General features: G+C 35.5%; 1 long non-coding RNA gene across 1 annotated transcript; it reads left to right on the top strand.

Annotated features, from left to right (window-relative positions):
- The first annotated feature begins 15,522 nt into the window (after positions 1-15,522).
- LOC120534063 lies at positions 15,523-62,482 on the top strand. Its single transcript, XR_005634676.1, has 3 exons — positions 15,523-15,783; positions 16,026-16,072; positions 62,237-62,482. It is a non-coding gene; the product is annotated as an uncharacterized LOC120534063 (long non-coding RNA).
- Positions 62,483-72,089: the final 9,607 nt, after the last annotated feature.

Genomic DNA, 72,089 nt, shown 5'->3' with positions numbered 1-72,089 from the left:
CTAAATATATATCACAAATTTTTCGCTGGTTCCCGGATTTCTGCAGACAGTGGGTCTTTTAATTTATGCTACACTTCCTCAGTTTGTTTGCCCTGTTGATTTCATACAAGGGACGCTATTGGCGGATGGCTTAGAAGCTACCCAATCAGAGCATGTATTACATATTAACTAAAACTCCTCAATGCTATAAGATATGCATCCCGCGCGGAGCTTGATTGTTTGCTTGTCTCTGCCTCTCTCTCACCCTTTCTGACATTCTCTGTGCCTGATGGAGGGGCTGTTTGCTTAAAAGATACTGACGCTCCTCTAAAAAAATGGCGCTTTATTGCGATGCTCGGCATATTTGAAAGCACAAAAGCACACGTATTGATTTTTTGATTGTTGCTTTAATCTCGCTCTCTCTCTGATGTTCTCTGCGCCTGACGGATGAGATATGAGCAGAGGGGCTGTTTGCACAGAGGCTGTTTGCTTAGAAGATACTAACGCTCCTCTAAAAATGCCGCGCAAACTTAAAAGCACAAGTATTGATTTTTGATTGTTTGCTTTTCTTTGCGCCTTCTCTCTCTCTCTCCTCTGAAATTCCCTGCTCCTGAAGAGAAGAAGATCTATTTGCATTCTTTTAATTGTGAGAAAGAACTGTCATCTCTGTCTTGTCATGGAGGACAGTTTAAACTTTTGACTAAAGGGTGTTATTTAATGTCTAGAGGGCTCTAATAATGTTAACAGTGTGGGAGAGATTATAAGGGCTTAAAATATATAAAAATAACTACACAAACATATGGTTTCTACTTCGCGGATTTTCGTCTATCGCGGGGGGTTCTGGAACGCAGGAGGAGGGATTACTGTATATGTATATATATGTTTATATGTGTGTATATATATATATATATATATATATATATATATATATATATATATATATGACAGCATCACTCATAACAGTGACAAAACAATTACATTGACAATCATGTTACGTTATTTTTAAAATGTTTCCTTTTCTTTTTCATTACTTCTTTAACACACTACTTCTCCGCTGCAAAGCGCGGATATTTTGCTAGTAACCTCATATATGGGGAAGTGAACTGCAGCTCCCATTACTCTGTCACAGGGACTTTCAAAACAACATCCCTTAATGACAAATAATTTGGTATTATAAATTATAATATAGTTGAACTTTTTTCAGTTGTTAAGATAATAAGCATGAAATAAAGTAAGCTTGTTATGTGTGGGGCTCATGTGTATATTAAAGATTTCATCTAGCATGATTTTGGGGTCCAGAAGTGGAGATCAAAAGGCCATTTCTTTGACTGTGAGCTTGATGTGATTAAGCATGTTAATGCAGGTGAGCATAATAAAGATATTATGCAGATTCTGCACAGGTTAGCATTAATTGTATAAAAAAGTTTATCAGAGTACTGTTCTTCCTCTTGTATAAAATTACCTATTGTTTTAATTGAATGTTGTGCTTTTTTGAATTGTTATATTTTTCTTCTTTTGTTTACATGTGTGGTACTATTGTTGCATGTGTTGTGCACCAAACCTATAAACAAGTGTAAAGATGACAGCAGATGAACAGCTTACTTAAACTGTAATTAATGATGGGAAAATATCTTACTCTGGTTTGCTTTCATGAGTACCTTCATTATTGAATTACCTGTTTCCATTTTCATGAATTTTGGTGTTAGCTGAGTAAAAATGAGGGTTATTTTTGGTGGGCCAAGGAACACTTAACATGTTTTTTAAATTAAAGGTAAATATGTATTCACATTACAAAATTCACCTTCAGTATTTTCACCTTGATTATTTTCAGGAGTGCTTTAACTTCATACAGTGGGGGAGTTCTGTATATTTTAGGATTATTTTTCATTATTACATATTGTGGAGATGCTTAAAGGTTGCTCTTCTCATTACGCTTTATATTAGTAACTAAATTTACTAAATTAAATACATTTTTTATTGGTTTCACCTTTCACATGTTTCTTCCTTTATCATGGAGTTTATTGAATCATAGGTTTTCTTCAACAAAAATACTGTTTTTGAGGCTTTCCTTCTTTAATTGTCTAGATTTGAACTTCATTTATGCACTCGCCCAAGCTCCCCACTTTCAGTTATGCGAATTCTTGGATGGGTTGTCAAGTTCATATTCTTGCATAATTTCTACATTATATTGTTCTTTTTATAGTGAGCACTCGTGCATAATCGCTAGGGACATCCAAGGTCTATTGAGACATTCAGATTGCCTGCATCCTGTTATCTGAGAATTGTTAACTACAGCTATGTGCACTTTCTTCTGTCCTATTTATTTATATAACTGTTTAATGCAGTTTGCCTTTGTGCTTTGTGTTTAATCACCGAGGAGATTCATGTATCAGTCAGTGGATGGCATTTTAATTACTTAATCTTGATTCTGGGTCACTGCTGCTAACCCTTCGATTCTTCTTAATTTTTGGGCCAAGTGGTGTTAGAAGAAATTATCTTTGAATGTGTAACTCTAATTTTTACTTATTCATAACTCTGAGCAACTGTCAGCCTTTCTGATATTTTTATCCATAGTAGTCACTTGCCATTGTTTTAAATGAAATTAATATTTTCATTAAAGTTTCCCAAAACATCAGTATTGATTTTTTGTGAACTGATGCTTAAGAAAGTTGTACCTGGGTGCATCCCTCTCAAATACTTATCTTTATTCCTTTTGTTACCATCAAAAAGTTTCTCATATTCAAGTTTTTTATACTTTTTCAACATTACTTTTAAAACACAAATTATGTTCAGGTTGTCTCATACTGCCATCATTTAAACACAATTTATCATTTCCTACTAGAATTTAGGCCACACATCACATTCATTTTTAAATCTATGACACTTAAATAACAGACAAAGAACATTCAAATCCACATATACTGTAGGACTGGAAAAGAAATTTTAAATGGTGGTTTGGAATGATGACGAGGGAAAAGATTCACGTGGTAATAGAAATATTCTTGTTTGAATTATTTGGAGTGCCTAAAGAAAGGTATTGGTGTGAGCCAGTGAACACACATGACAGAAAAGCCAAATATGCTGTCCATACATAAAACCTCAATAGCAAACATAAATTGTCAATTCATTTTCAATCGTTACTAAATTTGTTAACTTTTCCTTTTTTGGTATCCATAGTAGAATGTAAGCCTGGTTTGGAAGAATGGACTGTGTCCCTATATGTAGAATTTTTGTCTCTGCAATGTTTCAAAATTTTTGTGATAGTATAATGCATCATATTCTACAGGTGAGCCATTCTGTATTTTGTCACCACCCAAAAACTTGATCTATTGACTGTGTGACTGCACACTGCAATTAACTATTCAATCAATGACAGTGTCATATACATAGACAGTAGTGTTCACGACAGTCAGCAGATTTGTGTTTGTGATATTTAAGGATTGAATAAGCAAAGCTAAATACCTGAGTGACCTTTGACAACAGTATGGTTTACAAAACAGCTTAAAGGTAAGAGGAAGAGAAAGTTTTTTGTCACAGATAAAAATGTCATGTTTTTATCCCTACATTCCAACACACACTGTACCAGCAGTAGGGGTAACACCATCTATGAAAATATCCAGCATAGGCAGACAAGACATGTACAGAGTAATGCACAGAGTCCAGTTTTCCAGTTAACAGCTTAGTATTGACATTATCATGGATGACAACCAAAGACCCAAAACAGTTCCACTCTTGTCTGAATAACACAAAAAGATGCAGTTGTAGGATAAGGAACACACATATTGGATAAAGCAGGGTTTGAAAATGTTACTTAATGAATTCTGGTTCTTAATGGTTCATGTGAGGTCTAAGGTGTAAGTACACTGATCCATCCAAGAGGATGTCAGCAATGCAGCCTATTGATTGTAGTGTAATGGTGATATTTGACACAAATATTTAATCTGTTGACACTTGTGCAACAATAATTTAAATTACACTTGACATCTGAACATCTTTGCTAATATCATGTAGGTGTATTTATCTATAAATGGTATTTTTTTTTGCATAATATTGGTCAGTATTGGTCACAACGCTACAGGATTACTGAAGTAATTCCAGGAACAAGAGAGTGAAAAAATGTTATTTGAGTAGAGTTTGTCTAGTAGCACATTTGCAGCATTAACACATTAAAGTTAACTTAAGCCTGCAGCCCTCTGATACAATTTGTACAAGTTATTAATAGATACCTCATACACTGTTCTCTTGGCAAATGAGGGGTGAACTTAATATTAGGTAGAGTTACCTAATAAAATAATCGCTTAATATACAAATCATTTAGCAGAAAATAATAACAAAATAGTTAGAGAGATGAGAAATGTACATATACTTGTGAAATGTTCTCTCCATACTCTCATAAATTATTTTTTATGGTAAATTAATGTCAGATATTGTATAATGTTTAATACATATTTCAGATGATCCATTATTGTTATTATTGTTGCTTCAATTACTCAAATCAATTTCCTAACAGTTTGAATAAACCTGGTAATATTGATTTAATTAGGAAATACAACTCTAAGCACCAGACAGAGGAAACAATTTTTAATTGAAAAACATTCATAGTTTTTGTTTTTACAACAGTCTTATATCTATTACATTATTGAAGGTGAAATGGTAAGAGAGACTGTGTTTTATAAGAAACTATGGTTTGACACAAAATTCATGTTAATATTTTGTGGTTGTTTAAAGATTTCGTAACTTTGCTTCTCGTTGACTTCTAAGTCATATGGAAAAAATATAGTGATTCATAATTCTACATACAAAAAAGGTTAAAAAAATCAGAAATTACATTCTTAGAAGTTAAAATGTTTGGCTTGGAAAAAATGTGTGGTTATAGGACCTGAAATATTCACTTCTGTCTACGAAAATTAAAATTACTAAAATATGGATATCAAAGCATTCATTTTGAATATTTTCTGTATACTCATAGTTAAACAGCTTGGTATTCTAGGCATTTTCTATTTTACAGTGTTGATTTATTATACTGTAGAATAACTCATATAAAATGGTATTGTTTTCAAGAGACATTTTTACTATTCAGTTTGTCACTGAATGCCCTCTTTATGTAATGGTAAAACATGCATGTAATGGTAAAACAATTCCACATTTACATTTATTTGCTGAGCAGATGCTTTTGTCCAAAACAACTTACAAAACAGGTCAAAATTATCAAGAAAACATCAGTCTGAGGGGCTGTTTGGAAATAAGTGTTACAGAACAAGTTCATAAAAATGATCGCCATAAGTGAAGGGGTCAGAACAAAATATAAGCAAATTACAATTTATACATAACAAAAACCTAACAGCTTGACAGAAATTCATCAAGTAAGAGAGTCTTCAAATGCTAATTAATCACCTTAAGGGAACTTTGAACGGAGACGGGCAGCTCATTCCACCAGCTAGGAACTACACGTAGAAAGAGTCTGGGTTTAGATTTGATGCCACATAAAGCTGACATAAACAGATGTCATTCATCCATACACCTGAGTGGTCGAGGAGGAGCATAGCACCTCACAGTTGTCTCCATATATATAGTTAATGACCCACTGACTACTCTGTTGGCAAGCATCAAGGATTCCAAATTAATACATGTTGCTACAAGAAGCCAATGTAGTGATCAGAAAGAGGAGAGACATGTGCCCACCTGCTCATTAAGCACCAGATGTGCTGCTGAATTTTGAATCATTTGCTACGGCTTGGTGACCCATGCTGGTACTCCTCAAACAGTAAGTTGCAGTAGTCCAGACATGACAAAACCAAAGCCTGGACTAGGAGTTGTGCTGCATACTGTGCCAGATGCAGTTTGAATTTGTGTGATTGTATAAAGTTAGTCTGCAAGACCAACAGACAGTAGCAACATGGTCTCTAAAGGACAGGTACTTATTGTTCACCACCCCACAGACTTGTGTACACTTGGTGGGTGTTAGTGCTAATGAGCCAACTGAACAGAATCTTTTCCATGTTGAGTTGTAGATAGTGCTCCTTCATCCAGGTTGCAAAATCAGTAAGACACGCTGATACCATGTGGTTCTATTGAGGGAAAAAAAGGTACAGCTGCGTATTATTGGCATAGCATTGATAAGTAAAAACATGGAACACAATAATAGGCCATAGTGAAGAGGTGAATAGATAGAAAAGGAGAGGGCCCAGCACCAAACCCGGGGTACCCCCCTAGCTTGCCCAGTTCACACTTGACAGCACTCCTTGCCAAGATACACAGTAGGAACTGCCCAAAAAATAGGACTTAAACCAGCTGAAGGCAGTCCAAGTGATGCTAAAGTCAGAAAGGATAGCAAGGAGATTTTGGTAGTTCTGTGTCAAAGGTAGAAGTGAGATAAAGTTGGATGAGGACAGAAGCATGCTGGGCGCTCTAGCTTGCCATAATGAATTCACAACAGTAAAAACACTGATCTCGCTGGAACATCCCATCCTGAAGCCTGACTGTTTATTTTAAAACTGTTAAAGATGTATTTTATAGTATTTACCATAATATATATAAACAGCAATGGATCCAGCAGGAATAGTTAAAACATTTAAAAACATTTAGTTCAATCTGTTTTATTATGAAAACTAATTGGAATGAAACTGAATCTACTATCAGTGTCTCCTTGGTTTTCACCTTCTTATAAATTTTACCAATATATTTGACATTTTATCATTATGGTCCTAAACCAAAGATGTGACAAGACACTAGGCAGTAGCATGCACCATTTCTGAGCAGCATACCAGAGACAAGACACTGTGTCACTGTGTGAAAAGACAAATATAAATGTATCAAAAATGAAGCAGTTCTAACACATCAAAAATTCCAAATACAAAGTGGAGATATAAGTACAAGGAAAACACAATGTAATTTATAAAAACACAACATGTACCTATCCTGCTTTATTTGGTCTGGCACATAATGAAAGCCTTTGCAAAAATATCAAGCTTTTACATCAGATACATATTTTTACTCCAGAATGAAACAGACCCTGGTGCAGAAAGCCCTTTAAACTAGGTAACTACTAACTTGGAGGACACATGGGATTGAGTGCTTCTGCGCAAGTCACTAATCTTGAAACAACCATCTCTTTTAATAGCTTAGGCACACAACCTGTCATATCCCCATGAACTTTCCCTTTTTGTTTCTCTTGGATACTTTGTTTCCTATGCACCTATTGCAGGTGGAACCAGTCAACCGAAACTACAAATTCCCTTATTTGAAATCCCTGTTAAGAATTTCATTGTATTTTTGCATCCAAGCCTACTCTGTCTTCCTCCCCTTTCTTTTTTCTGGGTACACAGATTTCTTCTAACATCTTAAAGATATACAAGTTAGATTAAGTGGGCTTTCGAAAGAAACTACTTCTAGAGTTGGTGTATTCATTATGTCTGTTGAAGTGTCAACTGCCCTATATTATACTAAATGAGCTCTAAAATGAATGCATCTTTATTGAAGGGTTCAGATGCATTGTGAATTGCAGAATTAACTCAGACTATTAAAAAAGCCTTCAGAAAATGGAAAAGATGCAATAAAATTACAAATAGGAAACAGATCAGGCAAACAAGAAGAGAATCAGGTGCATTTTGGGACACCTGTGTTTATAGTGAGGGAATTCAGGATTTTTTAAGCAGATGATCTAAAGTGTTTAAAAGAATTGGAAGTGCAGTTCTGGTTTAGGTTATTGGAACTGAGCCATCAAATAATCCATCACTCAAAAATTATTTTCATATTCTGTTTTAATTAAATTATTAACTGATGGACTCTGGAAGATCACAAAATATTATTAGTTCAGTGCTTATTGAACAATCAAGTATGGGGGAAAATCCCTCATAAGTGTAAACCTCAGGTTCTTTCAATTGACAATGGCCCCATTGATAGTTTAATTGATGAATACTAGATGACTACACAATTAAAATACACATAACAAGTCCTCATTCAGAAATCACTTTCTTAAAAAAATAGACCACTATTACTCATTTAATTCTACACTACCACTCACTTACAAAACACAATCTACTAGTTAATTTGGCCTCTTTTTTTCTTTAAGAACTGCTTACAAAGGATAAAATTTGAAGTAATTTCATTTTGCACAATAAAAAACATTCCCTAGAAGCACTGAAAAAAAAACTCTCTAATAGGGAATAAGTCTACACAATTGGTCTGTTATCAGGAGCCCTACTGTTTGCTTAGTCTAATCCTGAATCAGAAGCCAAGGACGTTTAGATTAAAGAAAATTTCCAGAATAGATTTATCAAGCCATTTAGTAACCCCCATATTGGATACTTTGACATATGGATTATACAATACAAGTTAGACGTTAGATTTTGTCATGAACGTTTTCATGTTGTTTTCCTGTTGTCCAGTGCTGGTCTTCATAAGTGCCTATTCTATCATACATTTTTTATTATCCTCACTATAGTATTCATGAAAAATTAGATTAAGCTATACTGGGTAAGTAACATATAAATACACATAAATCACATATTGGTTGAGTATTCTTTTAAGATGAGCACTTTTTGCATCTTGCTCATGTATGATAACAGTTTAAAGTCAAAGTAGAAACTTCCAGTATTGGCGTTGGCACAACTGTTTGATATCTCAGTGTTTTCCAGACACAGGCAAACTTCATTTGTGTGCTTAGACTCCAAAATATTACTAAACAGATTTATAATGTAGGTAATCTACTGTAGAACTATTAGAAATACAAATCATTTTGGAACAATGGGAGTATTGGTTTGAGGGTGCTGGGCAGTGAAACTCTTTAATTCCTGACAACTTAGATGAGTGTTGTTCTTCAGTCAAATTGTAGAATTTCAGTTTGATAACAACAATTCTTGTGTACCTGAGAATATTCTACCTTAAAGCAATTCTTAGCAACCACAATAGTGGAAGGTTCCCGAAAATAATTTTTCTGTTGTTAATAAGGCAAATTTTTAACTGAAATATTCTAGAATATAGCCATGAAAAAAAAATACATGTTCCTTAATCAGTTAGAGGAGAAATACTTGTTACATCATTCAGTAACGTTTTGTCACCCAGGGATTATTAAAAAAAAACAAACTTGCCAGAAAATATTTTGGCTGGTATGCATAATACAAAACATTAAGAATTATATTTCTTTCCTTTGCCAAAGTGTCCATTTTTTTTTTCTTTTGAAGAACATCTTCCAAATTCATTGCAAGTATGTTTATAAAAGAAATAATTTATTTGCATGGATTATTCAAAACAATCATCTGTATTTTGGGGGTATTTTTGATCTTATGGTTAGACAGACTGAGTTAATCTAGGTCCTGAAAATGTTTGTTTTTAATGGTATGTACTGCCATTTTCATTTGGGATATGTTATTAATTTACAGTATATCCTTAGTTTTATTTATTTTTCACAGTGACATTTTGTTTTTTTTAAAGGACAGAACCCTTTTTGTGTTTTTTCAAGGTCATTGCCATATTGTTGATGGCCACAGAAGGAGTAGTGTAAGACTCCAACAGAGAGTAAGAGAGACAGAGAGCAGAGATAGGTAGAGAGAACACGGACAGCACATTGTAGAAAACTTACCATTTTTCTTAAATTGTCTAATACTGTAGCACCCACAACAATAAATGAGGTAGCTCCTGGCTTCCCAAACTTTTGATGGTATCTGAGCTATTGATTAATTTCTTATACATGTCTATATCTACCCTTTTACATTATGTTGGACACTGCTACAGTCTACCTCTAGTCCATGTCCACATGCTAACATGGGCACCTATACGTGCAGTTTCAGAAAAACTATTTACTTCTTTAATTTTCTGCACTGTTGCATATATTTCATAGTGAATTTATTAGATTTTCCTGTGATGTTTTTAGTAGTATATAGAGATGAGTCTGAGAGCTTAACATTGACACCACAGATTATTTATTTTCATAAATTTAATGAGCAAGAAAATCAAACGTGCAGTCAACAAATAAAAAAACTCCAAAGACCTCAATCCCAACAATCAGGGTTAGATGTTTGAATTATTTGGTTAACAATTAGTCTTGATATAGGTCAGTCCAAATGACAATAACCATTAGAGTTAAAAAATCAACACAGAGATTTTGAATGCATATTATACCGTGAAAAAAGTAAAACCTCTACACAAAATGTCTATATGACAAAGAATTACAAAGGCATTTTAGACTTTTGGGACTTTTTCAACAGTTATGTTCAGATCCTAAAAACTGAGATCAATTAGGGTTGTAGTTCCTAGGTGTGACAATCCTGTTAAAATCTCTCTGTAAGAAAAAGGAGCAGAGTTTTTCATTATGTCACAAAGAGCAACAAAACTCGTTATAGAGGTCTTAAAGGTATTAAATGCTGCAGTTTGGGTCATTGTAAAATTAATGTAAATCAAAAACCCCAAAAATATGATCTGGAAAATAATTCTTGTTAATAAGAAAATGATTACATGAGTTAAGTTTGCCAAAATGTAAATGAATGGCTATCAATGTTTTAGAGCCAGGTGGATCAATAATGGACAATTTTTGAGCTAACGTGTGACATTATGCCCAACAAAAAGATAACATAGCAAAGTAATAACCTGTATACAAACAGTCAAGTGTGGCTTGGGGATGCTGTTGTCAACAAATTAATAAAACTATGAATTCTGTTCACTAAAAGGCAATTTTTTAGTAAAATCACAGACTGTCTATTACCTAAACATGGAGTAAAATATTTAAAATAACCAATCAAGTCTACATTAGAATCACATTTTGAGAATAGCCTAGTTGCAACTCACTAAGACAAAATAACAATAACAGAGATGTCATTGAATACTTTAAGGAGGGCCGTTTCAACACCATGATAACGCCTAAAGCCAGATTGGTAGATCTCAAATAAATTATTGGTTAAGGTGATTAACCAATTGATTATAAATAATTCTTTCTAATATTTCAGCCAGAAATGGCAATTGGGAAATCGGGCGAAAATTGGCTAAAACTCCAGGATCTAATTCTGCCTTTTTAGACAGGGACGTAGCGCAGTATGTTTAAAAAATGAGGGCACAAACTCCTCACTAATAGAACCATTGATAACGGCTAGTAAAGATGGACCCAAAGCATCAAAGGCTTCCACTACGTGTCATGGTGGTACAATTTCAAAAGGACTGAGAGCTGGTTTAAGGGTGTCAATAATACTTTTTAACTGTGAAAGTGAGACAAGGTCAAAAGATTCCAAGGCAATACCATGATTAACAGTAGGAAGTTCATAGCCAGTTGGAACAATACCACAGTGAATTTTATCAATTTTACTGACAAAGAATGAAAGAAACTGCTCACATGAAAGAACAGTCCTAATTAATCCCATCACAGAATGAGGGTGAATGGCCGCATTAATTGAATTACATAAGACCCTAGGATTCTTAGAATGACGGAATACAAAATCAGCGAAGAAATCATGTTTAGCTTTCTTAACTGCAATCTGGAAGTTAAATAGAGAAGTCCTAAAAATCAGTCCATCTTTTTCACAACGACGCTCCGCAGTTCGACAGGCGCAACACAGGGAGCGCGTAGTTTCATTTAGCCAAGGAGCAGGTCTTCCCTTATTACAGCGTATCTTGAGCGGAGCAATTGAGTCTAAAACCGTTTTACAAGAAGAATTAAATTCTAAGACAGAATCATCGATACCATCATATTGGCCACGCACATCAAGACTAGAGAATATGGTTTTAAAATCAGATATAATAGAAGAATTTAAAAAGTGAGAGCAGCGTGGAGCACAATTAGTAGTAGGGACTTAACTAGTTAGGGGATAAAAGAGGGCACTTTTTCTAGGGTTACATAACTTTATTTATTAAAAATTGATAAATTAACTACTAAAGAGTTTGTGATTTGTTTACTCAAGCTGTCTTTTACTTCACTAGGCTATCTGAGGGAAAACTCCCCAGTGTATCAGTGGTAAGACAAAATATCTTTTTCCACTCTGTCATGGAAGTGTCTTACAAAGTAACCTTGTTTTGACCAATTTTGATCTCATTCTTTCAGATTTTTCACTTCCCACGGTGCATGACCATAGGTGTCACTGTTAATATAGATGGTCTAAGACTTTATTCAAACACTTGGCTCTTACTTTACTTACTCTTACTTTTTATTTATTTTTATTCTACCCTAGTACAATGACAGGCACCAACCACTTTTTGGCCACTGATGAATAAGTCACAGAATTCACAAATTCATGTCCCCAAGCACCTCTGACATCCATCATAAGCTCTTCCAGTAATGACAGTGCACTCTCAAGACAGCCTTGCTACCCATTCATACTTTCCTGGTCTGTCTAGCAAAAGCTTAGACTGCCTGAGCCTAGGCAAAAAAAAATCCATTGGGCCCTGCAACTCACTCTTCCCCGAGTCTCAACATGGTAAAATTTATTTCCATTATTTTAGTGCAAAGTCTAAAATAATAAGATCAACGGAGGATTTAATAAACACCAATACTTTCTTGAATACTTTGAAAAAACATATATTTATACAAATAAATCAACACTATAAAAACATTTATATAGACAATAGAAACATAATAATAATAGAATAAAGAAAATAAAAAAATCTAATTAAGTAAAAAAATTAAATAAGATGCAATATAAATATTTGATGCACATGGTAATAAAACTAAATACAAATTGCACATCATCCATCCATCCATCCATTATCCAACCCACTATATCCTAACACAGAGTCACGGGGGTCTGCTGGAGCCAATCCTAGCCAACACAGGGCGCAAAGCAGGAACAAACCCCAGGCAGGGCGCCAGCCCACCCAGATTGCACATAATAATATAAATAAATAAATGAAGTGCACGTAATGGAAACTGAAAAAATTAAAATTGTTTCCTAAAGATATTAATGTAACTTTCAAATTTGCTGTTTTTTTAGACCTAAAACCAAAGGTACATATGCTGCGGGAGTCAAAACACACAACATAGAAATATGCCCTCTACAGACAGAGATCAAACTGAAATTAAGGTTAGCTCCAAGTTCATTATTATATAGATATTTTTAGCTGCTTCTGGGCCTTTAAAACAGATCGTTCAGAGTGTGCGAAACACTCCTGACTCCGCAGTTTAGTTCTAACCTCCGTATGCCCATACTTAACTGAATCAACATTACAGATTTCCTACTACTTACATGTGTCGTTTTCCTCCTGTTTTTGTTTTTTTTTCCTGCTTTTTACTTTCAGATGTGTAAATCCTCTTCATTACATTTAACCTTACTAAAATAGCAATGTTCATTACAGATACTCTCGCTTTGGTGTTTGAGGACCCCCCTGGGAGGTGTTTGATCGTGTTGTAGTGTGTCGATACTATGCTTCAAGAGGGATTTTAGCAGATTTATCAATGCAATGACTTAACTATCGAAATGAGGGCCCAAAGCAATACAGTATTTTGCTTAGATTTAGAGTCCTCCAATTCACATCATTGATGAGTCAGTTGGTAGCACACTTTAAAGTGCAAAAAAGGGAATTTCTTCCAATTAAAACAAATCTTTATAACATAAAATAAAAACATTTGTTCAGCTTAAAACTTTTACATCCCAACCCACTGCTGTTACTTCAGGTGTGCCCCAGGGCTCTGTCCTGGGGTCCTTCCTTTTCATTATTTACCTCCTTCCCCTTGGTAATATCTTTCATAAATATAACATTAGCTTCCACTGTTATGCTGATGACACCCAGCTCTATCTCACTAGCAAACCTACGACTTCCTTTCCACCCTCCTCACTTACTGATTGCATAGCAGAAATCAAATTCTGGTTTTCTTCAAATTTTCTAAAATTAAATAGTGACAAAACAGATTCTCCTCATTGGTACAAAATCAACATTATCCAAAACTGATCATTTTTCATTTGTTATTGATAATTCCTCTGTCTCCCCTTCCCCACAGGTTAAGAGTATGGGTGTCATCCTTGACAGTACTTTATCCTTTCAGTCCCACATCAATAACATCTCCCGGTCTGCATATTTCCACTTGCGTAACATTAATTGTATTCACCCCTCCCTCACTCCCCACACCACTGCTGTCCTTGTTCATAGCCTTGTCACTTCTCGTCTGGATTATTGCAATTCCCTTTTCTTTGGTCTTTCTTGCAAATCTCTCTATAAGCTTCAACAGATCCAGAATTCAGCTGCCCACATTATTACTAGAACCCCCTCTATTCACCATATCACTCCCATTTTGCAGCAGCTTCATTGGCTTCCAGTTCAGTTCTGAATTCAATTCAAAATTCTCCTACTAACTTTTAAGGCTATCCACAACCTTGCACCTCCATATCTGTCTTACCTCCTCCATGTTGCCATTCCTTCCTGTACCCTTAGATCCTTTTCCTCCATCCAATTGACTGTCCCCTTCATCTGTCTTACCAGCTTTGGAACTCACTACCACCTGAGCTTAGAAATATTGAATCATTTTTTCACATATAAATTAAAAACTCATTTGTTTAAGACTGCTTTTTCTTTTTGATTACAATTGCTCTGTCTGATTTTAATTTTTGTATTTTAGTTTTGTTTATAATGTGTGTTTTATCTATTGTTCAGTGTCCTTGAGTATTTAGAAAGGCTACAAATAAATACAATGTATTATTATTATTATTATAAAATGGTCAAAATTAATTTCATATAATATAAAACTAACTCAAACCCAGCCTAAAACTCTAATATTTTGTGGGCCTCTTATACGAAGGTAGCAGACTGCTATATAACACAGTGAGTTGGTTGGTTTACAGACTTAGATTAGGTGAATGAAAATAATCTTTCAGAAAGAGTTTACTATACCATCCCTAGTGAGTTACTTTTGTACAGTCCTTCATAAAAAAATCAGTGTTTCTTCTCATATTGCTGTGTCTCCTTTTGCTTTATACAACAAGAAAAAGGTGGGCCATTGTGCTTTTGTTTACTGTAAACAGTAAATACTGAATCAGAAACATAATGCGACAAATAAAAAATTTGGTAATTGGCTGGAATTTTTTTTGCCAGCAAAGATGGGTACTTCGGCCAATTAGGGCAAAGGTGCCAACGCTTGAGGCCTCCAATTGTTGCTTTCTGGTTGCTGCTCACTGCAATTGTCAACAATCACCAATAAGAGGGAAATCCAAAGAATAAATGGGCCTTTCCCACCACACCCCTTTGCATGTTTTTTTCTGTTGTTTCTATCTATCTATCTATCTATCTATCTATCTATCTACAATGTATTAATAATTCATCTGTGCATCCCCTATATATCCTGCCAAACATTTTTTAACTATTCTGTTGCAGGTTTACAGTGGTTTTATATAACATACTGTATAAAAATATGTAAGTTTGTCTTTTATTACTGTATAATACAAATATTAAATCATGCTCTGGGTAACATTATATTAAATATTAACAAGTGCAAAAAGTTTCATGTTTGTAAAAAATTAATATAGAATTATCAAAAGAAAACAAGGTTTTAGAGACTGTAATTATATTGTTATCTGATACTGTTCTATAAATCACAACCAGTCCTTTAAAGCTTCTTTTCTCAATTAGCCTTAGATTTGACATTCCTTGGGAGTAAAGTCAGCAAATGAGAGACAGCCCAAGAACAGTCCCAGTGGAACATGGGATTGTGATTATGTCACCACTTACTGAAATAACTGACACTGATGGGTTTGAAATGAATCCCTATCCCACCAGATTGAACTTTCAGCCTCTTCTATATCAACCATCTTTCTCTGGGTGTAAAGTTTCAATAAAGTGAGGGCAAGGCCAAGTTCATTCAGGGACCCTGAAAAAATCCCATGGCTGCTGTTTAAAGTAAGTGAAAATCTTTTCTGCTCTAGCTTATTAAAGGGATATATTTTTACAGGAGTCTTGAGTGCATCATACAGATATTTCAGTCAATCTGGAAGTCAAAATGTAAAATTATCAGAACAGTGACTTATTTTGTATCAGCATTGTGTTTCTAATTTGTTTTCTAAAAATTAAGTAAAAGCTATCTCTTTTTTTATTTTATCCATTAATTTTCCATATCTGTTTCTTCCATTACAAATTTGCAGGGATGCATAGCCCTAGCAAGAACGAGGCAGAAGACATCAATGCTCAGGTTGGCAGTCTATTAATTCAGTTCCATCTTGCCAATTTACAGTTTTTACATATTTATTTATAAACCTGTTCTCACATTTTTGGGACAGGAGAGAAAACATGAGTACAATGAGAAAAAAAATAAAACAATGTGAAAACATGCAAACAGCACACAGATGAATGGTTGGCAATTGAACCACTGCTCTCAAACTTATGAGGCAATAGGCTAACCAGTGTTTCCAAATCTCCCCATCACACCCCGACATTTTTTTTTCCTTTTGTGTCACAACAAAACTTGACTGTACTTGGAAAAGAAAGGATTAAAAAAGAGCGTCTACTGAGGTGTGAAACATTGATTTCAAGAGCCTGAAAAAATAAAACTGAGAAAATCAACTTTTCTAATGATCCTTGACATTTTTGAATTGTGCTTTTCTATTAATACCATTCACAACTGTCAATTGTGACAAGCTAATTATGAAGTCACCTCCCAACTGTTAAAGAGACATATGTGTTTAGTCTATTAAAAGAGACAGAAGGCACACTCTGGGAGTAGAAGTCAGGATTACTGCCAGTCTCAGTTACACTAACACATGAGCTAGCTTTAACCCAGGTCATCGTATGAAAATGACTGTTAAGCTATAGCAACCCTTTTAATGGCCAACCTCCTTCTAACACCACCCCCACTGCCCCCATGGAAAAGCTGATGTCTACCCTCCACGCTTCTGTGTAAAGTCACCTAAGCAGCTTAAAGGGAACTCGCTGCCTTTAACATCCCACTAAATATGAGAAGACACCAACTGCTCTTTGATGAGGGAATATGACAATTAAACTACTGGAAAACAGAAGTATAGATGGTAACTGTGATAGCCTTTTATTTCTGATTCCGTTAACATTCGGAAATGATGGTGTAATTATAACCATGTGCAAAACAATTACAGTAATTGCCATATATTTCATATCCTATAGTATATATACAGTCTATGTATGTATGTATATACAGTATATATATATATATATAAATACCAGTTGTCTTAATCCACATGCAGACCTTTTGCACTTTTTAACTATTTAAACCTGAACATTTAGAGACTTTATTAGTATACTTTAGGGAAAAAAAGCTTAAAAATAAATAGTGTCATTTACAATCTTTAAAGCCTACAATTATAGTTCTTCTACAATACGGACGTTTCTTTTTTTATCACATGTCCTAGTGAATGACTTTCCACAATAGAATTTCACTCCTGTTGATGCTAATTAATTCAGATTTGATTCCACTGAGAATTCATCCCTGTTTAAGCTGGCCTTTACCCTGTCAAAGCACAAAAACAATTACCTCATGTAATGTGCAGACAACTCTGTGTTTAAAGTCTGCGTTTCTTTACAGGTATTAATATGAGTCAGACAAAAAGAGACATGAGCATGTATGTATGTATACAGAGAATTTATTAACTTTATAATGTTTATTTTCTCTGTATTGTAAAAGTAATATAGATGTTGCAGTATACCAAGTCATGCTTACCATACTTTTTAAATTAAATAGCACGTTAACCTTACAAAGTGACTATGATTACCGTCAGCTTTCAGCAATGAGAGCGGTAGGCCAGAATTTGTTGAGAGTAATGCACACTGACAGCACGTAAACTACTTTGGTAAGTCCTGCATTCTGTAGCACAGCCTTCACCTTCATCATAATTTACAGCAAGAGCTAAAAAGATATAATCTGAGTATTTTTCCCATTAAATGATGCAAACAAACCCCTCAAACTGACAATCACTCAGGCAGGCAGTAACAAAAAAACAATTGATAAGCAGAAAACTCCACTCTTTAATTAGCTACAGCATTTTAGTGTCCGCCTATTTCTAGTAAAGCTGAATAAATTAAAACTGCATTAAAGGTTGGTGTACAGATTGTCTAAGAGCTCATACTGCAGTTTGCATATAAAATTCATGGCCAATAAAAGGAATGAAAATGGATTGCATTGAACCAAACATTTGGCTGAAGAATTTTTACATGTAAAAGCAGTACTGTATTTGTAATTTTTAACAAAATGTGAAGCAGTTGAAAATTACAATAAATGAACAAAAGAGCATATCAAGTTGTGTAACTCCATCCATCCATTTTATCTGTGCCTTTTCTGTCTGTTTCTGAGTTGTGGAGAGCCCTAGCCTATCTTGGTATGAACAGTTCCAAGATAGAATGTGAGTCCACCACAGGCACACACAGGTTAAGGTTAGAGTCCACAGTCAATCTAATCTGCATGTCTTTGGAATGTGGAGAGAAACTCTAGAAAAGCTCACACACATGCAGTGTAGGAAAAGACCAGAATGAGATTTGAATTCAGCCACCCCCCCCAGAGGTGTAAAAAGAAATGCTGATTGATGTGCCACCATGTTGCATATAGTGAAATCTGTCTATTCATCATCAAAACTGCTTAATCCAGTTCAGGGTTTCAGTGCATTGAGCTAACCCTAAATGGGGTGCCAATCCATTGCAGGACATGATTCCACAATCCCTCATATTTGGTCAGTTTTTAAATTCTCAGATAAGATATTGTGAACTTCTTTAAGATGTCTTTGGAGAACTAGACCACAGGGAGAAAAATACACAAACACAGGGAGACTGTGCAAACGCCACACAGAGACAATAGCCTGAGTGGGATTGTAACCTGAGATTCAGCAACTGTGATACAGTCGCCATAACTCATGTGTCACCATGCTATGTAATGCTCTCGTAGTGAAAAAATAAATTAATTTTATAAAGGGGTATTATATTCTAAAAATCACATGAAAAGCAGTAAATAAAGTTAAATCTGCTGTTATATATTGACATGTATATGTGTGCATATAATGTAGTTAATCAGTAAATTTTATCTTCACTTCTAATTTGCATGAGTTAAGAAGTTAAATACCCACCCTTTTGTGGTGTAATTGATTCCCTTTGATTTCAGTAGGATCTGTGATTATGTTTGTCATTTGTAATGCACAATATGAGATAACATTAATACAAATTACACCATACCAGAACAACTCCATTAATCTGGTAAAGATAAAATTTAGGATAACAAAATTAAGAAAATACTGAAACAAAACCTCTGCAAAAATAATGCAAAATACCATGAAGTCCTCTTTTACAAAAACAAGCCTGCTGTTTACCTGCAGCATAAAACTACACCTCTTTGTTTTAAAGAAAATTGGCTTTGCATGCTGGAGGCTGACTTGTGATTTCTGCTATCTATCAGATGGATAATTAATGTCTTGTACCTTTTCTCATCTCAGCATCTACAAAGTATGGCAGTTAGGTTTTGAAACATTTTAATTAAGAGGATTAAGCATTTTTATGTGAACTTTAAATCAAAGTTTACTTTTCTTCCATCTGTAATCTATTAGAGTATTTGATAATGTCTAGCTTTAGTAAACCCACTGAATTACCCAGAGAGTTTCCCAGCCTTCAGAAAGTAGGTGGAAAGATTAACAATATAAAAAACATACCTTTATTTAGGGTCACGTGAAGTTAACTGACATTTTACAAGGACATGTAGAATAACACAAACATTTTCATCAAAGGGATTATGAAACACTCACAAGCACCTTTTTAGTTTCTGAATGACTAGGTTACCATTTTAATTGACACATAAATGAAGTTTGTACATTTAATCCCAAGTTTTCATGGAACTCAAATTAACTTGAAAAAACAGATACACATATATTCTTTGAACTACTATAAAAATTAATTCATTAGCATACATCTTTGATGATGCTTTATAAAACTTTAAAATATATCATTCAAGTAGCTGAAACAGCGTTGACATGCCTTTTAAAAATTAGATTTTTTCCCCTAATGGGTTTACTTGGTACAAGTATATCTGAATATATGCAAAATTCTTGTAAAAATTAATATTGTACTTCTAAAAATACTGTGCAGTATAAGTTTAACACTTTTGTTAGAGTAGATGAGATGCCAGTCTTTTAGATTGAGTTTTTTGAGAGAAGTGGTTGTCATAACTGGATACCCTGAGGCCTGGTATCTACTCATTGTTCATGTGGCTTACAGGGCTGCTTATACTGCTCATGAACTGTCCGGTAACCAAAATAATGTGAGTGTCCTTTGTGCCCCAGCCATGAACTATTTCAGGGTTTTTCCCACGAAATACACCTAGAGTTCCTGCATTTCTCCAGAAACAGATTGATAGATAGATAGATAGATAGATAGATAGATAGATAGATAGATAGATAGATAGATAGATAGATAGATAGATACTTTATTAATCCCAAGGGGAAATTCACATACTCCAGCAGCAGCATACTGATAAAAAAAAACCAATATTACATTAAAGAGTGATAAAAATGCAGGTAAAACAGACAATCACTTTGTATAATGTTAACGTTTACCTCCTCGGGTGGAATTGAAGAGTCGCATAGTGTGGGGGAGGAACGATCACAGACAGATCACAGAAACACATATATATGGTGGCATTATTGCTGTCAAGAAGCTACAACATATTTCTGGGAATCCACAATGTCTTGTAATAACAAATAAGAGTGCCTATACATTAACCAATGTTCCCTACTGTTTTTCATTATTTATGTCAGGGCACTGATTAACCCAATTCTGAAGTGTTTCTGCCCCCTATTGGAAAGAATTCTCCAAGGTTGCCTAATGGCATTTCTGTAACATGGAAGAGGCAATGTCAGACACACTAAATGTTCCTAGCCCTTTTAAAAAGGTATAGCTGTTCAAGACAGAATTAACTCTGCAACAGTAAAAGATAGCTCTGTTTGGACAACCATAGGACATTCTGTGAACATTTCAGACACTGGACTTGGTACCATCATGGATTATAAAGTAGTCTCAGCTAGATTATCCCTTGATTAGTGACTAGTGGTGAGATGGACAAGGGTCATACTGGCAGAAATGTACAGTAGTCTGCCTAGAATCTGAGTTAAGAGTAGGAGAGAATTTGGACAGAAGGACTAGACCTTTGTTCTATACTTAAACCACACTATATGTTAGACAGTGTGCGAGTGGACCAGCCGTTCTGCTGCACATGTATCTATTACTTTTTCTCCTACTATTTCCCATCCATTATGATTCATTATTTTCATGACTGTGGACACTTCTGTTCCAGATGTACAGGTTTCCCCATTACACTAGTAAAAGACAATTTAAAAAAAGATAAAACTATATAAGATTATTGGGAGAACAGTGACTTAACATGTTTCAAATGAAAAGTTCTCATTATGGATGCTCTGTAATTAAAATAAAATGTATTTAAGGAGAAACACAGTGCAAAATATGAACACTCATATGAACACTGAGTTTTCAGCTGCAGCACATTGGTTATAAAAAATGTATTCCAGGTTCTTGCTCAGTTAGTAAGGGCATATTTTAACCCTAATATTAAAGCGGCCTAAATTCTTTTGGTCTTTTATGTTCAAAGTTGATTTGTTAAGTTAAGTCCCCCGGGGTCTTGTGGTTTTCCTCTATAGTCTCTCATTTCTTCTCAAAATTCAATGAGTTAGTTTGGGGATTTGTGTGAAAGTGTTATACTCTCCTAATAAGGTTAGTTTCCTGCCTTGTGTCAACAGCTGCCGATAAGCTGTTGCCCACCATAACTCTGTAACTGGAAGTAGGTTCATCCAACAATCCCTTTATTAAATCCAGTCAATCCAGTTGAGACATACTGGTTGAGACATAGCTTTTCACTCTACTTTCATGATGAACTAAAAACATTCTGTACTGATATTTTCATGCATTTTTGAGAGGATATCTTTTTTATGTGTGACGACGATGCCAGATATTCGCTGTATAATTTCTACATTTTTCTTACTGTTTGATGTTTTGTAAATTTATTAATAATACTCATTTGATTTTTGGCAAATTTATTGTATGTGTATTAATAATTTAAATATCCATCCATCCATTTTCTAACCCGCTGAATCCGAATACAGGGTCACGGGGTCTGCTGGAGCCAATCAAAGCCAACACAGGGCACAAGGCAGGAACCAATCCTGGGCAGGGTGCCAACCCACCACAGGACACACACAAACACACCCACACACCAATTAATGACTAAATTATTTGTAAAGACATATACACTACATAATGTTTGTTAATAACTTGTTTAGGAAAGTTATTATAAAGTTGTTTTATTGCATTATTAGATCACCTATAACATGCATCTAACACAAAAGTAAACTAACTTCATAATTGGGAATAAGAAATGTCAAAATCAAACCCAGCCACAGGGGATGCACAAACCAGTGTGTTTCATCGTGCCGGTCCCAAGCCCGGATAAATGGGGAGGGTTATGTCAGGAAGGGCATTTGGTGTAAAATTCTGCCAAATCATATGCGGATAACAATACAAATTTCCATACTGAATCGGCCGAGCCCCGGGTTAACAACAACCCCCACAAGTTCTGTTAGCCAACAGGGTGTTGGTGGAAATTGGGCTGCTGTTAGTGGAAGAAGAAGAAGGAGAAGAAGAGGGGGGAGACGTGTCTGGAGGCAGGAGGAGAGGAAAAAGGTAAAGAGAGTGGAACTGAGGGTAGGAACTTTGAATGTTGGCAGTATGACTGGTAAGGGGAGAGAGTTAGCAGATATGATGGAGAGAAGGAAGGATGATATATAGTGTGTGCGAGAGACTAAATGGAAGGGGTATAAGGCAAGGTGGATCGGAGGTGGATTAAATTTTTCTGTCATGGTGTGGAGTGGATAGGAGGCGAAATGGATTAGGGGTTATTTGGAAGGAACAGTATGTCAAGATTGTTTTGGAGGTGAAAAGAGTGTCAGACAGAGTAATGATTATGAAGCTGGAAATTGTGATGATGAATGTTTTCAGTACATATGCCTCGCAAGTTTGGTGTGCAATGGATGAGAAAGAAGATTTTTGGAGTGAGTTGGATGAAGTGATGAACAGTGTACCCAAGGGACAGAAAGTGCTGATTGGAGTGGATTTCAGTGGACATGTTGGTAAAGGGAACAGAGGAGACGAGGAGGTGATGGGTAGGTATGATGTCAAGGAGAAAAATGAAGAAGGTCAGAGGATAGTGGATTTTGCCAAAAGGATGGACATGGCTATAGTAAATACAAATTTTAAGAAGAGGGAGGAACATAGGGTTACGTACCCATAGGGTTACATACCCTATGTAGAGTGGAAGAAGATGCACACAGGTAGATTACATCCTATGCTGAAGAGTCAATCTGAAATAGATTGAAGACTGCAAAGTGGTGGCAAGGGAAAGTGTAGTTAAGCAGCATAGGGTGGTGGTCTGTAGGATACAATACAATACAATACAGTTTATTTTTGTATAGCCCAAATCACACAGGAAGTGCTGCAATGGGCTTTAACAGGCCCTGCCTTTTGACAGCCCCCCAGCCTTGACTCTCTGAGAAGACAAGGAAAAACTCCCAATAAAAACCTTGTAGGGAAAAATGGAAGAAACCTCGGGAAAGGCAGTTCAAAGAGAGACCCCTTTCCAGGTAGGTTGGGCGTGCAGTGGGTGTCAAAAGTAGGGGGTCAATACAATACAATATACAGAACAGAACAATTCCTTAAGACAGCATAATAATAAAAATTTTAGAAGTACGGTTTAACAGTAGATGATATGACATAATTAGGTTTGGATATTTTTAGAGTCCTGGAGACCTCATCCATCTAGCTGCCTCCCCATTTGGCCATGCCACGGCTGAAACGTTGCTCCGATGAAAGGACCCCTCTTTCCGATGATTCCTGTGATCCTCCATCAGGGATTACTTTACCATAGGCAGGCAAACAACTTGGCAGGTGGGCCGTGGCACCAATTGCCACATTTGGGTACCAAGAAAAGAAACAGAATAGGTGAGGGTTAGTATTCAAATATAATTATCATGTTACTTATGTTATAGTGCTAATGACTAACAACAGAGATGCAGTATGTACAGTTAATCAGCAGCTCTAGTCAGGATATGCTAAACTGAAGTAGTGAGTCTTCAGCCGGGATTTAAAGGCTGAGATTGAAGGGTAATCTCTTATGGAAGCAGGAAGACCATTCCACAGTTTAGGGGCCCTATAACTAAAAGCTCCACCTCCCACTGTTATTTTATTAATCCTTGGAATCCTAAGCAGACCGGCATCTTGAGATCTTAATGTGCGCTCAGGTTTGTAAGTCATGATAAGTTCAGACAACTAAGCCGGACCTTGGCCATTTAATGCTTTATATGTTAAAAGGAGGATTTTGAAATCTGCCCTGAACTTAACTGGGAGCCAGTGTAAAGATTTAAGAACTGGCTGTTATGTGTTCATATTTTCTTGTTCTTGTAATAATTCTTGCAGCGGCATTTTGGATTAACTGGAGGCTGTATAGAGAACAGTTTGAACAGCCAGTGAACACCGCATTGCAGTAGTCAATCCTACTAGAGATAGATGCATGAATTAATTTCTCACAATCCTGTTTATTTAGAAAGCGCCTTAATTTCCTAACATTTTTAAGATGGAAAAAACATGTTTTGGACGACTTTGTAATATGCGCTTTAAATGACATGCTAGAGTCAAAGATAACTCCTAGATTGCGGGCTGATTCAGTAAAATTAATTGGGATTCCAACTGAGTTAAATGACGACAAATGCAGGCAGGGTGAAATGGGTGGAGAAGAGTGTCAGGAGTGATCTGTGACAGACAGATATCAGCAAGAGTAAAAAGGGAAGGTCTGCAGGATGGTAGTGAGACCAGCTATATTATATGAGTTGGAGACGGTGGCACTGACCAGAAATCAGGAGACAGAGTTGGAGGAAGCAGAGTTAAAGATGGTAAGATTTGAATTGGGAGTGACAGGGATGGAAAGGATTAGAAATGAGTACAATAGAGGGTCAGCTCAAGTTGGACGGTTGGGAGACAAAGTCAGAGAGGCGAGATTACATTGCTTTGAATATGTGCAGAGGAGAGATGCTGAGTATACTCAGAGAAGGATGCTAAGGATAGAGCTGCCAGGCAAGAGAAAAAGAGGAAGGCCTAAGAGAAGGTTTATGGATGTGTTGAGAGAGGACATGCAGATGATGGGTGTAACAGAACAAGACGCAGAGGACAGAAAGATATGGAAGAAAATGATCCGCTGTGGTAACCCCTAACGGAAGCAGCCGAAAGAAGAAGAAGAAATATCAAAATCAGGTATACCACCATTACCTGAAACCTCTTACTTGTCCCACTGTCCATATTGTTCCCCATTTATTCAACCCTAAGCACCCCTGCCTAAATGGCAAGCTAATTCTGATTGGGGCTGTGTTTTATTTTCAGATCTTTACTTCAACACTATTTACAGCCAATCGAGGACATCAGAAGAGTGCCCTCTCATGTCCTTAAGCGACCATGGATGGACAAGGAACAAGCAATTCACCATCTGGCTTAAGTTAATAGTAATAAGAGAGAGGTGCTTGATATAAACTGCACAAATATATTTATTTGCATGAAAACCAATAGCAGCAAATATATTTGATACAAAGAGTCATACAACCTGCGTGAGTCAAGTCTTCATTCAGTTTCACATGACAATTCCCAGATGGTTTCTTTTCTATAATTGCAAATTATATAGTCAAAAAATGAAAATAAAAAGATTTATAGCCAGATAGAGGGAAAGCTTTTTCGAAGTATCTAGCAGGTAAGGGACAAAGCTCCATGAAAGTTTTCATTTCTCTGTTTGCAAAGCAGTATAGATAGAGAGAAAGGCTCCTTACAAGTGTCCCCCTTTTACACCTGAACTGACATTTTTACAAAATTGTCAGAGAATCAGCAAATTAACTGAGAAAACTCTTAGTGCTCTCTCCCTTCCTTCTCACACACACTAAAAACACCTGGCTTACTTGTTTTCATCTCTGCGAGCGGATCCTGCCATGACATTTTACAGACTCTCAAAACAATGAAAATGAAATATTATCACTAAGATCAAGGTTATTTTCCAATGGGAATGAAAAGCTGTACAATTTAGTGATGCAAAACCCTGCTTTACTTTTCAGCTTTTCCACTATACACTGCACTCCAGTTCAACTTGACAAAACTTTCTGGCTAAGGCTAATCACTTGATCTGTGAGCTAAAAAGGTTAACATATACTCTATACAGAAGTACAACTAATATATGAATTATCGTTTAACTATTTGAATGTGTATGAATGAATAATATTGTTAAGCGTCATATAGGGTTTATTATTATAAACTGTAGCCATTTTTTGTTAGACTTTTCAAGCCATAAATGAGATTCTGACTCATTTTAAACAATTGAGTATTCATGTCTTTATGATTTAGGTATAGAAAATCAAGCAAACATTCATTTGACAGGTCCTTCATCCTTGCTTGCAATCTTTACAGTATATGCTTACAACATACTGTAGCAGTTGTAATATAAAACAAACAAAGTGCATTAACTGAATTTTACTTTGCTTCATTACAAGATGTTCAAAAGCACATCCAGATCAACACTGAGGGCATACAATCAAGATGTTTTGCATTCCTGTCAGCCTTCTATTCGTCATCTGTCAGATGTTCTGCATTTACCATAAGCCTTTCGTCACAGTAACAGAAACTTAAAGAAACCAGTAGCTATTTTAAATTTGCTAATCTGTACTTGAATAAAGCAATCCAGAAGTTTAGCAATAGTTGAACAATGATTCCTCGTGACAGTTGTTTCACAATCAAACTTTTTTGAAATTATTAAAAATGTAAAGAGAAATGGCAAGACTGACAACTGGAACTTTAAGAACACTAGGAAATATTGGAAATATCTGCCAAAAGGATACATGAGGGTCATGAAAACATTTGTGTACTGTAGGTGTTCTTTTCGTTATACTAAACAAACATTATGTATACTGGAAGAAGGCTTGTCTAAATGATGATTTTGTGAAAAAAAGCCCTTTAAGAAAAAAATAAGTGCACACTATTAAAATTTCCGTTAATGTACATCTGAACAGTATCTATTTCTATACATTCTATGATACTTTAAAAGCCATATTTCCCCAGGTTTTCTCTTGTTTCTCCCACTCCTTTATATTGTTGGCACTGGAGAATCTAAGCAACCTTAACAATGAGGACAAAACTTGGCATAATATAAAAACAGAAGGAGAAATGACACACACAAGATGAGAATTAACATTTGCTGAATTAGTGAACAGCACCTACGTATTATTTTGTTTCCTTCCACAGCCAGCTGTTAGCTTTGTGATTGTACAGCAGCCGTGCTGCCAGCTCTTGGCCCTGCTCCATTTCTCTTTCTTGTTTGTAACAGACTCCCCATTGACAGCACTTGCAGGATGCCATTAACTTAGTGCTCCACAATGGACCTCACATTGAACTGTTTAGTTGCTCCCATGACAAGTCCATATCAAGTCTTCACCTCAAGAAATGTTCTTCGCATATCTTGTTAAAATCAGTGCTGGATGTGTGCTAGCGTTTTGTAAGTTGTAGGTATTGCATTAATTATCTCTAAAAACTAGCAGCTAAAGTACTTATAGCCACTATACTAGTGTTGAATGGTTACTAGCTCTCTGGGATTTGGATCAGTGTTTGTTGTCTATAGCAGAGCACATTATTGAAATTTAAAAAACCAAATGTCCTTATCATTATCTGTTTATGACTCCAGTCGGTATTGTGGCATTTTCTTCCTGTCTATGCTTTTAATATACCAACAGTTTTTTTCCTAACTATGCATTAACATCCATCTATCCATCATTTTTTTCTGTAGTAATATGTACAGCTTTCAAAGTATCAGTACTGATTAATTAGTATCAATGGTATTAAAAGTGTCAATACTACTGTAACATTATAATTTAGTAGCTACTTCTAATTAGATATTAGTTTTCTTCCAAAACACTGAAAAATTATAATCAAATTTCATCAATTAGAAATAACAAGTGATAACTAGAAATTATGCAGTGAATAAAGAGGATAAATTAATAATCTTGATTATTGCAGTATATGCCGATGTCTAGCTGAAGACATCATTGACAAAGAGCTACTTTAATCTGTAAAACCATTCAGTTGCTACCTGCCGAATAAATTTAATTTTCTGCTGTTTTATAAAATAGAGGGGATTATTTGCCATTGTTGCATGGACAGCAGGTTAGGATTCCGACTATACTGACTAAAATGACACATCAATCTAATAGCACATCGATCTGGAGACTGTAATAATCACTTTCATTAAGCAATGCAGTCTCTACAGTGTTAAACCAAATATGGTTTTTAAAGAAAGGGACATAATAATGAGACTGATACAATTCTGTAAATATCATTCTTCAGAAAGACTAAGCATAGTATATAACGAAAAAATGTGGTGAGCACTTCAAGACACCCCTTGATGGTAGATTCTAATTCCTGATAAAATTAAGGTGGGAAAAATGTATGCCATGTATAAATTTGAACTAAATTGCACTATGGCTCAGGCAGACTAAAATGAATTCTACAGCTGACTTTTATGCAAATCTAAACTGTGAAAAGTCTGTAATATATAGGAATGTATTTTAATAAGAACACTGTATACTTTGTTGATATTTCCTTCATCAGTATTAATATTATATAGTGTGGCATGTGATTCACTTGCACCCGAAAAACGGGGCCAAGTCCAAGGGCTTCAGGAAAACTAGCTTTATTCAACACAAAACAGGAACACCCAGTATATTTATTAGAAAGGGAGCTACCACTTCAGTACATGCAGACACAGTAAACAAGCAGTGATGTTCAGTCGTCCTGCCTTTGGCTCCCTTCTTCAGTTTAGGAACAGACTTCCTCATCAATTTTGTCCAGCGGCTGGAATTGGGTCATCCTGGAAGGGAGGGGAGGAAATAGAAAAGAAAAGAGTGGGCCAGGTCAGTGGCCAGATTAAAATACACCTTGCATCAACCCTTGGCTGACAGACGCGTTGCATAACGAGGCTGCACACTCATTGCCTCGGTGGCGAAACAAACCTGCCATTGCCTCGTAAGCGGACGAACAACCCTCGACAGACAAGTCACTCACGTTTCGTCAATGGGCCCCAACAGATCTCACAATAGTAAAACTTTCAAAATCAATAACGTTGAAAGATCGAAACAATGAATTATAATAATTTTTGTAAAGTCTCTGGTTTACATGTTATGGAAAATTGTTGCTGTGAAAAGTTTTATTTAGAAAAAGGTTTTCAATAATGCAAATACATTATCTATATTCATTGTTTATTATGTACATCTGCTTATTTATGGAAATAACCTGTTCCTGCAAACTGTGAACAGCATGGCTACAACTCAGTATAAATACTGTAGTATGTAAAGAGTCCAAAAGGTTTACTTGTTCAACAAACCATTAGAATTAATATGGTGAATATTTAACTACCTTGAAGGTGGTAATTAATTTTTATTTTATTTTTTTGCAATTTATAGTTTTTTTTTGCTGTGGAGAATCAATTTTTATTCTATTCACCAGACAGAGCTCCCAAAAAAAAACCCTTTTGCTAAGAGCAGAGAACTGACGTTACTTTTATTTGTTTATTTCTAATTAAACAGGAAGACCTGGTTGGCGTTCCAAATTTTGAAGCTGCCTGTCTGTCATTCCGTAACCCTCCACACTAGGTAGACAAATATTTAGAAGGAAAACTCTCAAACTTGGATGTGATTTAATGTTGACATCACACACTGCGAAGCCTTAAGGAAAAAAATAGGTCTCACAGAAAAACATTAACTTCAGCAAAAAAAAGAAAATAACGTCATCTGCAAATCCCTAACAAATGTGTGATGTCAACAATATGACAATAGATAATACCAAATGAGCATCAATTGGATGCCACAACATATCTAAGTATTGATGGTGACATATGCATCCCTTTATGGCCACAGTCTACACTTTTTCAAATAAATACAGTACTTCCTACTGGACAATGTGCAAGGAAACAAAGCACATGTTACTACATCTATCTGGTTCTGGAAACATGGTAGTAACTTCAGTGCACTCCGATGGCTTGCACAGATTCCAGACCTTAATCCAACTGAGTATATTTGAGAGGAGGTGGAATGAAATGCTTCTAGCATGAACTACATAAAAATATTAAGAGTGCATTATACAATTCTTGCCTTTAAGAATCCAGGGCTACTTGGTACTGGATAGGTGAACTAAGCAAAGCGGACATTAAGTGCCCATAAAAATCTATGCCATATATCGAATACTGAATATTTTAATAAGGGGGAAATACATGGGTACTTGAAATGGTGTGTTTCTGTCTTGTAATAAGCCGCTTTCTAAATAAACAGGATTCTGAGAAATTAATTCATGCATTTATTTCTAGTAGGATTGACTACTGCAATGCGGTGTTCACTGGATGTTCAAACTGTTCTTTATACAGTTTCCAGTTAATCCAAAATGCTGCTTCAAGAATTATTACATGAATAAGAAAATACAAACACATAACTCCAGTTCTTAAATCCTTACACTGGCTCCCGGTTAAGTTTAGGGCAGATTTCAAAATTCTCCTTTTAATATATAAAGCATTAAATGGCCAAGGTCTGGCTTACTTGTCTTAACTTATCATGACTTACAAACCAGAGCGCAGATTAAGATCTCAAGATACCAGTCTGCTTATGATTCTAAGAATTAATAAAATAACAGTGGGAGGTTGAGCTTTTAGTTACAGGGCCCCGAAACTGTGGAATGGTCTGCCTATAAGACTTGCCCCTTTGGTCTCAGCTTTTAAACCCTGGCTGAAGACTCACTACTTCAGTTTAGCATATCCTGACTAGAGCTGCTGATTAACTGTTTCTGTTGTTAGTCATTAGCACTAAAACATAAGTAACATGATAGTTATAATTTAATACTAACCCTCAGCTATACTGTTTCTCATCACTGTACTCAAACGTGGCACGTGGTGCTATGGCCCATCTGCTAAGTTGTTTTGCCTGCCTAAGGTAAAGTCATCCCTGATGGAGGATCGCAGGAATCATGGGTTAGAGGGGTTCTTTCATCGGATTAGCGCTATTTCAGCTGTGGAGTGGTCAAATTGGGGAGGCAGCTTGATGGATGAGGTCTCCAGGACTCTAAACAAATCCAAATCATATTATGTGATATCATCTACTGTTAAATTCTACTCTGTACTTCTAAAATGTTTATTTTTATACTGTATTGAGGATTTCTTCTATGTATTGTATTGTATTGTATTGTATTGACCCCCTTCTTTTTGACACCCATTGCACGCCCAACCTACCTGGAAAGGGGTCCCTCTTTCAACTGCCTTTCCCGAGGTTTCTTCCATTTTTTCCTTACAGGGGTTTTTTTTGGGGAGTTTTTTTCTTGTCTTCTTAAAGAGTCAAGGCTGACGGGCTGTCAAGAGGCAGGGTCTGTTAAAGCCCATTGCAGCACTTCTTGTGTCATTCTGGGCTGTACAAAAAATAAATTGTAATAGAACTGGTATTGATCACAGATATTCAATGAGTTCTCAACCAGAGTATGTACTGCAAATAACACTCAGATTATTCATATATGAAGGAATAAATTTGGGTTTTTCCTTCATTAGCTAACCATGTAATCTTGGGGTAGTTGTGATTAATTTTAAAAATTTTATTTATGTATATTTCTTGGGGTTAGGATGTATAGAAAAACAACGACACCCAAAGCTTTTGGTCTGTTCAGTCATGGCCTTTTCCTATTCCCAAGATAATTTTAAAGCTGCAGCCAATATTTTTAAAAGGAGGATTTATTTACAGTTTATGCATAAAGATGGAATGGAAAAGTATTAACAATTTAAATGGTATGCTCATTTTAATGCTATTGATTCTTCCAAGTAAAATTAGATGCTTGTGAGACCAGCTTGAAAGATCTTGTTTGTAAACTGCATATAGACTGTACAAAAATTTGATATTCCTTGAATCTATTGTTTATTTCTATTTGTTTAGCAATTTTGAACCCACGGTATTATTTTTCTCTCCAGTATTACACAATTATTTTTTGTGTATTTAACAAGAGAAAATCTTATTTCTACTTTTTTACCATTTCCTCAGTAACAATGACATAATTTCAGAATTAGTTTCTTGGGGTCAAGAGCATTCATTTTTTTAATAGAGATATGAGGTAGGAAATTATGTTTTCCTCCTTTACCAAATTTCTTCGTAAGATCCGTTAGTTGTGTTACCATCCTTGTTTGCAGTTTAAATTTATATTACATCTTGCCTAAAGAAGGGGCCTGAGTTGCATCGAAAACTTGCATATTGTATTCTTTTCAGTTAGCCAAATAAAGGTGTCATTTTGCTTGAATTCTCAATATAAAAAGTAAGATAATATTTGGACCCTTAAATATGTGAGATTCCTTAACACTAGAGGTGCCACAGCCAATTGATGTTGTGGTTTAAACTGTTAAGTATTTTCACAATGTTCGCGTCATGCTCTTGTCCGTCCTTGATGTTTCTTACTTTGCTGCACTACAAATGCCCAGGTTGTTGTAACTCTGCAATTCTTTTCAGTTAAGAGGTTATTGATGATATTTTTCTATTTTTTTTTAACCGGAAAGACCCATATTCTGCCACAAGCAATGCAACTGAACACTGCCACCCAGGTGTAAATCACTGATTATCTCCTCCACAACGCACTCAACTGCATTTGCATATTATTTTCACTATGAAAAATCCAATCTAACCACCTTTATTGAAGGTTTAGCAAAATGTGAAATGTTATCTGTCTCTTCGACAACCATACCTTAATCACAGAAAAATATTACTTATAAATCACTCATTTTTTTTAGTACAAATATATTACATAAACTCACCTGAAACTGCATTGCTATGTTTTCACTGAACTTGGAATAAAAAGTATACTACCAGCATAGATTTGATGTGTGGAAAGGAGAAAATGTGAATCGGCACATTATGGCCTATGGATAAAGCTTACTATGAGAGAAGCAGTTTTTACAAACACAGCAGACCCAACAATGTATGCAAATTCAAGAATAAACAATTGGCTTTCTTTGTGAAAATGGAAGGATTGGTGCAACGTGGTACTTGGCCATAAATGAGGCACCCTTTAGAAAAAAAATATGATTTCAGTACAGCTATATTGAAATGCTGGCCAATGACCTGAATCACATACACACATGGTTTTGCAACAGATATATACACAAGCAAAGAAAGCCGTCTGTTTATTCTTGCATTTGCATACATTGTTGGGTAGGCAGTGTCTGGAGAAAGGCTGCATTCTATTGCTGTATTCTTTACATGTAGCTTGCTTCATCCACAATGTGCCACCTCACATGTAATGTTTCCACACAGTTTGGTATACAAAGGATGCAGCCAGCATCAAAATGTGCCAAGTGTTTGACAGCAGCAATGTTATCAGTATATGAAGTACACAGCCAACACCAGTTTGACTTTGGGAAATGAGAACATACAATATGACCCATTATAGATATAGCAAGCGGCATGTAAAGAGCACAACACAGAGGAGCGCAGCACATGTCAAATTGATACTGGCTGTGTGTTTTATATTTCAATTTGTGTGAAGACATCACAAGTAAAGACACTGCATACCTCAAAATGTATGCAAACGCAAGAATAAACAGTCAGCTTTTCTTTGCTTGTGCACACATCTGCCATAAACCCACACATGCATGTGATTCAATATGTACAAGTGTGTTTATGTAATGCAGTAAATGTGCCAGCATTTCAATATACAGTAGCTGTTCAAATGTCATTTTTTTCCCTATAAGAAAATGAATTTGTGGCCAAGTTCATGCTCTCAGTCTCCTTCTATGTTCATTCTTGCATTTGCATACATGGTTCTATCTGCCGTGTCTGTTGAAACGTTGTAAGTTGTCTTCAATATGAATATAGGAATCTGACACTTTTACTTTTTTAATTAGTCTAGAATTAGTGAGGCATTTTTGGATAAAAATGTCACAGCTGTGTAACTAATGAAAAATAGTATGTTGCAAGATATTGATAAAGATATAGATAAAATTAAATCCTTGTTAGTATACATGTGTGGTTATTCATGCTAGGTAGCAAAAAAAAAAACCTTAAGTATATATTCACAGTTGTCCTAAATGGGTCTGTATAGTGTAAATCTCTCAGATACAATTCCATACGCTTACATAATAACACCAGAATCACAGATCATTTTTCATGAAAAAAAAAAAAAATTTTTATGTATCAGAATTCCCACTCCATTAGTAAAACTATTAAAAAAAAGATATATTAAAATATTTGCCCAACCAAGTTTAGATAGAACCAGATTATATAATAACCTTATTTCTTTTAAAGTTATGTGTAAAACTTCAAATAATAAAATTCAATATCAGAAGTAATCAGTGGTTTATTTCTGGGAGTAATATTTGATAGCGGGTCAAGTTGTTTAAACAAGGAAAAAGGAAACAAAGAGTAACATGTTATTGGAGAAGGTATCATTCATCTACGCAACTATAAGTTTCCATGCTAACCTCTCTAGCTTGTAAGCTGGCAAAGAAATTAAAACCACATATAAAATAAGATGTACAACCATAAATATAGCTGTTCTGGCCTTCCCCAGCTAAAAAACATTTTGTTTTGTTATATGAGACATTGGTGGGGTCCTAATCTTCTAACATACACAACAGCAATATACAATAAGCAGTACAAACTTCCTTCTTGAAAAGGAGTATTTCACAGATATGAGTGAAGAAGCACACAAGCTGTTTTATCCTTTTTAAAATTCTAAATTCAGTTCCAGATTACTTTTCATGTAATCATGAATGGTACTAAGTAATGGCCTAAAATTCTGACATGTTAAGCAAATTATTGCAGACGGGAGCAGAGGCAATATTTCAAATGGTGGTCTGTTCCTTGCTGCCATGAAGTACATAAATGGGTTAGGAAACGGAGGGAAAAATGTACAAGTTAATGAACAAAAATCATACTATATTATTACATATTTCAAGTGCATGGTGGTCTTTCTTTACGCAAACACAGAGTTATCTTGGCCACTAAGAACTGCACTGTATTTGCATTTATGTTTATATAGGTCATGGAAAATTGAGCTGTAGTTTTACAAATGAGTGATTACTTTAATAATTAATAGAGAACCCCCCACAAGGAAGACAGCCTTTAGCCATTAAGGCTTTATAAAAGATTCTTTCATGCTCTTTCTGGATAACAAATAATGTCAAAAAAGGCAAGTATAATTATTGTTGTAATTGATGTAATATTCAAAACATATTGTACAATACATCATGTTAGCTACTGCTTTAACTTATTGTTATTATAAGGCAATGTAAGTAATATTTATTGCAGTGTTATTTTTTTCAGGAAAAGACAAAGAGAAAAGTCCTTATTGCTAGTTCAGGCGAGGGTCAGTGTGTAATGTGTATGTTTGTGTCATTTAACACTGCCTGCAAATCCCAGAGCCTAATCTCTGGCTATGATTGACAAAAGCAAGTGATGCTACTGCAATAGGCACTTTAGCAAAAACAAGTTAGCTAAATAAGCAATGTTAAGTCTTTATCAAGTTCCACTGAGTTCGAGTCAAGTAAATCAAATAATATCAATTAAAAAGTAATAAAAATTTGAAACTTTTGTCTGATCGGATGTACTATTTTCAATTATAGTATTCCATAACTATAGAATGATGTTCTGCATTGCATTTGATAGAAGCTGGAAATGTATCATTATTAGCAATGGAAAAGGATTGTAAAAGTGGCTTATATTCAATTTTAACATTTATTGTGTACTTCAAAAATATACCTGCTAAGAGTAGTACATGTTGTATATAAATTATGTCAGTCAGTCATTATCCAACCCTCTATATCCTAACACAGAGTCACAGGGGTCTACTGAAGCCAATCCCAACCAGCACAGGGCGCACACACACCCACACAACAGGGACAATTTAGGATCGCCAATGCACCTAACCAGCATGTCTTTGGACTGTGGGAGGAAACCGGAGCACCCGGAGGAAACTCACACAGACACGGGGAGAACATGCAAACTCCATGCAGGGAGGACCCAGGAAGCGAACCCAGGTGTCCTTACTGCGATGCAGCAGCGCTACCACTGCGCCACCGTGCCACCCATATAAATTATGTATCATGGGTAATTTAAATATTCATCTAGATAACTTTGCAAGTGTATACTGTCATTATAAAATACATTGTAGAAATCAACATCACTGATCCCATTTATTAATTTTAAATTCTTCTAGTTATTCTGTCACTTTAAATATACATTGATTATGCAGATTTTATATAAGAGAGCAAATCAAAAGGTAAAGGCATTTTGAAAATTATGCCATAACTACTGCACAACAGATAGAAGCTGACACAATACAACACGTTTGTAGTATCTTATTGGTAGTTCAAACACGCACAGTGCAGTGCTCTGCCATTGGCCTAGTTGAAGCCATGGTCAAATGAACATAGACGCTCCACTATAGGATTGCATCATTGTTGAGATTTTTTTGGGCAGAGGGAGTAAAATGTTCCTGAAATTCACCAAAGGATTCTGGTTTGTGCAAAAAGCTGTTTGGGTACCCATCCTGCACCATCTTACCCCTTGAGTGTGTAGGCATATCATACTTGAGCTTCAGTGAACCTTCCTTCTTCCACTTCAGAGGTCATGCCACCTATCATCTTGTCTCTTTTCCTTTGACATTTCATCTCCACTTCTTCACTTGTCTGTCCATGACATTAACTAGTGGCGCTGTTGCGCTGGCAGTTTCAACTGACAGTCACACTTGTCTGCGGTGAGTGGAAAAAAGAAAGGGAGCCTTGAAATAGCCCACTTGCTACAGCATTACTATTGAAAAAAACTGACAAATAAAAAAAAACATGGGTCAGCTAATTTTCCTTTTTTCTAGATTGCCACCTAATTTCAATCAAATCAGTCAAAGCATTTTGGAGATTTTTAGGAATTTAATTTTTTTTCTGCAGGAAGGAGTTTACTTCTAAATATTTATATATATAAATGGTACCTACTGACCTTGTAGATCGACTATCCTTCCAAGTTTCTGATTTTTAATTAAATGGAAAATAGTGTTTTTGCTGATGAGCGAGTGAGTGGGTGGGTGTATAGAGAGGGTGTATATTTGTATGTATATAGATTGTCCTTAGATATTTGTATTGCTCCACCTTGTCAGTTTACACTTTTATTATGCTTGAGAGAGTGGGAACAGAGGGGCACCTTAAATCAACAACCATATCATTTGTCTTAGAGATATTTGGCTATAAAAAGGAACAGAATTGTGCCATCACTGTCGTCCTTATCTTGTAGAAGGATCACAATGACAGAATTATTATTATGTCTGTCCTTATGTAAACTCCTGCAGTTATCTCAGTTTAAGGTAAAGTGAAGAGAAGATAGACATCAGCCTTTAGATGATCCCATGGATGGGTTAAAAAGGAACAGTGATTAACATTTACTTTTTGTGATCTGTTAGTCCAGAGTCCAGTAGTATCATCAGTAATATCAACCCACACAGTGTCCTGTGGGTTTAGATATGCAGTCAAATAGCAATGACACACAAAACTAAGAAAATTGATTCCCATCAAAAATTACAAAGAAAATCCTGATGTCCCAAAAACAAAACAGACAAACAATGTCACACATGTGTGCCTTGGGGACAGTTTAAAGGATCGGGTGCTGCTTTTCCCCTCCAGTCCATAGGGTGGCACTGCATTTGAATGCCACTTCTCTTCATCCCTCTACAGACCGGATGATTGACAACCTCACCACCTCTGATGTCACTTCTGGTGACTGTCCACATGAGCCTTCCTCTTCCTGTGTGGCTTGCATTTAACCTGAAGTGTCGCCATCTTCGGTAGTCTGACATGAGACATTTATTTTGCTGAAAAGCTGCATTTAAGTTTTGCCCTTACAATATATAGGATTTGCGGTGTCAGCGCAAATCTTTCTCTTTGTCTTGTCTTCTTTTACAACGAATAAACACCAGCCTTCCCTAATGAAAAGTCCCAAAAATATGTAGAAGCCACAAAAGTATCTACTAAGAAAAAAATGTTTATAAACAATAGGACAAAAATGCCCCAAAAACCAAACTATATGATTTCTTTGACCAGTCAATGACTATAACTAGAAGATATTTATAATACAAAGAGAATATTTACAAAAATAGACACAGGCCACTTTGTTTAATTGCACTACCAAATGCTGCTCTGCAGTAAGCTGTACCTCACATTCACCAAGATGCCAAAAAGTTGACTCCTGCAGGAAGGAAAGATTACATAAATTTAATACTATGGAAAAAATAGTTATGTGTATGTCATAAAAATAATGGATAAGATTAACATATAACTATATGAAAATAGTAAAATTACATTAGAACCTCAAGAAATGTTAACGTAAATTTGGTTTTGATCTCAGTAAAACTCTTGGTGTCATAATTTTATCTTTCTACTGAACATGAAACACAACATCTAAATATTTACTTTCAAAAGTTTTACAGATTTAAATACTTTTTTAGATTCTTTCAAAAATGTCAGACCACACATGCCTTGATCCCTGAAAAAACTGAGAAGTTTGTAAAGGCTGAATAGTAAGTTCCTTTGTGCAGTTACTGCCCAGATTGTAAAAACACATCTTTTTGTTTGGGGTAAATAAGGTAAAAAAATGTCACAAATCACCACTGAAAGCCAAGAGCATGTAAAGGGAATGGAGGAAAAGCACACGAGGTACCTGAGCTTTCTAGTGGCCTGAAATGATCCTTTTGTATTCTATGGCATCTTTGTTTGCAGCTCTCTGCTCATGTGGTCAAACATAAGTGTGGCTTTGTGACTTCATCTAAAACTGTTATCATGTTACCTTTAAAATTTGTTGTACAGCAGCAGTGGGGTCACAAGTGGCACCACGTGCATAGCTAGAGTGACTTCATTAGCTACATAGAACTGTGGGAATGGTTTTCCAAAGGCCACAGAGGCCATGATTTAAAGGTAAAATTAAAAACATTTATGATAATGCTACAGCACTCAAGGCGCATTAGATTGTCTGACTGATAAAACCATGTAGGTCTTAGCTTCCAAATTCCAAAATGTTTCTTTTGGAAACCAAGAGTACTTGCTGCTATTAGTTTAATGAAGCAAATAAGGTTTTTAGTTCATTTATAACCTATATATAGTGATATTTTATTAAATAATCAAACACACACCATGAAAATGGATATAATAATGGTCACTCATTGTGATTTCCAGTTTTAAATTTTACTATTTCAATTTCTTAAAGAATCAATTTAAATCAATAATAATCACTCATAACATTTCATTTTATAAGACTCTTCTTCTCTAAAAATGTAAAAATTAGATTTCATACCTCAAATTGGTTAATAATTTGGCCATTGCAAACCTTGTTGCATGTTAGGTCGCCCTATTGCAGGTTTGGTTGCCTTATCAGTCAGCGTAGCCACAGTCTCATTTTCTAAACAATTCAAGACTACTCTGTCTAGAAACTTTTACAAAGCTACAACTGTTTAGCACCTGTTGCTCCACAAAGTGGTATGTTGCACAATGGTCAAAGGCTTGCTTAAATGTTGCCTGCTCTTCTTTGTTGTGCTTGCTTGTTGGTGGTTGAGTTTCTAGTATTTAAACACAGCAAGCTCTTTCAGCTTTGTAAATGAATCCCCTCACTACACTGGGTTCAAGGAATGGTCAATCCGATAATGATGACTGCATTTGTCTGTTGCATCCTAATTGACCATAATACATGTGTTTTAGTGGAATGCTATTGAATGACACACCTGCAGAATTAACAGAATTGTATATGGTGGCCATCGTGAAATCATATACTACAACTTCCTGGAGTGGACACATACACTTTAAATTGAATGGCAGCTGAAAAACCATTTGAACAATGCAATATAAACACACTCTACCTTTTTAGCTTTAATTAAATAAAAACAAACAAATAGCATACAGATAAATTTCTTTACTGCTTTTTAGAATATTTCAACTTTTGGTTTGGTTGACTGTAGTCAGATAACTTATAGAGAAATAGTCTTCAAACTTTAAGAATTACTTTTTTATCAAATGATTTCAACCAAAGCAAACTACACATCATACTTACTAAAAGACAAAGACAAATTTAGAAGCATTTGGTGCAAAGCAGGGAAACGACCATGACTATAGTACTTTGTCATACTCTGAACACACACACACACACACACAACTTCGTAGTAGGAAACTTTAGAGTCATCAGTCATATAATATGTACAGTACATCATTAAAATGTGACAAGACACCAGACTAACTGGGGAAAAATATTACAGTCCAAGTACATTTTTTCTCCTGGGTTTCTCTCTCTCTATGTATATATACACGTTTACTTGTGCCAACTCCAAAACAACTATAGTTAACAGCAGCACTATCTACTGTTCCAGTAGCCTTCCCAAGTTACAGTAGCATATTCCTCCACTAAAAATATAATTAACACTCAATCCCTGATTACCCCTTAATTATTTTTGGTTTGTTAATTACCCTTGCCAAAAAATGTACAGCTTGAAATCAGAACAGGGTGCTATCTACATTCCCGTGCTAAATCATCATTCATGGATATTGTGAGAAACCCTGAACATTTCCTGGATAACAATATGCATCAGTTGGCATATTGTTATAATTTCTCCGACATTATCGTTATCAGTAGTTCCTTTCAAATCTGAAGTATTCTGAATATAAAAACTTATATATAGACCCAAAAAAAGCATAATATTTTCAGATATACCTTTTTTTAAAGTTCTTGAAAAACTATGTGCTTCACAGCTTCAGTCTCACCCCTGTCACTACACCCTATTTGAAAAGCTTCATTCTGGCTTCTATATCTGCCACAGTAGAGAAACAACATTCATGTTTTTAAAGAGATCCTTATATCTCATGATGAAGGAAAGGCTACTCTTACAATGCTGTTATGTTTAGCTCATTTTCGTCAAATCATGTCCAGTATGTACAGAAATGTTATGATAGCACTATATAAATATGTTTCAGACTTAGATATAGTGTCCTGCAGAGTTACATTGGGCATATAGATCGAAAAACACAATAAAGCTTCACATAAGAATGATGCTCAGCCCTATGCTTTTTTCAGACTTAATGAATCTTTAATGCATCATTCAAGGAGTTAAAACTTTAATTACAGTCCTTATATTTATATTTGTTGAAAACAAAATATGTATTAATGGGTGTGAATGCTGTGGAAAGCAACAAGGCACTGTCATTTTTTAATTAATTTTATTTTAAGAAGGTAACACAGTGTAAAATCAAGCAGATACAATTTGCAGAACTCATACAACAAATTAGAAAGAACACCAGAGAAATAAAAAAACAAAACATAAGAAAAAAACAAACAAAAACTAACAAAAGAAGAATTCAACCCCCATCTGAAACGCACAGAGAGGAAAGTCAAAAGCAAAAAAGAAAAAAAATGTTCCCCTTATATAAATGCTTAATCTATTTTTTTTTTAATTAAGGCTTGTTAAGCTTTAAAAAACGTTTTGGGCAGATCCCCTAAGCAATGATTAGGTTGTTTTTTTTTTTTATTTCAAATAATACTGAACATCAGTTACCCACTGAGATATAAAATGTATAAAGGGTGAGTTGAGATTCTTCCAGTTATGCCAGATATGTCTACAGGTTAGTAGTTTGGTATATTCTATTATAATCAATTTATCCGTTTCCATTTTAAGGCCATCCAGGAGTACACCAAATATAGCTGTTAACATGTTATAATAATTATGACACCAAGGCTGTCTGATACGTATTTAAACATTTTTGTCCAAAAATGTTAATTTGGTGCACTGCCAAAACATGTGGTATAGTGAGGCTGGAGCTAGATGGCAATGCTCGCAAGTTGTATCTTTCCCTGGGTACATTGGCACTTTAATTGTTTTAGCTGAATGGGCCTGGGCATTATTTGGGACAAATCAGCATGTAAATGTGGCATTTTATTCGACAGTATCTACAGTTTCCTTTAGCAATCTTATTATTGAAATCTCAAAACCTGGTTTTTCCAGTTAAAAGGCCTAGGAAAACTGAGGTGTTGCTGCAGGATGCAGAGAAGTTAATTTAGGTATTTATTTAAGAAGAATCAACTACTTTCATGATACATAGACTGTTCAAGGCATTACAATATTTTAAATTAACTTTGACCTTAATAAGAAAATATAAGTGGACAGAATAAATGACTACAATTGTGATGAAGTTCTTTGAGAGACTGGTGTTGGGATACATTAAACAGAATATTCCAGAAAGTCATGATCACCTCCAGTTTGGTCATAGTCACTATTACTATATGTTACCTACTTACAGAAGGTAACATATACCTTGCACTTCATACCATCCTGGTACAGCTGCATAATAAAAATTGCTGTGCAGATTCCTGTTTATAGAATACAGCACCCTTCCTCCTGTACCATTTTTTTTCTTATGACTGCATGGCTAAACATAACTCCAACACCATAAATAAATTTGCTGATGATACCACCATCACCAACCTTTTCATCACCAATGATTAGACAGCTTACGCAAAACCAGTCTATCTGCTGACCTAATGAAGCCAGGAAAATAATCTCACCATTAATGTCAGCATTAACAAACAGCTCGTCAAAGACTCCCATCTGAATCAGTGGGGGTGGTGTTGAGAGGGTGAGTAGTTTTAAATTTCTTGGAGTGACCATCACAGCTGAACTGAAGTGGGCACAATACATTTTAACTCTTGGCAAGAAGACAACTTCCCTGAACATCTAAGGAAAGCTTGGATTTTTGCATCTGATGTCACGTGACAACGTGAAGTCCATCCTTATTGACTGTTTCGAATCCTGTTATGGCACTTCCTTGACTCAAAATCTTAAAGCAGCACAGAGGGTGATGAAGTGACACAGACGATTTCTGTTCAGGATATATACACTTGCTACCTTAGAAAGGCAAACATGAATATTAAAGATCTCATCCATTTTACACAGTCTGGCAAATGGTACAGGACCATTGACGTTTGCAACAGTAGATTTAAGGGCCACAAGATTATTCAACAGTGATAGCAAATACTGCAAGGTTACTGAACACCTAGTTGTAATAACAATGATGCATTTGATCTTGTATATAGATATCCATTAGTCTATATATGAATACTTATGTTTTCAGGGCATCTTTTGGTTGCTATTTTATTGCTATTTTGATGCGAAATTTAAATAGGAATTACATTATATGTTGACATGACATGAACTTGATCTTTAAATATGTGCGTTACTCTGAGCTTTAAAATTTGAAGAGTGGTGTTAAAATCTGAATTGAAATTATATAGCATTATAGGTAACATTGGGCAAATGAGTTGCTGTTTAACTTTAATACTATGATTAAAAAAATCATGCATACTTTACAAAATTATAAATATGTCACAGCAACCTTAACAATTATATTAGCACTATATAGATTTAATGTCCTTACTGAATATATTTGGACAAATTTTTTTAAAGTTATTTAAAACATTTGTTTGTCTATTTACACGTGAAAAAATGTTCACCTAGGAACAGGATTAAGGTTCATAGCTCGTTTCCAATAGTTGTCTTATTACAAGCAAGAACTCTGAAAGAGATTACATCAAATATTAATTTATGCATTTTTGTGTTTCCTTTCTTATTGTTTCAAATGCTTCACTTGAGGTTATGTTTTATTGGAACTACTTTACACTGTGCATTATACTTATTTCTGCAAACATTATTCATATTTTCTGTTTCAAAATGCTCTGCTAGGGATTCTGTTTTTCGAGTTATCTTGAACAGAATCCATCTGTGCTTCATTTTTCATAAAAAATGAATGTTGTAAAAAACAAAAAATCCAGACTCTCATTTGAAATGTTCCCAAAAATATACTAATCTACCTGGACTGTAATCATATAAGTCATAACAAATACCTGTGCATATGATCTCTCAAAACTTTGAAACCAGGCTGCAAACAACATTAGCAGTAAGCTATAGGTGACTGTAACATTAACGAAGCTTGCTGAGGTGTTTCTGTGTTGGCATGGGTACCACATGTGGAGCAGGAAACAACTGTGCTAGGTTGCACATGGTTTCTGGTTACTTGTGGACAAATGACATACTGCAGGGTAGCAAAAAAGATAAGTGAAACATATTTTAATATGATTTTGATGAATTGCTTTTGTATTTTTCAATGCAGATTTTTATACAGCGGTACTATCTCAGTCCATTAACAGGATATTTAAGTACAATGGCAAGTCTTTGCCCTGTTATTACAGTAAACTTTCAAAAGGAATATAAACAAAGGAAAATGTGTAGGACACTAAAGTGAGCTTGGATGCAACATACTTTTGCAGCTCCACATTTCCATGTATGTTATGCAGTACATAGAAGTTGACGCCATATTGTTGTTGCAGTTCAGCATGTGCTTAGTAGTTTGTACTAACCAGGAGGAGCAGGTCAAAATATTTGACTTGGTTCAGAAAAAAGCAGCAAGACAACAAGGAACAAGTCATTAATTAATATGGAAAAACTACTGCAACATATACTGAGAAGAAGTGAAATTGTAAAATTTCAACTTTATCGGACAAAATAAAAAAAAACAAAAAAAACCCCAACAACTGCATGGAGTAGGATGCATTAAACTTGTTAGTTCAATTAATTGCCTTTTATGTTTCTGGTAAATTTGACATCTCCTTATCTATTTTTAAAATGTTGACATAATTAAACATATTGGTGCATAACCCCTAAATATGTATAACCACCAAATAGTCATAACCATTAACAGAGACATTTATTCAATTGTATCTTTATGGATTGTCATGAATTACTTTGCCCAGGAAATTTTCTTAGTCAATAGGCCTCAGTTATAGTGCTGTTGGTTAACTGTGTGTATCAGAAGTACTATGTAACTAACAAAATATTTATTTATTTTTTTACCAGGGGTTAATATTATTTTACTTGACAAGCTACATACAGTTCTCGGTGGTGTTGGTGTGAAAGACACTGCATTAGAACTCCATATTAATGGATATCATCAATAGTGGTATTCTGTAATATTACAAGGGTGATTTAAAGTTGATTAATTCACAGCTGAAAACTGCCATTAGCATCAAAGTTACTATTTACTTTTATTTTCTTGAAAGTTCTGTCCTGTTTTCTCCTTACCACATTCTGAAAAACAGCATCTCCATCAGCTATAGAAAAAATTGTGCTTCATTCTGTTCAATCATGGTTTGGCTCCATCGGCACTGTTGTTTATTTATTTAATTTCCTGGGTTTTTTTTTTACTTCAAAAAGTTGTTAATGATGACTGTAATGTAATGATGATTTCCAGGTGGACAATTGTGTAGGCTTTTTTAAAATCGCAAGGCTATGCACTGATAAAAAATGTAGTGTAATCAGATTATCTCATATTTATTGTTAAATATGGTGGACACAGTAAAATGAACTGCAGAGTTGGACAAATGCATCATGTTCTTTCACTTCGCACATAATGTCAAATATAACGTCACAATAGGTAATGATAAGCAAAGCAGCTGAGTTTCCTTTTGAACATGTTCTGTTTCACCTGTAAGATTGCCATAGTGAAGCTTAGAAAACAACTATTTGGTTTTGAGAGTTAGTCAGATGTTTTTGGTGAGGGGCACAGAATGAAAGAAATAAACTACTATTCCTAAAGGTTCCAGCAGACCTGCACACATTGGTTTTGGCAACACAATTTTCAGGAAAGGGTCTGGATTAACATAAATGGGGCAAAGGCGTATTTTTCAAATGAAAAATGTCTAAAGTCAATCCAAGATAAGACAAAAAGATCTAACGTAAGATAAACACTGTAATCCAGCGAGACAATGAAATTGTTATCCTAAATCCTATTTAAAAAATGCAGCAGTCTTCACTTTTCATGTCATCCCACTTTTGTTGATGATTTTATTTAAATTTTGTAAGTGCTGATGAAATTGTTTGAAGAAGCACACTGGCAGATGGGAATTGTAGTCCCCATGTCAATATTTGCCACAAAGTTACAGAAAAAATGTGCATGTGTGTATTAATATATATTAAACACCTTTTGTACTTGATCAGGTGAGCGAACTTCACTATGCTTACAGCCACAGTGCCAGTCAGACAGTTGAGCTTTATGATGTATTTGCTAAATGTGAGTTGAATTTTAGCAAACTTTCTTTCACTTTGCATTTGCAGATGGCCTTCATTTGCATAAACTGCATTGCCCCATTTCTTGGTGTGTTTGAATGTCCTACTCACAATGCTTTATTCATGACAAATATCAATAATTTAAAAAAATATGTTGATTGATTTCATTTTTTCTACAACACCACCAAATTTCAATCAAATCAGTCACAGTATTTTTGAGATTTTGGAATATTTACTTTCATTACTTTCATATTTTTTCATATTGACTTTCAATTTACTTCATTTTTTACAGTGAATACTGATATATCGAAATGTTCCTTTTTTATTGGATACCTACTGTTCTAGATGTGCCATCCTGCCAAATTTCTACTTTTTAGCTAAATGTGGAATAGCATTTTTGTTAATAAATGAATGAGTCAGTCATATATATATATATGTATAAATATATACATATACAGTGGTGTGAAAAACTGTTTGCCCTCTTCCTGATTTCTTATTCTTTTGCATGTTTGTCACACAAAATGTTTCTGATCATCAAACACATTTAACCATTAGTCAAATATAACACAAGTAAGCACAAAATGCAGTTTTTAAATGATGGTTTTTATTATTTAGGGAGAAAAAAAATACAAACCTACATGGCCCTGTGTGAAAAAGTAATTGCCCCTTGTTAAAAATAACCTAACTGTGGTGTATCACACCTGAGTTCAATTTCCGTAGCCACCCCAGGCCTGATTACTGCCACACCTGTTTCAATCAAGAAATCACTTAAATAGGAGCTGCCTGACACAGAGAAGTAGACCAAAAGCACCTCAAAAGCTAGACATCATGCCATGATCCAAAGAAATTCAGGAACAAATGAGAACAGAAGTAATTGAGATCTATCAGTCTGGTAAAGGTTATAAAGCCATTTCTAAAGCTTTGGGACTCCAGCGAACCACAGTGAGAGCCATTATCCACAAATGGCAAAAACATGGAACAGTGGTGAACCTTCCCAGGAGTGGCCGGCCGACCAAAATTACCCCAAGAGCGCAGAGACGACTCATCCGAGAGGTCACAAAAGACCCCAGGACAACGTCTAAAGAACTGCAGGCCTCACTTGCCTCAACTAAGGTCAGTGTTCACGACTCCACCATAAGAAAGAGACTTGGCAAAAACGGCCTGCATGGCAGATTTCCAAGACGCAAACCACTGTTAAGCAAAAAGAACATTAGGGCTCGTCTCAATTTTGCTAAGAAACATCTCAATGATTGCCAAGACTTTTGGGAAAATACCTTTTGGACTGATGAGACAAAAGTTGAACTTTTTGGAAGGCAAATGTCCCGTTACATTTGGCGTAAAAGGAACACAGCATTTCAGAAAAGAACATCATACCAACAGTAAAATATGGTGGTGGTAGTGTGATGGTCTGGGGTTGTTTTGCTGCTTCAGGACCTGGAAGGCTTGCTGTGATAGATGGAACCATGAATTCTACTGTCTACCAAAAATCCTGAAGGAGAATGTCCGGCCATCTGTTCGTCAACTCAAGCTGAAGCGATCTTGGGTGCTGCAACAGGACAATGACCCAAAACACACCCGCAAATCCACCTCTGAATGGCTGAAGAAAAACAAAATGAAGACTTTGGAGTGGCCTAGTCAAGGTCCTGACCTGAATCCAATTGAGATGCAATGGCATGACCTTAAAAAGGCGGTTCATGCTAGAAAACCCTCAAATAAAGCTGAATTACAACAATTCTGCAAAGATGAGTGGGCCAAAATTCCTCCAGAGCTGTAAAAGACTCATTGCAAGTTATCGCAAACGCTTGATTGCAGTTATTGCTGCTAAGGGTGGCCCAACCAGTTATTAGGTTCAGGGGGCAATTACTTTTTCACACAGGGCCATGTAGGTTTGGATTTTTTTTTTCTCCCTAAATAATAAAAAACATCATTTAAAAACGGCATTTTGTGTTTATTTGTGTTATATTTAACTAATGGTTAAATATGTTTGATGATCAGAAACATTTTGTGTAACAAACATGCAAAAGAATAAGAAATCAGGAAGGGGGCAAATAGTTTTTCACACCACTATAGATAAGCAGTAACTTAATATTTACTACTCTTGGGAGTTCGCTATATATTTGTTTGCTTTTGCATGTATATACTATATAATTATTAATATATTTTGATCTGTAATCGACTTACATTGGAAACCTTTTGGTGTTAATGCAAATTACTCTTCTTAGTATGTGTGATTCTGTTTATGTAGACCACGGGTGTCAAACTCCAGGCCTGGAGGGCCGCAGTGGGTGCAGGTTTTCTTTCTAACCCTTTTTCTAATCAGTGTCCAGTTTTCACTGCTAATTAACTTCTTTTCCCTCTATTTTAATAGCCCTGTTTGTAAGGATTAAGTCTTCTGAATTGATTCTTTTCTTCATTAAATGACAGCTAAACAGAACTGAGACATGAAATGAGCCAACAGATAACCAGCTAAATTGGGGTCTTCAAACTCCAACCAGTTCCTTAATGAGATGCTGATTCTTGCTGTTAATTAAACCCGTTATTCAATTCCATGGCTTGTTGCTGCTCTCTTTTTGCCACAGCAGACATTTCCAAAATTGTTGATATTCTGTTTTTTTCTAAGAACTCCTAAAATGTTTTGGTAACCTGAGGGCTCAACCTTACTGAGACCTTCATCTTTATTTTCAGGTTTTGTTTGATGGATACAGGTGAGCTGGTCATGTCCTGCTTGTTTTATGTCTCATTACTGTCTGGCTGCTAATTAAGGAAAAAAAAGCTAATGGGCCTGAATCAAGCTAATTAAAGCTAAGGCTAAAGAAGTTAATTAGCATCAAAAACTGGTCACTAATTAAGAAGATAGAATGAAAACCTACGGCCCTCCAGGACTGGAGTTTGACACCACTGATGTAGACTATACATACAGTAGATATTTAGCAAACTGATAGATATCCATGAGCCCACTGTTGTTTACTCCTTTTTTAATCCAATTATCAGATATTTCCTCTACAATCTATACTAATAAAAGGCAAAGCCCTCACTCACTCACTCACTCACTCACTCACTCACTCATCACTAATTCTCCAACTTCCCGTGTAGGTAGAAGGCTGAAATTTGGCAGGCTCATTCCTTACAGCTTACTTACAAAAGTTGGGCAGGTTTCATTTCAAAATTCTACGCGTAATGGTCATAACTGGAAGGTATTTTTCTCCATTATCTGTAATGGAGTTGAGCTGGAATGACGTGGGGGGGCGGAGTTTCGTGTGACATCATCACGCCTCCCACGTAATCATGTGAACTGACTGTCAACGCAGTGCGTAGAAAACCAAGAAGACCTCCAAAAAGCGCTTAAGAAAACATGCATTATATAATTGAGAAGGCAGCGAAACAATAAGAAGCGAGCGAGTGACATATACTACCATATTCATGAGTGATGCTACCTCGAAAAGAAAGCAAGGTGTAAACCTAAACTTTAAATTAAGTTCATAGACAGGCTACCGCTGGCGTTTCACATGCCCACAGGTAATGCGGGATACAAGTTTAATGAGAGGACGCAGGATATAAACGAGAATTTTGATCACTTTGTAACTAAGTTAAAATTGTAGGTGAAGGGGTGTGCTAATGCAAATTCCGAGAGACTGTGTTTGTGGGGGATTGACAGTTAAGGCGGGTGGGGGAGTCACGTCATCATATCCCCTCCCATTCATCTAATTTCGCTCTGAGCTGAGCTCAGGCTAACGCCGTCTTCGAAGCAACTTTGTCAGACTGCCACCAAATACTCACAGAAAAATCCACAAGTTAATACACACGCTGTCTCTAGAGTTTCTACACACTGAATCCTCCAGGCACTACTTACAAAAGGTCACATTGACAATCGTGTTACGTTATTTTTAAAACTTTCCTTTTCTTAGCACAAGCACAGCTGAGAAGCTTCGATGCATGTGCTCCATAACGCGTTAAAAAATAATGCATTTAATCACACTTTGCATTACAAGCAGATTACATTGATCAGCGCATCCCAATTCATTTTTCCTCGCACCACCTTAGTTTGAGAAGAAGTATGAAAAATATGAGGTTAACACAGAAAAACAGATCACCAATTCAAGCTTTATAAATAATCGATTCGCCATCAATAATTGTTTTGGTAAAGCCATCCTCCTTCCATTTTATAATTTCTCCGCCACTAGCCATGATTAAATGAACGGTAAAAATGTAAGAGCAAAGCGAGGGTGACTTATTTAGGCAGGCATATATATGACAGCAACACTCATGACAATGTCAATCATGTTACGTTATTATTAAAATGTTTCCTTTTCTTTTCATTACTTCTTTAACACACTACTTCTCGCTGTGGCGCGGGTATTTTGATATATATATATATATCATATAATATATGAATGACCTCCAAAGATCGCTGAGACTTTTGATATCATGAACGAGTCTGCAAAAATGTGGTCTCCTGCCCAGCAAAAGTCGAGCAGCCAGCGCGTGCGCATAGCTGTGCCGGCCTTTGAGACGCTGACTGCGCTTCTGCCTTAAGTCAAAGTGAGCACTTTTAATTTTTTTCATCCTCCCCCTGCGCTATAGCCCAGACAAGTGCAAACACGGGACCCCTTTTCTACACCACGGCAAAATAATATTAAGGCAATTCACACTTTCTTTTGCACGTGCCATCACAGCCGATTAATGGCAGGGACGTCTCACCAGTCTACACAAGACCCACCGCGACTGTCCCCAAAAGCCGATCATAACGTCAGCGAACACATCTCTCTATACTATATAAAAGAAAAAGGCAACTTTCCTTTCTTTACACCTTTTTTCCTTTGATCCCAAACCAAAGCCTTTCTCGCTTAACACTGCAGAGGACACAAAACTAATTTTCTTTAAATGCCAGTAAGGCACATTACCAGAGGCACAAATTTGAACGTTCACATAGAAAATGTAATTTCTATACCACAGCCGTCGTGTAGCGCTTTCAAAAGGGATCTACTACCGAGAGATGATCCATATACATTTTAGCTGCTGTTAGTTACTTACCTGTTGTGTTACACAGTCTTTAAAATGTAGTTTACCCGCAACCACTCCAGTAGTGCTCAATGTACCTGTACTTCTTAAAACGTTAATGTTTTACTGTTTAATAACTTATAGACTATATTTTATTATTTCTCACTTGCACTCAGTGACCAAAGCTATACACACAAGTATATGTATGTGTATATATATGTATGTATGTGTATATATATATATATATATATACACACACACACACACACATACATACACACATATATATAATTTGTGTGTGTGTATATATGATGTAGATAGGTATGTATATATATATATATGTGTATATGTAGATATGTATATAGATATGTAGATATGAAGATATGTATGTGTATATATATGTGTGTATATATATATATATATGTATGTGTGTGTGTGTGTGTGTGTGTATATATATATATATATATATATATGACAGCAGCAATCCAAGCTGTGAGAAAACAGTAAAAAGGAGGCGTGTCAGACGTCGTGGTACATTTTCTGATGCAGCTATACGAAAATAACTTTGTGACGCTGCCACCAAATACACAAAACAATTACATTGACCTTCTTTAACACACTACTTCTCCGCTGCGAAGCGCGGGTATTCTGCTAGTAACATATATGTGTCCTTAGACATTAAAAGGCTGATAACACAACTGTACTGACCAAGAACTCTCCATTCTACTCTGTAAACTACTTGTACTTTTACACTTCCACTCTTGAGAGGAAATAAAATATTTAGTTGTATTGTTGTGTATTAAGTTTCCTAATTGCCATTCTAGATACAGGCCAACGTTTAATATTAAAGATAAACATGTCGAAAAATTTGATTTATGGGTGAACTGATGAATAACAAACATAAGTGTCAAAGTGAAAATGCAAAGCCACTTTAGGAGGACAGGTAGATTTGATTTCTATAAATCAGAACTTGGGCACTACATCTTTTTATAGAAATGTGAACCAGATTACTATACTGTTAAAAAAGAAGAGACAAAGCGGAAGTGCATGAAATAAGTGGCATACCCATTTGTGTCGTTTAATGAAAAAAATCAACTGTAAAATGCACAGTGTAAATATTATTATAGCAGCAGGATACATTCTTAGGCTGTATGAAATCAAACAGCAAAATATAGCACATGGGTTTCCTCCTGGTGCCTCCTGGTGCTCCAGTTTCCTCCCACAGTCCAAAGACATGCAGGTTAGGCGCATTGGCGATCCTAAATTGTCCCTAGTGTGTGCTAGGTGTGTGTGTGTGCGCACCCTGCGGTGGGCTGGCGTCCTGCCCAGGGTTTGTTTCCTGCCTTGCGCCCTGTGTTGGCTGGGATTGGCACCTATGACCCTGTAGTTAGGATATAGCGTTTTTGATAATGGATGGATGAATTGATTTAATTCTAATCACCTTTGTCAATTGTGCTCTACAATACTAAATAACTTGTGTCCATTCAGGGCATTCAATTTCTGAGTACTGCTTTAATCTATAATGAGAGAATTTAATTTAAGGTGGGAACTAGAGGTACCAGTCAGCAGTGTGCCATGTACACACATGCCCCTACATAAGGCTAGTTTAAAGGTGATTGAAATCACATGTGTGTTTTTGGGGCGTTCGAAGAAAGCAGAGAATGCAAAGGAAACTAGAAGAATGTGCAAATTGTAGACCTGGCTGGAAACCAAATCCAGCTTCCTGTAGCTGTGAGACTAGTGCCAACCTTTGCAGCAAAATGGGTGTCATCCTGCTGCACTCGGATCCCAATCCAGGTGCTTCCTTGTGTGGTGGGAGTGGCAACGCACTATCAGCAGATACATATCTGTATTAATTATGATATATTCTTGCATTCACTGAAGCCAATGCTATGCTACATCTGCATGCTGACCAATTTAATTGCTGATTACAGGAAAATAGGTCAAAGAAAAGAGTTATTAAAGTACTGATAAACTGATTCAAATAATTAACCTCTGACACAAATTTTGGGTAGAGATAAACTGCTTCTTTTATATTGCAAGATGTCTTAAAACTACCATATCTAGTTATCCTTGAAAACAGACTAGCAGAAAAAAATTTTTCCTCACATAATGATTATAAGACATGCAAAACAGACTTTAGATCAGGTGTATGTAATGATGGAATATCCTAAAGTTTTATACTTGGCTTAGTTTACTTAATTTTAATTTCACAAACAAGTATTGCAGAGTAGACACACAGATTACATCACATTATACTCGACAAGACTGTTTACCTTAAAAATGCTGTGTTGAGCCTCTAAATTATCACTCTATATTAACTTTTATGAAAGAAAATAAATAAAATGCAGGCTTGAAACAGGATTGTGCTAAAAACCTGACTGATTGAAAAACTATCTCTAAAATGGCTTCTTGGTGAACCAGCAGCTGTCTACTCTTTGTAAGCTAGATTTCTAAATACATATGGCTACATCACTTTATTTCACAAAATCCTTACCCAGTGATATATAAAAAGGACATTATTATTATTTTTTTGACTTGGAATAATATAGCTAATGTAGTATGTTATAATATACTCTGTGCCTTCATAACATTTTAATAGTTGATTTACCAAAATTGAAAAGTAAAGAAAAGACTCTGATGAGAACAAGCCATTTAGCCTAACACAGGCCATTTATTGTAGTTCACCTATTTTATTGAAGATAATTCCTTCTTCATTTCTTGAGAATATGAGCCGAACGTTTTTTCCTAATGGCTAATGTTCACCTTCTGTTTTATTACTGACTTTCTCTATACAGAATAAAATCTCTTTTTTGCTCGTTTTAAAGCTTAAAGTTTTTGTTAAACTGGAAAGTTTACAAATGCAGAATAACACTAAGTTAATGATTTGTTTTCTCTCTTTGGCTCAGTTGGCATAAAAAGGAAAAGATGCAGTTTCTTAATCAAACCTTTTTCTGACTAACAAAAAAGGTAACTAGTTAATGTTTTGCACTTGAAAATGAACCTAACTGATCCACTTCCGTTTTGTGCAATAGCTGTTTATATGATTTATATCATGGAGCATCTGGTTTAGTTTGATGATTGTTCTTTCTTCTCTAGTCAGTCCTCTGAAAGAATATTTTATTTCTGGAATGATACATACTCATTTTTGTCACATTCCTCTTCTGCACTTTACTTATCCACATAAACTTAAACTTCAGGCAATGAATCTGCACTAGCATGTACTTTCATTATAATCACATATCATGAAATGAAAAAGCCAACTAAGATGCAATAAGATAGAGATTTTAATTACAAAAATGATGCCTAAGAAGGGTCAAATAAACATTTAGTTAGGAACAGATATGAGCTGCTACTCAAAACACAGGAAGTTTTTTACAGGGGCAAATGTGAATCATAGTTATCAAATGAGTAAAACGTGATGCTTAATTCCTAAATAAAAATAACAAAAAATCTTAATAAAGGCAGCAGTTTCTTTAATACTGGAAATAATGTTTAATACTGCCAGTACAAATATTGATATGCAAATCGGTTTGCAAACAACACAAAATTGCTTACAGAATTATACTCCTTTTGAGAATATAACATTTTTGGATCTGCTTACAATACTGTGCAAGTAACGAGATATTCTGATGTGGTGTGAAGTGGCCTGAGATTAAAAAAACATTTTCTCTGAAGCTTACCAGTCTCCTTCCTCATTTTTACCCATCACATTATGGAAAAATGCACAAGTAGGCAGCATGATAAGTAGACTGACACAGTGCATAACTTAAAGATTCAACTCTTCAAACTTTATAAGTCTTTTGCTTATTTATTGCTTGCATTTTGCTAACAGTAGAGCCATTTTGCCAGCAATGGCAAAAAAAAAAAGTTTATTACTGGGTGTAGTTTACGTTTTCCATGTATTTCTTTTACACTTCACAAAGACTAAACATATTCTTTCAGAAGCATGATAACTGAATTAGGTCTAAGAAAGATGCCTTCTTTCAAAATAGTCTTCTCATCTTACATTTGCTTCAGAATAGCTCAGGTGCCTGCACTGCCCATGCCCATCTGTCTTATCTAGAAAATAAACTCATGAAGAGCTTTAATTGGCAAATGTGGTTTTCTGTACTTCAAAATTTATTTTCTGTGAGTGACAATGTGAACTGTTCATAAAAATCTGGTATGTTGAAAAAAAAACCTTCACACCAATTATATATTTTAAGAACTGCCAAACATATTAAGATAATCATATATTTAGGAATATGGAAAATAGATAGATAGATAGATAGATAGATAGATAGATAGATAGATAGATAGATAGATAGATAGATAGATAGACAGTCCCAGTGAGGCATTATACGGTTGTATTGCTGTTAGTAAAAAGGAGCCCCAGTAGTGTTTCTTGTCACACTTCTGCTGAATAATTTTCCCCTTCTACCTCCAGTTGATCCAGAGTGTGCCTTATAACTGATCTTGTCCTTTTAATTAGCTTGTTGATTTGGTGGGCTTCTCTTGAAGTGATGTTACCAGCCCAGAACATCACAGCATAGAAAATTGCACTGGCCATCAGAGTTACAGACAATGTGAAGGATGTCACTTCCCACATTAAAGTAGCACAGTTCCTCAAGGAAAAAGAGCCTGCTCTGTCCTTTCTTATGTAGTTCCTCTGTGTTCCGAGATCAGTCCAAGCTGTCTATGGACCACCAAGTACTTGTTGGAGTGGACCACCTCCACATCCAATCCTTGAACAGTGAAGTACCTGTTCTAAAATAAGTGTTAACAATTCAAAACAATAATATGTCAAAGAACGTTCTCTTTTAAGAACTTTACTAAGTTATCTTGTGATTTTCCTGTAAGTTTCAATAGGCTGTGAAGTTTTTTTGTATACACAAAACATTTTTGTTAAAGCGGGCAAAATTCAGGTTCATACATCACATTCTGACAACTGGTTGGAATGTTTTAGAGCATCACTTGGAACTGGTACAACCCTAAATAAATTATGCAAAACATGATAGATTTGCTCTCTGTCTCCATCTAATTATGCCCGTAAACTTAAGGTCACAAGCACTGAAAGATTTTTTTCTAAGCTGACTGCCAAAGTCATCTCTAATACTGAACCTGGAGAATGGATAATTGATTAGACTGATTACAGCATAAATGCCCTAATTAATCATGGCTCTATATACTCCCAGCGATTTCCTGTTTGCCTTATTTTTAAATAAACATATGCTGAATATTATACAAATAAACATGCATAAATAAAGAAAGCAGACAGAATAATACCCAGAAGTTTTAATATAAAAGAATGAGTTTAAATTACAGCAAATAAAACACAAGGGTGAGGGGTGTAAAAGGGAACACAAACCAAAAAGAACAAACAAAACTATCTTCTGCTGCCTTTATGGGTTTTTTGTTGTAATGTTTTGCCCACTTCTCAAAGGAACAGTAAAGAAAAATCTCATATCTGTCTCTTTCATCCAAAGAAATACCTACGTCTTACCTTTGAACCTTCACACAAAACATTTTCGTCCACTCCATTGTTTCTTTTTAGCTTTCTTTCCCTTAAGATATTCTGCTGTGTATTTGAGAGGCAGCTTGTCATAATATAATATGATTTATTTATTTATTGACCATCTGTAAAAAGTGTATCTATCTATCTTACTGGTCTGTATGAACACAAGAACAAAGTTTTTTTTTATAAATCTGGTAAGATCTCAAAGGCCGCTTAACTTATCTATCATAAGAAAACCTCAACTAATTGAAAGAACATTACTGTGACATGTCCGGATTTCACACAAAGCTGTGAAGATGATTGTCTTTTATTTAGTGTTGGTAAGGATTTTGTTTGCAAGCTTGTGCCAGAAGTTAAACATAGAACTTTCACTGAAGGGGGAACATTACTTTCTTTACTCTTTTTAAGGGAACAAATAACAGTAATGCCATGAAGTAAAATGCTACCTGTATTTGTACCAAATTGTCAATTATTTCTGATCCACAGAATTTTTGCTCTAACTATAGATTGTTGATTGTGATTGTTACGATTGTTGATCACACAGAAGTGCTCAGAAAGAGGACTGGATCCCCCTAACTATAGTAGCTCTTACAGGTACAGGATGAACTGCCTAGAATTTGCTAGATTACCCAATCATTCACAGCAACAAACTCACCCACCCTTTCACAGGGCATATATTTCCTCAAAGAAGCATGTTTTTTTATCCAAATAATTGAAAATATCTACTATATAATAAAACACTACTGTTTGCCTGTGTGAGTGTCTTTGTTCTCCCTGAGCTATCTCATTGTTCAGTTTGGTTTTAGTGACTTGATCCAAAGGGGAAGTGCTGGGCAAGAAAGGGTGAGACACATGAGGATGAGTATAGGCATAGAGGCAGGGTGAGTATTAAAGGACAGGACATGAGGCAAGCAAGCCATCTCAAAATGACAGAATCCGAGAAAGAGGTTTTAGAGGAATGGCCTTGAAAGAGGGAGCACCAAGCAAGAGAGGTTCAGATCAATGAGTATACAAATGAAAGGCGTACAAATCACACTGAAGGTACAGTACGTATAGGGCAAGTGAAATTAAATATCAGATATTTAAAATGTATTCTATTACCTGTGTTCAACAGGTAACATTGCTAGTAACTCTAATTCCATCTGCATTCTTAAAAACTATCAATTGATATGAATCAATTGTCTACTAAGAAGCTAATTTTTAACAATTTGGAAAAGTCTTGCTTGATGTTTTACAGTGGAAACTCGGCTTTCCTCTGTGTTTGTAGTCTGCTGTAATTCATTCTGCAATGTATGGATTTTGTAGTAAAATATGAAAAAAACTGTGCAATCACAAGAAATAATGTACATTTACCAATATTTTTAGTAAACACCAATATTTTCTGATATTTTAAAATTATCTCTATCTATGAATGGAATGTATGCTTTACTGCATGTATGGAAGTGAAAGGTCTGGGAAAGAAATATAAAACAGAATGTCACCTTGTTAATGAAGAATCTTTTGTTTTTAATTTTCCAAACACTTTTAAACAAATGACAACAGGTACACTAGGCAAGGGCAAAAAAAAGCCAAAAGGGAGTATCTTTAGCTAGTAACACACACTACAGCATAAATGTCTGAGTTTTAAATAATTATTGTAATTGTATTGCATTGTCAAATGGAGTCAATAACTAGTACCATTCAACATTAATGATACGCCACTGTTGTTTCACATTGAGGAGGTGCAAGTTATTTTAAAAGGAGATTATATTTCATTAAATTGATGGCAAAAGTTTAAAAAGTCTATGCCCTTAGAAAAACAATCAAGGCTTGTGAAAAAATAAATGTTCAATACTGTACTCCTTTTGCATAAACCTTGTCATTCATATTTGACTGAAAAATAAGTCTAGAAGGTTTACAGTTTATTGGATATTTATTTATTTTTAGAAAAACAAATATGACAGCCCGCTTGTGTATTCTGGGTAATAATGCACTTTTCCAAGCTACACGCAACCTTGGTAGCATCAGTGGTAATTGGTTGATTGAGGGTTTTTTTTTTAGTTAGACAGTCTAGGCACAAATAATTTTTGTTCATTTTACATTTTATGTTTCCAGAGGTTTGAAATAATGCTTGTACTAATGCAATGATAAATCAATTTTAGAATGTTCATATGTTACATTTGTTAAAGACACTACTATTTTTCATGTTTCTTGTTGTGTAATAATTTCTAAAGACCTTCTTTATTCATTTTAATGTTGGTATTGTCAGTGACATTAATGTCTGAAACATCTATATTATGTATTGATCTTTACTCCATATTCGTAACTGTTATTCATTATTTTTGGTAAACAAAAGATCAAACTCATCTAGAATGTGAGATGTTTCTAAAAAAAACGTCAGAAGGGCATATTCATTTCTCATTAGTGTTTCAGGTAAGGTCTTTCAGTTCTAGCATTTCTCTTTTATGTTGTGCTGTCTTGTGCAAAAGGTGGTATGTTACTTGTCTCTTTTGTATATTCCTTTCATGAAGAGCTTTAATAAAAGTTGTTTCGAAGCCCTCTGTTTAGGTCCCCATAAGTGAGAAAGACTGAGCTAATGTTAATTTTTTTCTCATTTACTTAACTAGTTGATGGAGTAAATGAAGATCTCATAGAAAAGATCTGACCAATAAAGAAAAAAGAATCAAAGTACTGTTCCATACATCTTAAAAGCATCTAGTGAATGGGAGATTCTCTAAGCCATGGATCTTATTTTTACATAATATCTTTCTGAAAGAAAGGTTCTTTCTTAGAAAGATTTAAGCAAGACAGTCACTCCTGAAAAAAATAACTACTATTCTAAAAATTTTGGAAATAATGTGTTTCACTGACACCACAGCCTTAAAAAAGCATGGTATTCCTTTCATTATGTTTTCTAGAAGTGAAGTGACAAGTATTATTTATTGGGCCACAGTGGTCTAAATTAGGCCTAACTGTAAGCCAACCTATTCAAGTAACTGATTCTAACTATCCCATTAAAGAGGTTGGTTGGGTTGGAAGTAATATTTCAATCCCTCCCAGAATATGAAAGAAGACTCTCCTTATTATCTCAGACTGTCATCAATGTACTACTACCACCCATGGAAAGATCTTAACTCATTCAGTGGAACATCTGCAGCAACAGGAAAATAATGGAACCAATAATTCTTCATAGTACTGTACACTGTATGCTTCATAGTGCTTTTTATTTTGTTATTGTTGTCTTATATTTCTAAAACTGTGTATACATATCGATCTGTCTTTGGAGAAAAGTAATATTTTCAATACATTAAAAATAACTGAAAAATTAAGACCAGTTTGCTTTGTGCGTGAACAAATTGCATTCATAGAAGGTTACATACCTCATGCACTCTTATACTATTATATAAACTGATCCTTTAAACACCATCCAATATATTATACTTTCAGGTTCTACAGTTGAGCACATGTGCAAATTAACATGGTAAAGTTAATAGAAAAATGAAAAAGTAGAAATTTTTGACATTTAATTGCAATAAGCAACAGACAGATGCAGACACCAGTTCAGCACACACCTTTTTTATTTTTCCATGTGGGAAACACTTTCCCTCGTTTCCCACCTTCACAGCACAGTTCTCGGCCCAGACACAGTACATAAAACACACTTCTTCTTTTCTTTCTCTTTTTCATTCATCTTCTCCTCTGTCCACCTCCACTCCTCCTGGCAAGCTTCGTCCTCCACCTCGCAACTCTGGCTTCCAGAGTAGTGGCAGCTGGCTTCAATTATAAGGCACCCGGAAGTGCTCCAGGTGCTAGATGACCTTGTTCAGGCAGTACTTTCGGGTGTGGCAGAAGTGATGCAACCAAGTGTTCAGCAATTTTCCAGGTTCCCCCAGCGATGTCTACAGGCCCCAGCAGGGTTGAAGTTCCATGCTCCAAACCCATGTCACTGCTTCAAGTCAGGGGGATTGCCCTCTCGCCTTCCTGGATAAGCTTTCTTTCCCGGTCCTTCCACTGACAAGGCGTCCCAGCTAGGTAAGGTGCCCCGGCTGTCACCCACAGAGCATTTAATCAATTTTCCTAATTTAGAAAACTACTCCTAACTTCACCAGGATTTATGAATGCTCATGAGCTGTTTTAACTTGCTAGGAGCTGTCAGAAATCGTTGTTCATGCAGAGTTGCACATGCACATACCGGAAAAAGTGGAATGTTTTCAAAATGCTTGACAGCAAAAAAAAAGTTATTGATTTGACAGTGATGGAATAAGATTCATAACACATCTCCTACATTACGTGATTGCTTTATCTACATGGAGGAGCCATGTGCTGTTTGTCAAACTGAAAATAACATTTAAAAAGTTATGTATAAAATGCAGCCATGCAAAAGAGAAAATTTGGGTATGTCGCAACCAACTATTTGTCAAATTTTACACCAAACTTTGAATGCCCTTATAACATGTGAGGTAATAAGCAGGTTTATACATTTCCCCATCAGTCAAATGAAGTAATGTTAAAGTTTACTGAATTTATACAGTTCAGCACGCACATAAAGATCATTGCCTCAAGTGTTGATGGGCACACATACATAAATTGCAAGTGGTATAACAGCATCAGTACACAGATAGTCGTGGATGCAGACTGCATTGTAGTAGCCTGCATATTACCTTGAAGAATGATGGGGCTGCGTGAGTGACTGACAGCAAAATGTCATAGAGGTATACTGAGCTCTGTACTCCAGGACTTCCTGGAAAATTTGCATTACAGTTTACAAGCCCGGGAAGGTTCAAGATGGTAGGCATAGATTCCCAGGGCATTGGATAAATAGAACCTCACAGAATAGTGGGGGAAAGTCATGGAAAGAATCTTGGCATACTACAGTGGAAGATGATCAGGAACACTGATGAGCGAACACATCTTATAGTTGTGGTTAGTTTCAGAATAACTTACTTTACTTTACTTTAAAAATCAAGGCGGAGGTAAAGAACTTGGGGTATTCATTGATTCTGACCTAAACTTTATATCGCATATTAACCAGATTATGAGGACATTTTTTTCACTTAGGAATACAGCAAAAGACCTCTTATAACTTTATAAGACACTGAAAAATTAATTCACGCTTTTGTTTTTAGTTGACTAGAATACTGTAATGCACTCCTAGCAGGACTATCTAAGAAAGACAGTTGCTAAAGAAAAGAAAAAGAAAATCTGAGTACAGTTTTAGCGTTGTTACATTGGTTACTTGTGTTGTTGTTCAGAATTGACTTTAAAACACTACTAATAGCTTATAATGCCTTAAATAGTCTTGCTCCATCCTACATTTTGGAATGCCTGTCTCCTTACACTCTATGTCATAACCTTCGATCTTTGAATGAATGTCTGCTTATAATTCTAAGAGCCAGGCTTAAAAGAAGTGGTGAGGTAGCCTTTTTGCTGCTATGCCCCTAAAATCTGGAATACTTTACCTATAGAAATTTGCCAGGTTAATACTGTGGAACATTTTAAAAAACTGATAAAAAAAAGCATTATTTTAATATGGCTTTTTCATATCTACATTTCAGTTGTATTCCTGATAGCCTATATGGGCTTAAAACTATCATATTCTTCAGGGATTTGCAAGCTGTACTAATCCCCATTATTCTCTGCTGTTTTTTTCAGTTCTTCTGTAGTGGCAATATGCGCCACCACCGCCTAATGAAAGCACCATGAAGCCCCTTGAGATGATGGAATGAAGATGGGTGTCTCATCTGTCCATGAAACCAACAGCATCAAATGTGAAGCATGAAAATAAAAAGATTTAAGACAGATTTAGGCACATCTGTATTAGGTAAAATGCTGGCTGGGTGGTCTTTTTGCCTTTGAACCCATGCAGATTTTTTTTTTTTTGCTTTTTCTGTCATCCCATCTGACCTAACCTTGTTTTGTAGTTACTTATTCTTAAATATTATTGTCTAATCTTGATTGTTTTTCTATTCTTGTAGCATTCTCTTTTTGTCAACTTGTAAAGCATTTTGAGCTACATTATTGTATGAAAATGTGCAATAGAAATAAATGTTGCTGTTGTTCCCGTGGCCATAACAGCAGGAAGGTAATTCTTCAGAATGTATGGCTGCGGATCATTCAGTGTTAAATAAAAGTGCCTGTTATTGGGCATTCGGAGTGTGTCTCAGTCTTGGTGCTTGTTATAGTATTATGTTTGATGAAGTGGCAAAAATTACATGCAGTTTAGTGCAATATCCTACCTTAATATGTTTTCTTCTTCTTTGTCTTTTAATATTGTAATTCTTTTTTTATTTGTGAAAATAAATTAGAGTACAAACTGTCTTCATGATTTCCAGAGAAACTACAAAAAATCAATATTGGTATTAGTTTGCCACTCAGAGTGCTATAAAATCATGATGTAATTAATTTTCAAATATGAATGCTTACTCCAAGCTTGGCGTAGGATTAGGATACTTCATAAATACTTCTCATATCCTACTCTTTGCGGTAGTACAAATTCTTATCCTCCTTATCCTATGAACTTCTTGGATTCCCCAGTGTTCTTGGTTAACTCATTAAATGTTTAAGCCACAGTTTCATCTTCATCCTCCTCAAACACAGTGCCACAATCACAAAACAGCGGTCTAGGCCACCTTCTTTGTCTTTTTCTATGTCTATTGGTCACTGTCTACTTTTGACACACTACCTTCCTGCCACTTCAGCCTTTGTCTGAACATATCCGCCAGATTCAAGCTTAGTGGGCCCTACTGGCAGTTCTAATCCTGCCTGTTCTCTATGGTATACATAAGACACCATCTGTTCAAACTAGAAACCCTCTGTTGTGGCTTGTTGGAGCATTCTTGTAATCTCGGCTGTGTAACCTTCTTGGAAATGCCTATACAGTACAGTAGTTACTTTCAGGGCAGCGTTTAGATGGCTGACTGCAAAAAATGTAACTTGGAAGTACTCTCCAGTTGTGACTCTGGGTCTTTTTTTTTTGTACTTACAGAACAAAGACTTCAGCATATTTCTGAAAACTTAACAAAAAGTCAACTCCATATTTTAGTTTTTTGACTAAAATAAAAATAAATCTTCATCATGTTTATTATTTTGCTAAAGTCACAAAATATATCCCTTTCCTGACTTCCTGAAAAGGGATGTTTTCCCTTTGGACTACTAAGCAGCAATAAATCTTCATTCCCACCTCCTATTTCAAAAAATTATTAGTTAAAATAGTTTCAAGGTTTTCTTTAGAACAAACATATTTATACTTGTTCAGATTCCCACAGTATTCAAGGCACCAATTCTGAATTATGTTATTTATTATATTGTACCTTTTATACCCCTTAACCTTTTTATATTTTGCCTTAAAGTATAACAAATATTTTGTTTAGGAAGAGCTGAACAACAATTTATACAGTATTACATTTCCCATATACTTTACATAGAGCATAGAAACAGTTGTATTTTCTACAAATTACAGTGAATCTGACTTGTCTACTTACGTGTTTGCTGTATGTTTCTGTGAAAATGAACAGTAAAATGTCTTTTGATATTCAGTTTTAGAATTTAAATTGAAGCATAAAACAGTTTTGCTTCATATACAGCTCATTGCAATGTCAGTATTCAGAAGATCTTTTTTTAAATTATGCAGGGTTACTTACTGATCACTGTATGCTATAAAACCAAGTTAGCCTAATTTTGGTCTTACCATATTTTCCCACAATGCATGCAGTGCTAAAACAGACTCCCTATGACCCTAATGGTATATTGCAAGCATTGGATAATTGTTTAAATTATGTTTTTTCCCTATTCTAGAAATAAAGAGATCCAATGTATTATAGTGTAATTTTGAAACTATTCTTTGGTAAAAGGATTCACACATCACTGTCTAAAAATAAATCTTTCAGTTAAACAGAACAAAGCAGCATTCAAACAGGTTTATATTTTAATTGACAAAGAACTAAAACTCTGCGGTGGGCTGGCGCCCTGCCCGAGGTTTGTTTCCTGCCTTGCGCCCTGTGTTGGCTGGGATTGGCTCCAGCAGACCCCCCTGACCCTGTAGTTAGGATGTAGCGGATTGGATGATGGATGGATGGAAGAACTAAAACCTTTGAAACTAGTTGTGAATATCACAATAGCTATAACATATTTTGTAAGATATAGGATGGTCAGGATTAGATATGAGTACATTAGAGGGTCAGCTCAGGTTGGACAGATGGGAGACAAAGTCAGAGAGCCGAGATTGCATTGCTTTGGACCTGTGCAGAGGAGAGATGCTGAGTATATTGGGAGATGGATGCTAAGGATAGAGTTGCCAGGCAAGAGGAAAAGAGGAAGGCCTAAGCAAAGGTTTATGGATGTGATGAGAGAGGACATGCAGGTGAAGGGTGTAACAAAACAAGATGCAGAGTTCAGAAACATATGGAGGAAGATGATCTGCTGTGGAAACCCATAATGGGAGCAGCTGAAAGAAGAAGAAGAGGAAGAAGGTTTGTAATTACTTTCAAAATGTGTTAATTTGTTTGATTTGTATGGTTGATTAAAAGAATTAATAAAAATAACATGTCTGGTATTATTATTGCCCCCTTTCTGATTTCTTATTCTTTTGCATGTTTGTCACACAAAATGTTTCTGATCATCAAACACATTTAACCATTAGTCAAATATAACACAAGTAAACACAAAATGCAGTTTTTAAATGATGGTTTTTATCATTTAGGGAGAAAAAAAATCCAAACCTATATGGCACTGTGTGTAAGAAATTGCCCCCTTGTTAAAAAAATAACCTAACTGTGGTATATCACACCTGAGTTCAATTTCCGTAGCCACCCCCAGGCCTGATTACTGAAACACCTGTTTCAATCAAGAAATCACTTAAATAGGAGCTGCCTGACACAGAGAAGTAGACCAAAAGCACCTCAAAAGCTAGACATCATGCCAAGATCCAAAGAAATTCAGGAACAAATGAGAACAGAAGTAATTGAGATCTATCAGTCTGGTAAAGGTTATAAAGCCATTTCTAAAGCTTTGGGCCTCCAGCGAACCACATTGAGAGCCATTATCCACAAATGGCAAAAACATGGAACAGTGGTGAACCTACCGGCCGACCATAATTACCCCAAGAGCGCAGAGACGACTCATCCAAGAGGTCACAAAAGACCCCAGGAAAATGTCTAAAGAACTGCAGGCCTCACTTGCCTCAATTAAGGTCAGTGTTCACGACTCCACCATAAGAAAGAGACTGGGCAAAAACGACCTGCATGGCAGATTTCCAAGACGCAAACCACTGTTAAGCAAAAAGAACATTAGGGCTCGTTTCAATTTTGCTAAGAAACATCTCAATGATTGCCAAGACTTTTGGGAAAATACCTTGTGGACTGATGAGACAAAAGTTGAACTTTTTGGAAGGCAAATGTCCCGTTACTTCTGGCGTAAAAGGAACACAGCATTTCAGAAAAAGAACATCATACCAACAGTAAAATATGGTGGTGGTAGTGTGAAGGTCTGGGGTTGTTTTGCTGCTTCAGGACCTGGAAGGCTTGCTGTGATAGATGGAGCCATGAATTCTACTGCCTACCAAAAAATCTTGAAGGAGAATGTCCGGCCATCTGTTCGTCAACTCAAGCTGAAGCGATCTTGGGTGCTGCAACAGGACAATGACCCAAAACACACCAGCAAATCCACCTCTGAATGGCTGAAGAAAAACAAAATGAAGACTTTGGAGTGGCCTAGTCAAAGTCCTGACCTGAATCCAATTGAGATGCTATGGCATGACCTTAAAAAGGTGGTTCATGCTAGAAAACCCTCAAATAAAGCTGAATTACAACAATTCTGCAAAGATGAGTGGGCCAACATTCCTCCAGAGCGCTGTAAAAGACTAATTGCAAGTTATCGCAAACGCTTGATTGCAGTTATTGCTGCTAAGGGTGGCCCAACCAGTTATTAGGTTCAGGGGGCAATTACTTTTTCACACAGGGACATGTAGGTTTGGATTTTTTTTTTCTCCCTAAATAATAAAAACCATCATTTAAAAACTGCATTTTGTGTTTACTTGTGTTATATTTGACTAATGGTTAAATGTGTTTGATGATCAGGAAACATTTTGTGTGACAAACATGCAAAAGAATAAGAAATCAGGAAGGGGGCAATACACCACTGTATATTTATCGAGGAAATATTAATATTTATTTATTTATTTATGTATTTTTAAGAACATTTCCATTTGTGCATGTCTGACTCCTGCGATGGACTAGAAACTAAACCAGTAATACTTTCTGCCTTGTATCCATTGTCAGGCTTGACTCCATCCACACTGACCAAGAAGTGGATAAGCAGCATTGTGAATAATACATACATTCATTTATACTATTATCCACTAATACAGTAATGTTAAACATTGATTGATAAACTACTGCAAATCCTGAAATGTATTTTAAACTATCCTTTATTGCCTTCTCATTCAGTTTTGAATGGCACCAATGCGTTTTAGGATTTGTATACCTGTATATTTACCTTCTTTACATTTTTTCATTTTATTTAGATTTCTTGTTATATTGCCCATATTTTGAATTGTGTGTCTATTTTGAGATATTTGTACCTATGGCCATAACATTGGTGATGTCAGACGGCATGGTTATTGGCAATATCTGTCTCAGGTAAAACACAATATTGAGATATCCTTAAAGGAGAGTAATTATTTTGTTACAGTAAATGTATGCTAACTGAATTAATTCCCTTTTCACTACATAATGATGTTGTCCCAATGTGTCAATTAAACCATAACAAAAGTATAATTACAGAAGAATATTTTCTGTGATTAACACATTAACAGTACATATAAACTAAGTCAAAAAGTAGAGACCAGTAGACCAAAATGGCTGTTACGGGGATAGTAACTAAAACTGTTGGAGAAATCCTTTGAAAGTGTTTCTTTTTGTTATCCTATTCCCACATCATATGACATCCAAAATGTGTTTCCAGGAAAAAGAACTAGATGAGCAGGGTTAGAGACAAGGAGCCCATGAAGTAATACAGTAAGTCAAGGGCAGAGCTTAGACCTTTTAACAAACAAAGGAAAGCCTAGAATATTTAAAGAAAATTTATTAATCTTGAAATAAATTCAAGACTAAATTATTATTTGGTTGTGGCTTAAGTAAGACTTTAAAAACTGTAGAACTTTAAGCCATATGGATGGTGTTATAGTGTATGTACTAGAATGAAAACATGGAGTATTTATTAGAAGTCAGTCATGCATTCTGAAATGAATCCATCATATTGAGGAATGTCTGGAAACTGATGTCATTGTCACCACTAAAAGCTTCTTATCCACATCCCATTTCAGACTGTGACCTGCAGATGCAAAGTATAGCATTACACTTTACGATTTTATTATTACAGCATATAACCACATTGTACAAACCCTTGACAGTTTAATGCTGTTCTGATATAGTAATAGTAAGACACCCAATATACAAACAATAATAAGTTATTCTAAATTATGTGTCATGAAAGCTCCTCTGCAACAAATTTACTTTTGAACACTGTGCTGTATTGCAGTTTTGTTCCACTTTAAAAGTGTGTAGGTATAAAACTTAACACAACATATTATTCTATTCTATGCAAGTGTGTACCATAAGTAGGCATACAAATCATACACATTCTTAATTCTGTATAAAAATGGGATTGCTTTTATTTCTTGTTCTGTTGCTCTTACTAGTTTGACATTTAAAGGGGCTTCTCGTGTTATATATAAACGTCTACATGTGGAAGTGTTTGTTTTTGCCTGTCTGGCTTGGAAGTGCGAGGCTACAGCATGAAGCTCAAAGAAAGCTACTCTGTCACCAAAGTGAAACCGCCGAGGAAAGAGAAACTCGCTTAGCTGCTAATACACAAGTGAGGTGAGCATGTCCAGCAAAACAAAACCACCGAGGACAGAGAACCTCACTTAGCAGCTAATGCACAACCAATGCAATTGATTGATTGAAGTGGCAGAATCCATGGTTTCTAGGAGCCTGAGCTTTTTACATCACAGACTTACACAGCTAGTTTTATTAAAACCATATAGCTAGCTAAATTTATGTACCCTAAAATAATTACACAATCAAAAGTGTATGACTTTTTATACCTTGAAAGCACAACCTGTTTCTTTGGTAGTACTTTATCAATCACTATGTATCATCAAATGGTATAATGAGCAATTTGATTGTTCTGCAAATCTAGTATTGTACAATGACCATTGTTTATGAACAGTAGTGTCTTGCTTTATGTAGCAAAGATTAGGTAAAATCCATTCATTATCCAACCTGCTATATCCTAACTACAGGGTCATGGGGGTCTGCTGGAGCCAATCCCAGCCAACACAGGGCACAAGGCAGGAAACAAACCCCAGGCAGGGCGCCAGCCCACCGCAGGATGCACACACACCCAGCACACACCAGGGACAGTTTAGAACAGCCAATGCACCTAACCTGTATGTCTTTGGACTGTAGGAGGAAACCACGCGGAGAACATGCAAACGCCACCCAGGGAGGACCTGGGAAGTGAACCCAGGTCTCCTAACTGCAAGGCAGCAGTGCTGCCCACTACGCCACTGTGCCACCCTAGCTAAAATCCATTTTAATGAACTTGCTTTGGAACACTTTTTGTGCCAAAGGAATAATCAAAATGAATCAATTATAAGTGAAGCATTAATTTAAGAGTCATAAGTTAGTCACATAGATCCAAAGGCATACTTACAGTAAATGCATCTGGGTAGCTTTCTCAGCAAAGTTTATTACTTCAATCTGTACCTCATACTTAAAAAGAAAGTCTTGGCAGCAAGCACATGCTGTGCACTGTAATAAAAAAAAAGTGAGAACATCGAAGATTTGTGGTTACAGCCATGATAGCCCTATTTAATTCACCTTAAAGCAAAGGTGATGTCCAATGTAAAGTTAAGCTTTTGACCTTCAGAGTTTTGGAGAGACTTCTCCCTCTGACAATGGTTCTAATAATAATAACAACATTAACATCCAGTGGTAGTCATGCTTACATTTGTGTTCCTGGAAGGAGTTTAAAATGATCCTGACTCTATTCTCAGTTTTCATTTGCTAAGTTTGTTAATTTTGTTATCTTTTGTTGATTTTTTGGTTATTTTTATGTAAATGTTTTTTGTAAATTTCTGTCATTGGCTATTTTCATCTAATTTATTTTTGTCTTCTAATTGCAGTAATACCCCTGTTGTTGAGTGAGCTGAAAATGAAGACCCTTTATAATAAACTTGGCACTACGACACATTTCAAAATGGCCAATAAAAAGCCAATACTGCTTTAGACAAATTAACTAGGTTCCCAGGATTCTGCATCCTCCTTAATTATGCAAAATCTTTAATGTATAGAGAGCAAGTTTTGGGAATGTGAAGACTGAAGGTTAGATCAGTGTAAATCGCACAACTAAAATTCAAGCTATTTGAGTTAAGAATATTCTGTATTTCTTCATTTTTTTTATTGAGACACCAGGCGGTGATGTATAATAAAATGATGTTGTTTTATTTCCATAGTAAAAGGTGACTCTTGACAATAACTTCATTTCCAAACACTCAAACTTAAATTGTTTTTTGAAACCTTACATTATATACAGTGGTCTTAATTTGATTTGTTTTCTGGAATAATCAATCTCAGATATATTAATTTATAATATAATGTGAAAATTTAAAAAATGGCAAAACAAAATCTCACAAGATAAATAGTAAAAACAGCAACATACTTTTATTTTTAAAATTACTCATCTTATCTTTGAGTTTTCTGGAGAACAAATTTTCCGTATAGACTGGTTTGTGGCACATTGCGAATGAAAAGGTACTACAAAAAAACTTAACAACTGGACTGTCATAGTCGCTTTTCACTTGTCAGTAAAAGCAGTACATGTATAACACATAGAACCATGTGAAGATCCAACATAAAACTGATTCAGGCACCTTTCTGAATCATAGAAAATGCACAGATCCCAATTCACCTTGTTTTAACTTCATTGACTTCCTGTCAGAAACAGAATTAGCCATAGAATCCTGCAAAGCTTCAGCACCAATGCCCCAGAATACCCATTTATGCTTCTCAAAGTGGATAGGCTTGTGAGAAAGCTAAAGATTTTCTGACAATGTTCTTTATTATACAATCATTCATTTTTGTGATTTTTGGTGACTGTGTAGTTTTTACCAAAGATTGTATTTTTAGATTAAAATTGATTGAAACTTAAAATTCCAGAGCAGACTACTAAACAAATTTAATTCTCGGACACATAATAGGTGTACTTCCGTCTATAGAGTACCAAAGTAAACAATGAAATTTATTTTTCAATTACCTTGCCAAGAATGTTATCTTTCTGTGAAGTTTTTCCAAATGGCTAAGTGCAACAGGTGCTCTAGATGTATTAGTTTATATGTTCATTGATTAATCTCTTCCAATACTTTTATTTTTTTTAATTCTTGGTTTTATGATCATGGTCATCATGTAAATAAAATAAATGCAAAAAAAAGTAAAGAATGAAATGAAGAGGTCTGCTTTGAGATTTTAATGCATGGAGGCAACTGGATATGATCATTTTATTTGAATATGTTTTTAAATAAGTTCATTATATCTTGCAGGATAAATCAGGTATGGGGAAACATAGAAACATCCAAACAATCTTGCCCTGATTAAAAATAAAAGTGAGAATGCATAAGTGGTGGCATAGTGGAAATGGACAATACTCCATTCTGAGATATATGGTGTATTCTAAAAGCTTCATAGCACAAAAAGAGAGGAAAACAATAACAATAATTCCATCATTACAGCAGATTAAATGTGTTACTATTTCATTTATAATGTAAATCTCCGAAAACGTTAGTCTTCTAGTCACACTGCCCAGATTTTAAACAAAATGCAACAGTATAATGAGAAGAATCAGGCGAAATAATGATGGTAATAATAATAATATTAAATGACTTTAAACTTGGGAGGTGATGTATGTGGCACAGAGAAACCAATGGTTAAGCAGGCAAAGAGAAAAACAGGTAAGACGCAGAAGCACAGTAAAGAGTCAGTGACTAATAATCATTTTATTTTATTATTTATTTAGCAGAAAACTTAATCAAAGATGACTTACAAAACCAGATCATAACATATTATAAAACAAAAACATTATCGACTTAGATGCCTAAACTCCATTTAATAGGTTTCAAGCGCTTAAGGTAGAAAATTTTATAATTTATGCTGTATATTATAATATACTGGTGCACCATTTTCCATCTTCGTTTTCAGTTGAATAAAGTCCATTATTTTTGAGTATTTCTATTTAATGTGCAGAGCATGAAGAGGAGGGCCCAGATGTGAAGTCTCCATTCTCCCTCCAGGTGACTCAGCTCTAGATCGAAGTTAGAAAAGAAAACACATATTGTAAGTGATTGTACCACACCTAAATTCTTCTCCTATTCATTGTATTATGAATACTTCAAACATCTTAGCTGACAGTTATAAGTTAATGTGGCTTTAGCCTGATTCTGGTGAAGCTG

The sequence above is a fragment of the Polypterus senegalus genome, chromosome 8 (genome assembly GCF_016835505.1).
Source record: "Polypterus senegalus isolate Bchr_013 chromosome 8, ASM1683550v1, whole genome shotgun sequence".
In the NCBI taxonomy this organism is placed as follows: domain Eukaryota; kingdom Metazoa; phylum Chordata; class Cladistia; order Polypteriformes; family Polypteridae; genus Polypterus; species Polypterus senegalus.
The sequence above is the reverse complement of the archived record's forward strand: the minus strand, read 5'-3'. Positions and strand labels throughout refer to the sequence as shown.